The sequence below is a fragment of the Arachis hypogaea genome, chromosome 20, assembly GCF_003086295.3.
Source record: "Arachis hypogaea cultivar Tifrunner chromosome 20, arahy.Tifrunner.gnm2.J5K5, whole genome shotgun sequence".
Lineage (NCBI taxonomy): Eukaryota > Viridiplantae > Streptophyta > Magnoliopsida > Fabales > Fabaceae > Arachis > Arachis hypogaea.
The window spans coordinates 64,200,459-64,272,547 of NC_092055.1; the positions used below are offsets into that span (position 1 = coordinate 64,200,459).

Genomic DNA, 72,089 nt, shown 5'->3' on the forward strand with positions numbered 1-72,089 from the left:
GATTGAATTTGGCTAAACCTTCAATGTCATCACTTTCCAATCGATTGTATTTGGCAGATCCATGTTGTTTTCGTGAATTCAATCAATTGAGTAACAACAACAATCGATTATTTTGAGGCATTCATTCGATTGGAAAGTATAAACAATCGATTGGTTTAAACTTTTTACCATTCTACCTTACAACTTTCAATCGATTGTTTTGTGATATAGTGTAAACCAATCGATTGAATTTCAAGGAAACACGATTTGGAAGCCATGGACGAATGTAATGAGATCAAAGTTAATTTTTTAATCAATTGAAATTATTAGGATGAATGGAGGATATAATTGGTTATTATTTTTGTATTTGATTGTTAATAAATATAATAGATAATTGATAAAATAATAATTTATAAAATAAAAAACTATTTTTATAATTAAATAAAATATATGGGGTTGATTTGTAATTAAAATTAGTTCAAAGACTACGTAGCAATTGATAAAAAAACTCCAAAAATATGTTTTCTACTTGGACTACTAAGTGGTCCAAAGGTTCCTGGACCACCGAATCCTGAGCCAACAAAGAGTGGTAGTGAACTTAAAGTCAAACCAATAAGCCAATCATCAATGGCAGCAAGATCATCACAAGTAGAATAAACAAAGAACAAAATTATAATTCAACACTAATAATAACAAGCAATTCTCAACTGTGACACGAGAAAGCTTCTAACACATACATCACTATAGAAATTGAACCAGACACAGAAAAAACACTAATTAAATACAAAATTGTGATATAGAACCCTAATTAAATTTAACACAGGCCCTAATTGCCTAAATCAGGAAAAAAAATTAAAAGCCTACCTATTGTGACGAGGGAGAGCGAATCGAGCAGGGATAGACGAAGCAAAGGCAGCACGATTAGCAAAAAAATTGTAGAACCAGAAAATATTGTAGAACCCTAAAAACCAGAACAACGAATCCTCAAAAAAATTGTCAAACCAGAAAATTCATACACACCATTGATCTCTATTCAGTGCTAATGTCTCACTTCATCGTCACTACCATCTCAGTTCTCCATCTCGGTTCATCATCACCAAGGCTAACTTGTCGTTCTTCACTGTTCTTTGTCTCTAAGAACAGAGAATGAGCAGTTTTGACCAAGACCGACTGAGTGGTTACGAGAGGGATAGAGAGATTTTGAGACATTAGAATGTAGAGCCGGAGTGGTGAGTAGAGATGAATCAATTACAAATGAAGAGTGTGACGTAGCGTCACAGAGTTATCTTCTTCGCAGTGTCGCATCTTCGCATCTCAATCCCATATCAGTCACCGTCGCACCTCTTTCTCATGGCCACAGCTTAGTTCCTATCGCAGCTCGCCCCGCCTCCTCTGTTCTGTTGCTCTCTACCAGTCGTGGTTCCGTTACTCAATGCCTCCCTGCCATTAGCCATCGTCTGTCCAGTGCCGGCACCGTAAATGAGTGTTTGAGAGATGAGAGTGTGTGGTTTTGGAGATAAACAAGCAAGGGTTTCAAGAGAATTAAAAGGGGAAAAGGGATTTTACTTTTTTAGAGATATCAGAGTGTTCAAATCCAAAGCGATCCAAATTAAATTACTCATCCAATTTAATCCAAACCGAAAATCAATTTAAATTGCATTCATTCAGATTTGATTGGATTCTATTTTTTACAAACCACTGGATCGAATCAAATTTTAGATCTACTTTTTATAACCAATCCAATCCAATCCAAACTGCACAATATGCTATAATATTATTATTTTATTATTATATTTACAATTATACTTATAACATGTTATATTTTTTATACATTTTTATATTATTCATGTATTATTATTATTTAATAAATATTTCATGTTCAAAATTTTATTTATTTATTTATTTTAACTAACCTATAATTTTATTTCTATTGTTATATTATTGTTAGCTTTTTAAGATATTGTTAAGACTTGTTATGTCATTGTTGATTATTTAAAATTTGATGTTGAGACTTGTTATATGTATTTAATTTTTTTAATTTATAAAACCACAAATCCAATCCAATCCAAATCGCTTGAAATTGGATTGGATTGGATCATTTTTTTTAAAAAAAAAAGCATCCAATCCAAACCGCACCACAAACATCCCAATCAGAGAGGTTTCAGAGAATTAGAAGGGAGAAGGGAAAGGGAAAAGGAAAGGGTTTTTCAAGATTAAGGGTAAAGAAAGGGTTTCACGGGTTTATTAAGAAGGAGGGTGAAAACGGCAAAGAATTTGGTAAACTATGATTTCTTATAAGTAAGTATTCGGTATTTAAATTTCATCTCATGTATGCAATAATTCATTAACTAGTGACAAACTATTAAACAGAATTTTGATCTGTAACAGATTAATTATTGACTTGTCGAGTGAAGAAATACGAAAAAGGTAAAGGTATATATGATGGCGGATTTCAAGTTGGATTCACAAAAATAAATGTACTAGTTTATTTTAAAAAAAAAAAAAGGCATCTATTTGGCCTAGGAGTCAGCCAGCTTAATTTGCTACTTTTTCTGGTTAATTGAGCTAAGTCGTTTAGGCTTGCATTTTTACGAGTTTGATTTTAGAGTCAAATACACACGACTTTGGGACTTTAATTATTCTCTCGTTTAAAATAGCTTTAGATTACTAACAAAGTTGTGACAAATTATATTATCGTGCTTGGCAAATTTACTTCAAACTTTTCATGAATTTTCTATGGATTTATATAGAGGTTAGCGATTAGTAGCAACATAAAATAAGTGAGGAAAGTCTATCAGTTGTTAAACAGTCGCTAATTCCTCACTAAATAAACTTTTGATTAGTGACTCAATGGCGACCAGTTACTTCTAACATTTTCTCGATTAGCTTTGGATTTGTTATAACTCTATGACGGATTTCCAGCGAGATTAGCGAGTAATTTGCTACAAAATAGGTAGGATATAGCTTTTGCTTTGCGACAAGATTGCAGTTGCCAAATCGCTCGCTAAATTAACCTTGCGATAACTTAACGACAAATGTATTTCACTTGCTAATCAGTGACTTGAAATCAGCGAACGAAGTGTGTCAGTTGTTAAACGGTCGCAAATTTCTTACTACTTAGGTCGTAGGCGCTCAATATCCATATTTCCACTTTAGCGACTAATTAGCAAGGAACACTTTCCTAGCTGAATGATTTATCCGTTGAAATGAGTTAGCGACGACTGTTTTCTGTTGCTACCCTAATTTTGATTTTGCAATATTATGCGACAAATTAGCGAGAAACTAGTTGCTAGCTAAAAATAAAAACTTTTGTTACAAATTCGCTTGAAAATTGCTCATCGCAAAATGCATTTCAAGTCTTTGTGATGGATTAGGTAGTAACATTGTTCCTCACTAATTAGCCTTTTCGCATAAAGTTTATTTAGCAACGAACTAGTGTGCGAATTGTTTCTCACTAATTGTATATCAAACACTTGCGACGGAATAGTGACAATAATATCCCTCGTACTATAATTTTATTCGATTGAACCCTTAAGTGACTGATTTGTTAGAACATTGTCACTCGCTAATTAATTTGTGACAAATTAGCGAGAAAATTTTCCTCGCTCATTTTTTAGCTACAAAGTCAATTTGCGAGAAACAAACTTTCTCGTGAATCTCTCGCTACTCAGTCGCTTTTCTTATGTTCGAATATTTTGTGACTGCTCATTAATTTTGTCGTTAGTGCGTCACTAATTTCTTGAAAATTAGTGACTAATTAGTGACAAAAAATATTTCTCACAAAAATTCGTCGCTAATTTGTCAAATTCTTGTAGTGTGTGCGAACGCTCTCAACAGTAGGCATATCCCTGTGTGTGCGTGTGCCCCAGAATGTACGTACGCATGTTTTCAAATATTCATAGGGTGTGCGTACACACAAGTCAAACCATAGCCACTTCTCAAAGCACGCACACAGCAATGTGTGTGCGCATACAAATCAGAACTCACAATTTCTGCAACATCAAAAAAATCATATTTTTGACTCAAACTTCTAACGATCATATCTTTTTCTACAAAATTTCGATTTCCACGAAGTATATACCATTTTAAAGCTTTTTGAATTATCTTTAGTTTGATATAAAATTCATTCAATTTCAAAAACTATACCTCAAGATATGATCCGCCCAAGTTCGTCAAAAATCTATTTTTACCAAAAATGTTTAAAACTCAATTTTACGAAAAATCTCAATTCAAAACCAAACAATTCCCAACCCAACAATACCAAGACCACAATAAAAAGTCCTACCAATCCTCTCTCAACTCAACCATCAATAATATCCCAATTACACCATTCTACACCATCAAAATCCTTATTCATCAACATCCAAAATCATCATAAACACTCATAATTCTCCTCATTCATCAATAACATTCCCATTAATCGTCATTAATCATCAACAATACCAACAACTCTCAACAATCATAATAAATCTCAACATCAACAACCATTAACATATAATATCACTCCTCAACCATATCCACTCCATACAATATTATATCAATCACTAAATCACAATTCACATTCAATTAACATATATATTCAATTCAATCTTATCCAAAGGTCAACTAACCTAAGTGTCTAGAAACATTACATATTACATAAAGAAAACAAAAACCATACATTGGTCGATTTCCAAAATACATCAAACACCAAAACGAAGCCACCAAGCTCAATCCAAAGCCTCAAACCAACTTCAACAAACACCAAAACTCAATCTAACATCACGTAACATACAAACATCAAACCCAAGATTCACAAAAACAACTAAACACAAGGCTTTAGTGAAATCATACCTTATCCAACGAGATTAGGGATAAATTTCAATAATCACCCGCAACTAGAGATCACCTAAACAAATAAAATCACAAAACTTACTCAAAAACCAAACCCAAAAATGCAAAATTATTAGGGCTGGAAACTGGAGATTGAGTTTCGATTTCTTACCCACAAAACTTAGCTAGAAATGAAGAGCTTGATGAGAGCTTCGTGTGGCCACAAATGGCTCGTCAATCGGAGTTCCGTAACTCAAGTTATGGCTCACAGAAAGTGACAATGAATAGTGACACCCCTTTTCTTCTCCATTCTCTCTCAATCCGCGCCTCTCTCTCTCTCTCTCTCTCTCTCTTTGTGATGAAAATGAGCTGAAAGCTCATTTGTTAGGGTATTTATATGTTGGACTTGGGCCCAACTTGGGTCCTGTCCAACCCGCTATGTATTTTTGGTTCGTTTGGCCCACTTTGGGTCAAAACCTTTAAGATTAGTGTCCGATTGTTAATTCTAAATTATTTTTGTCCTTTCAAAATAATAAATTAAATTTTCAAAATCACATTTTCCAAAATACGTGGTATCAGACAGACTAGAGCCAATACTACCGGCTTAAGCTCCGATATGTATTTTTATAAAAATTTTCTGCAAAAAATACATTTTTCAACTCAAAAAAATTCATTGAATTCAAATTTCACTTTTATATTTTAAAAAAAATATTTTTATATTTTTGAACCGATTTTGGGGCAATTAAAATTATTATTTTATTAAAGCGTTCACTCCAGTTCTTACATTGAGGGTTGTTCTTTTGAAATTATTGTTGAATTGGTCTTAAATTTTTTGATAAATTAGCCACCCAAGGTATATTTATTACAAATCAAAAAATTTTAGAACAAAATTAAAACAAAATAAAATTTAAGGGTATTTTTTGAGTTTATTGAATATGTCACATTTATATAGACCATTAGATTTTATTAGATGAATATCAAAGGCTAACATAAAAGAAGAGTATTGATGGACTCTAATAAATACAAAATATCCTAGTACATAAATAAATGCTTTAAATGATAATACTTTAATACACAATACTTTAAACGGTAACAAAATCTTTTATTTTTAAATAATTAAATATAAAACATATAAATACAAAAAATATGAGTATTTTTATTCATTAAGAAAAATTATTTTGCAAAAAAGTTTTATAATATTAAAAAATTATATTAAAATAATATTTTAAACTGTAAAATAAAAATATAAAATAATTAAAATTTTATTTTATATTACTTGACAAATAATTAGATTATTATGTTCAAAATTTATTAACTAACTATTTTTGTTAAAGATATTATTATATAATATAATTTTTCTTCAAAATATTTTAAAAATATAATTTATTTAAAATATTATATATAATACATGAAAATATTAACTTTTTCATCTTTTTAATTTTTTTTAGAAAAACATAATAAATAAGTAAAAGTGATTTTATGTTTGGATACTTTAGTTAAAAGCACTTATTTAAAAGATGTTATTGTTTGGATACAAAAATACAAAAGTACTTTTATAATAATAAAATTACTTAAAGGAACATTTAATCATAAAAGAATTTATTAATAATAATAAAAAAATTATTTATACTAATTTATTTGATGTGATAATTGATCTCTTATATTGTCTCTTATTTCTTCCATTGCCCGAATATCTTCTTGTGTTGGTTCTTCCCATTTATTAATTTCATAATTTGTTGATCTATTTTTTACAATAGTACCGTCATCTTTATTGGCTTGTAACGAAACAATATCTTCAAACTTTTGTGAAATACTTATGTCATCAGAATCCATTATTCTTATAAAAGTATGAAGGGTGAAACATGCAACAATGATATCACGCTGGATTTTAAATTTGGCTCTTAATGGCATGTTTTGTAGTATCTTCCATCTTGCTCTGCATACCCCAAAAGTCCTTTCAATTACTGTCCTTAAACTTGAATGACAATAGTTGAACTTTTCATTGTTTGATCTAAAATTTGGTGCTAATCTAAATTGTGGAATATGATACCTTGTATGACGATAAGGTCCTAAGAATCCCTTAAAGTTGGATAACCAGCATCAACTAAGTAATATTTACCTGAAATACATCAAAAAATATACAAAAATCAAGCCACATATTATCATGGAAATGAATGTAACCTCAAAATAAACTTAAATGACATAACTAACCTTCTAGTGGATGTGAAAAATTTAGCTTTTTTGTTCGAAGTGCCTCCGTAAAAATTCTTGTATCATGTGTAGAATATTTTCAACCAGCCCATATAAATGTAAAATACATATTAAAATCACACACAAATTATAAAATAAGATAACAAAGCAAAAAATACTATTCACAATGTCATTATTAAATAAAGTTCCAAAATATAAAATCAAAACACAAATTATAACATTGTCACTAAATTAAAGTTCAACAATAACGATAATAAGAATTCATGCAGAAAAAAATAAAAATAAAGTTTAGAGACGGTTCATGTCATTCAATTTAAAAGATTCTAGCCATCCAAGTTGTTGATTGGGATCATCACTCAATGCAATGAAAGTTTCTCTATATTGTGGCTTAGCCATTAATCTAATTCCCAAATAGAAGTGTGGACTATATGGTTCTAGGCCAGGTAATTTGCGTAACAACGTGATGCAATTTTCTATGGAGTAAGGATCATCTCCCTTAGTTGTAGCTTTTGACTCCACACCAACCAAAATACGATCAAGTGAGTCCTGTAATCTAAATGCTATTCCAGCTCGTTTCTCAACTTTTTTGTTTGAAGTCTTCCTTCTTTTCTCTCTAGTAGGCCTTTGAACAACTGTATAATTAGTAATGTCTTCTTCAATAAATTCATTTGTATAATTCATGTCACCTCTACTCTCTAAATCTTCATTGTTCTGATTAAATTCTTCAGGATTTGGATCTTCCGATGGCACTTAAGCCCAATAACCAGTAGCTACGATGTCCTTGAAATATTGTTCAAACCTATCTAAAGATTTAGGACCTTCATTCTTAAACTTAGTGAATTCTGGATTAATCTGTTTAAAATATACAAAAGAATAAATATAAAAGATATCTAATAAATTTTAAAGATAAAATTAACTTATTATATTATTTTATAATGCAAAATTAATATACCTTAATTTTATCAGTCCACCAAGATTTAGAAGCTAAACTGTTTTTTTCTCATGATCCCAACCAAGACCAGTCTCTTGTCCAACTAATTTAGCCCATAATTGAAAATAAGATTTAAGAGCATCCCATCTATTAGTTGTCTACGCACATATGGAAGTCCTGTTCTCTCTCTAATTTTTTTTTATAGAATTTTCCAACCAATTTTGCTGAAATGTTTATTAGGTCTATTACCATCTCGTATCTCTTCCACACAAATAGTCAAAAATATTTCAGTATTTCAATCATTCCATTTTGCTTTTATAGTTTCTACTTCTCCTTCATTTGTTGCATCTTCGTTTTCAATATTCACTTTACTAGAACCCCTTCTTGGATTTAGTTTTGGAGCCATACTATATAAATTATAAATCATATCAAATTTTATAATGTATAATGTTAATAAAATAAATTGTAATATAAATAATAATCGTGAATATAATAACACACTAAATAAAAATAAAATACTATGATAAAAGTCAAATAAAAATCACAAATAAATTAATAATAATAATGACAAAATGATAAAAAAATAAAAAAACAAATAATAATAACGTAAAGTAATATGAAGACAGAGACAATATAAAAAGAAAGCAAATAATAATAACAATATGAAAAAAATAGTAAAAAAAATAAAAGAAAGCAAATAATAATAACTTACAGTAATATGAAGCCTATAATAATAACAATATAAAGAAGAAAAGGGTAAAAGAAAAGAACCTAATGATTTGTTGTTGAGTGTATAGAAAAACAATAATATTTTAACTTTCAACCTTTATATATATATATTTCACAAAAGCTGAACCAATATGTTATATTTTTATTTGTGAATCATTTCAGATTTTTTATTTTTTTATATTTTGATACTTGTATATTTTTTTATATTTATATATGATTATATTTTATATCAAATTATTAAAGATTTTATCTCAAAATATTACATGATTATGCAATAGTAAATTTGGTAAAATATTACATAATAATGTTTCCAAAATATCAGACACAGAATCCTAAAAATCTCAAACATCAAGCTAAGGTTAACACGGTATAAAATATAAATTCATCTATGAAAATAAAAATAAAAATAAAAGATATCACGTATAATTATAGCAAAAGAAAATAAAAATTGCGTTGGTTTTGTATGAATTAGTTAATTGACTTTTCATATATGTATTGAAAACACAAAATAGATAAAAAAAAAAATAGCATGAAGAGAACCAGAAATTACCAGAGGAGCTGTGGTTTGAGTTGGAACCTAGGCATGAAGGAGACATTGAATGTATAGTACATTCATCTATGAAAGAAAGGGGTTAAAAGATGTCTTTTTAAAATTTTAGTAAGGATATTTTTGTCTATTAATGATTACAAAACATCTTTTTTTTAAGAAAAAAAGATCTTTTAAAAAAAGATGTAAATTGTAGCTTCTCAAAAAAGATAATTTTTTTATTTTTCTAGTGCTTTTACTTTTACTACTAAAAATTTGTCAAACACACTACAAAATAAAAAAAAATCTTTTTTAATTAAAAAAGATCTTTTTTTTATCAAAAAAATGGTATCCAAACATGCACTAAGACCTAAACTAATTAAATTTACAAATTAAAATATTAAAATTGTATACAAAGTCAAACTATTCCAAAAATATAGTTATATAAATATACTTTTTTTATGCCTTTTCCAAAATAATATATACACTATATTATTTCTTTTACACCTATATATATGGATTTGTCTAAAAAAATTGAAAAAAATAAATTATTATTTATTTAGTTTTTTCAAAAATTTTGACAAAAAAAATTAATATTTTCATGTATTATATATAATTTCTTAAATAAATTTTACTTTTACTAATATTTTGATAAAAAATTATATTATATAATATACTTAACAAAGTATTTAGTTAATAAATATAAATATAATAATTTAATTATTTGTCAAGTAATATAAAATAAACTTTAATTATTTTATATTTTTATGTTGTAGTTTAAAATATTATTTTAATATAATTTTTTAATATTATAAATTTTTTTTACATAATAATTAATCCTAATGAATAAAAAATACTTATATTTTTTGTATTTATCTCTTTTATACTTTTTGGAACAAAAAACTTTCACCTTTTTATAATGAAATATGTGATAATCTTTTTAATATATATATATATATATATATATATATTCTTTTTATATATTAAATAATTATAATAATATAATAACATTAAAATCAAATAACATATTAAATTTGTTACATTTAAATTTAAAAAATTATATATTTTATTCTTGGCTTTAATAAAATATATTTTTAATAAATTATATATGATGAAAATTATTTTGTGAAAGATATTTGTATACCAATTTCTCATATATATATTAGAAATAATAAAAAAAATGATCTTATTATAAATATATAATTATAAATATTATATATATAAAACTATAAATGTTAAATTTAAAAAATAATTTTAAATTATTATCTACTTAATATTATCACAAAATAAATATGAATAAGAACGACTAGAAGAGAGAGTCATGAGGTGACATATATATTAGAGAATTTAAAGAATAAAAAAATATATACCAGACCTATATCAATCACTATTACATACACATATGATACATATACGTAGTTGATACATATTATTTATTCAGTTTTTCTAAAAAAATTTAAAAATATATTTTCATGTATTACATATATAAAATATTTTAAATAAATTATATTTTGACAAATATTTGATAAAAAATTATATTATATAATAATATTTTTAACAAAAGTAGTTAGTTAATAAGTATTGAATATAATAATCTAATTATTTATCAAGTAATATAAAATAAAATTTAATTATTTTATATTTTTATATTATATTTTAAAATATCATTTTAATATATTTTTTAATATTATAGAAAATTTTTCTATAATAATTAACTTTAATGAATAAAAAATATTTATATTTTTTGTATTTATATGTTTTATATTTTTAATTACATAAGTTTGATTAGTTTAGGTTAAACTAATATAAGTAAATATATAATGTGATAGGTATGTATTTAGAATTATATTATTTATTCTATTTTTCTAAAAAAATATTGAGAAAAATAAAAAAGTTAATATTTTTATGTATATATAATATTTTAAATAAATTATACTTTTAAAATATTTTGATGAAAAATTATATTATATAATAATATCTTTAACAAAAGTAGTTAGTTAATAAATTTTGAATATAATAATTTAATTATTTGTCAAGTAATATAAAATTAAATTTTAATTATTTTATATTTTTATGTTACAGTTTAAAACATCATTTTAATATAACTTTTTAATATTATAAAAATTTCTTACATAATAATTAATCTTAATGAATAAAAAATACTCATATATTTGATATTTATATATTTTATATTTAATTATTTAAAAATAAAAAATTTTATTGTCATTTAAAATATTATGTATTAAAATATTATCATTTAAAGTATTTATTTGTGTACTAAAATATTCTGTATTTATTAGAGTCTATTAATACTCTTCTTTTATATTAATCTTTAATTTTTATCTAATAAAATCTAATAGTCTATATAAATATGACACATCCAATAAACACATATTGTGCTGTTTTAGACATGCCTTTCTCTTTTAGTCTTTTTCATCCGCTATCGCCTTTTTTTTTTTTTTTTCAATAGCGTTATTAGTAGGAAATGTTAAGTGTTAATTAATATTCCTACATCTAACTTACAATGTTTTTATTCACACTTTTATGTAATTTAACTTTAGTCCTAAAAGTTATTTTGTTTGTTGTCAAATATGTTTATAGAGCCGCCCGTAACTGAAAGGTACTTTAATAGAAAGAAAAGAGAAAAAAGTGTGTTTTTACGTAGGCTTGAAAAATGAATAAAAGGGTGCATGTATTACGAGATCACTAACGTAACAATTCCCGTGTGTTCACGTTGATTTTTGTAACTTGATAAGCCAAATTTGAGAATGGATCCTCTCAATTTTTTTAATAATTGAGAAAATAAAGTGTAATTTTTTATTATTAATTTTATAAGTGAAATCAAAAATAAATATGAAAGAGAATAATATCATAATCGAATCGGTGATCGAACCGGTCAGGTCACTGGGTCACTGAGTCATTGGTTCAACTGGTAGATCACTGGTTGAACCGATTGACCCGGTCCTATGTAAATAAAAAATAAAATATAGTCAAAAATTTAAAATTAAAATTTAAAATACATATTTTCACTAACATTTTAAAAATATCTAGCTATTCTAAAACAATATGAAACAGGAACAATAAGTATTTTGTTAATTTTATTCTATTATAAATATTTTTATTTTTTATATTAAAATAACTATTATTTTCGAATTTTAATAATTTATTAATTAGTTTATATCTATTATACTATTATATACTACAAGTATTTATTGAAAAATAATATTAATAGATATTATATAATTATAAAAAAAATAAATGAGTTTTTAATTATTATTAAATAAAAATATAATTAATTTAAAAATAAATGAGTTTATAACTAAAATTAAAATAAATTAAATAGAAGTAAATTATTTGCTGAAAGATATATATATATATATATATATATATATATATATTAATTTGCATATATATTGATAATAAAGATATATATATATATATATATCATGTTTTTTCCTGAAGAGTGGGGTAAGAACCCATCTTCGACATTTTGAAAAAATCTTGAAATTCAAGTGGTTCGATCGAACTCGGTCGAACTAATCTTACCGAATTTGACCGATTTGCACCGGTTCATTACCTCATCCAGTCAGATTATCGGACTGGACCGATTTAGAGTTCGGTTCACCAATTTTTTGGTTCGATCCGATTTTGCTAACAGTGTTTTACCCTCTCAATTTTTTTTTAATAATTGAGAGAATTCATTTTTAGCCAAATTTAGACCCATAGTCTGTAGAAGAGGGAAATTATTTTTTTTATTTATTTTTGAAAAAACAGTTGAGAATCTTGATGGGCCAATAATGTTCCTTTGAGTAACGAGACACGTAATAGTCAATACTACCAAGCACCACATTATCATACGTTAATCTTTTATAATTAATTAGATTTTCTTTTAAGTCCTATACTTTGCCCCACATTCTTCTAACAAAATTATAGGAAAATTCCACCAAATATATACATAATGGTGTATTTTGAAATTGTTTGAATGAATTTCTAAAAGAAGTTTTTTTTGTTGAATTATTTTTTTTAAAAGATCTTATTAAAAAGTAAAAATAATTTTATGTTTAGATATCTTATATAAAAAATTTTTTTATTTATTAATTATATTTGAATATAATAATATAAAAATACTTATTTATTTATTATGTAAAAAATATATATTTTTTTAAATATTAAAATAATAACTTTTCAAAAAAAAACTATTTTTTTTAATTTTTCTAGTATTTTTAATTTTACTATTAAAAATTTACCAAACACGTTAAAAATTATAAAAAATATTCTTTTTTATTAAAAAATGATATTTTTTATCAACTTAACACCCAAACAAGCACTTTATTTAGGATTATTAAAGGAAAAATTTAACACAGGGAATGAGCATATCAGGCAGGTGATCGAATCGTACTTTCAGAATAACTACTGTTCAGGTCAGGTAACCACAGAACAATGAAATTCAACTCTCATATCTCATGTAGCAGAAGAATTTCCATCAAAGGAAATTCAAGAGATTGAGGTGTATCATTCTCTTAGTTGTCTAGCACCTGTTATGGAAGAACGCCCACAACATATGTACAAGAACTCAGTAATGTTGAATAGCCTAACATGCTAACTGGAAAATTGACCAAAAATCATCATGACATAGAAGAGCAAGTGTTTATCATTTCCTCTATCGCCCGGAAGTTTTCTGCAGCAGCAATCCATATTTAAGACTTGAGCACCCTCTCAATGGCAGCCACATAAAACTCCTTTGGCATAGTGCCAATTACAGAATCACATTTCTCGCCATTTTTAAACAGCAGAACCACTGGTACAGCCTTAATTTCGTAGTCATCAGCAATTTCCATATCAGTGTCTGTGTTCACCTTGAAGCACTTGAGTTTCCCAGCATACTCAATTTCGATCTCATCCATCACACGGTGTACCATCTTGCACGGGCCACACCAATTTGCATAGAATTCAACAAGGACTGGGGTTTCACTGTTCAGAATCAAATTTTCCCATAGGTCTTTTGTTACTGGTGTAGCTGCTAAACAATAACAAGCACAGAGAATTAAGAAACCATCTAATGATTCAAGCCATAATACATATTGACATACCAAATATGACAAATTGGAAAGACGAACAACTCAGTAGGAAACATCAATGAATAGAGGAATTAACCTTTAACCAACAAGTAGTGTCATCTTTCAACAAACACATACACACTATGTCTTAGTCTTTTCATTTTGTAGTGGAGGGAAGACAATGTATCTCATTTGTTAGATTATACTCCAAAACTGTGATTTAATTCAAGCAAACTAGAAGCTTGCAGGTTATTTGAGTATATAGTAAAGATCAGGTAGCAGATACATTCAAGCCTGTTAACAGAACCACGAGGAGAAAAGACATGACCCGAAAGCAGTCACAACACTGGGTGCTCAAAATAAGAGAGAAAGGAGAAGGGGGAGACTTGAGAAGGGCGACACAAATAAGTAAACAATGTGCACAAATTTTCAAGTTGGCTACATAGTTCTAAAAACTTGAAAGCATTAGAATTATTGGAATAAAGTTACAAACTCAAACAAGGAATCAACCCACTAATCAACTAGGAAAAAATGCAACTTCCTCGGAATTTAAACAAGCAAAGGAATCTTAGGTCTATAATTCTTGTGATTTGTTGTCATAAGAATAAATCTTCATGAAGATCCTGTATTCTGGTTTTTCTGGTCTTACCAACATAATTATAGGTAACAAACTTGCATTATATTCCTATCATAACTCAGCAAGTTATGCTGGGCACTAGTGATGGACAAGGAACCTTCATTAGATAAATTATATCTCAACCTCTATTCCTATGACTAAATCCATTTCCGATTTCCATGAAATTTCAAGTACAGTTCCCCCCTCAAAATTACAGAGAATAAAAAGAAATACATGATCTGAATGGTCGAATGCATTTCTCTAGGTTGACTACTCACATGATGTGAAGATAATAGTCAAGAATCATTAAATGATTTGACACCTTTGACTAAACTGTTTGACATAACACTATCTACATCTCAACTATGATATTCACATGAATGGAAGTATTCGCCCTTTCTCTAGATAGTATTTTACAAAAAGGGGTTAGAAAAGTGTAGCTGAATGCTGCCAGCTGATTTAAGTAGTTACAGTAGTGGAAGTTAGTTATTTAACTCAAGTGTAACAGCCAGAGTTGGAAGGTTAACTAGAGTTAGTTAGCTTGCTAATTGTGTACATAAGCTCTAACGTGTAGCTTAGCAAGGTGATGTTCATTACCATAAACCAGCTTTCATTTTCTGATCTTTTCACTCCGCTCTGCATTTTCTCTCTACTTCTCTCACTCACTACAACAACTCTGCACTATAGAACAGAGTTTCCACAAAAAGGAAAGCAAGTCTGCATTCTATTTTAAAACAGATGATTAACCACATGTCAACAGGCATTTTCGCTTAATTCTTTTATGAAATATTTTTGCGGCCACAGGCGCGCGATGGGATCTTTAAGTTTAAAAATCAAAGTCAGTTCTCTTTCAACACTCCAAAGGCCTTATATATGTCATTAACAATCCATGGAATTGCAGGGCGAGAAGTGGAAAAATAATACTAATAACAATTTCTTTTCTTTCTAGACTCTAGAACAAAAACAGCAAATACATATTGGTGATCAATAACCATCCAAGATCAAATACGAAGAAAATCTCCATGGAAATTCAAGGCATCTATTTCCAATTTATTACCACTCATTGAGTTACCATATCAACCTGCTTCTCCACATTAAATCATTTACCAGTAACTAGTATTATAAAGATTCAACAAGCAGCTTATTGAAATTTACACACCGCATCAGACCCTAGAAGCATCATTCAACCAATTACAAAATCAGGCCAGAACCTAATAACAGCAACATGAACAAGTTCAAGTCACTTAATATCGCATGATCCTTGAGAACTCATTATTGATATTTAGTTCAAGTCACCAATTATAGAAGGCGATTTGAGGTACCAAAACCCCAAATCTTGTGTCCGAAACAAGAAACCCAGAAACACGAAAATAATAATAATAAAATAATAACTATTAACATAAATAATGGGGAGGGAAAAAAAAAGGAAAACGAAAAACACAGACTTCAACTTTCAGAATCAGCATTGCGCAATTGAACCAAATCAATGACCGCACTATCTTAGCTACTACCTTAGGGCTACATAAATACACAGAGAGAAAGAGAAAAAAAAACAAAGTATTGTAGAGAATACATACCTCTGGTTTGTTGAAGGAAAGGGCGAATCGCGGGGAAAAGATGATGATGGTGATGATGATGATGATGATGATGATGATGCAGGGTTTGAAGGTTTAGGGAGTTGTGGTTGTTTGAGAAAGGGAATGAGGCGCGTTGTGGGTTAAGGTGGGAAGAAAAAGAAGCGAGTATAGGTTTGTTAATGGAAGAGGCAGAAGAAGGGGTGAGTCTGAGGGTGAAGGAAGCCATTGGAGAGAATGGAAGAAAGCTTGAAGAATGTTGAGAGCGAGTGAGAGAAAGAGCAAAGACAGAGAAAGGACAAAGAAATCCGATAAATGAAAACGAATCAATGAAATGAAAGAGAATGAAAAAGGAGAAAAGGGAAGCTGGGAACGCAAATCGAACTAGCTCGCTACTCAATATTCAATATTCAACATCCTCCGGTCAACAATTTTGTGTATATATATGGAGAATGCTACTCAACCCCTCTAAAATAATATGTAAGTTATCTTTCATTATGTGTCACATTGTAATTGGTCCTTATCTTAACCATAGTTGGGTTATTTTATAATTTATTATTCTTAAAATATTAAAGTTCTACTTCCGTTAATTGAAGCACATTCCACTCCTCCATTCTTTGTTTATCACTTTATCACCTAGATTTAGTCCTTCCAAGCACCGTTGCATTCGTGACAAGAAGTGCCAACGTCATCGTCATGCCCTCCCACACAACCTCTCTTCCCAGCATAGTCAGCGCCTCTTTTTGCCGTAGATCACTACTTACTCACATAATTAATGGTTAATTTGGTTATTAAATTTTTTTATTAAAAAAATATATCTTTATTTAATTACGTGATGAAAGATATATTTATATGTAAAATATAATATAATAAAATAAATCTATTCAAAGTATTTAAAAGTATAATTAAAATCATGAACATATAAATATAATAATAAAATTTGTACTCCAAACAAATAAACATATTTTTTTATCATACATATATTATTTAAAAATAAATATATTATTAAAATTAATAACAGAAATTTAAAATGATAAAATTTAACTTTTTTACCGTATTTTTTATAATATTTTTATTTTTTAAATTTTAATTTATTAGTACTTTATTATTTAATTAATAATTAAACAAATTATTTGTATGAAAAATTATTTTTTATATTATATTAGAGAAGAGACCAATATAATAGTTTAAAAAATAAATTGTATAAATATTTAAGAGATAAATATAAAATACATACCAAGATATTCCATTAGATATTTTCAAAATTTATCAGACTGGGGGAATTTTCTTTCGGTGCTGCTACTTCTATTCTGCGCATTAGATATTTTGGCATGTTAACAACTCGTTTAACATTTAAGAGAAACAGAATATTCCATCCTTTTTATGGAGGTTTCTTTTTTTGGTGACTTTTTATGGAGGTTGAATATCGGTCATTTTTCGTTTTCTTATTAGAGAATACCAGCCTCATTTTTTTTTCATATGAAAATATTATTGGTATTTTTAATGGAAATTGAGATATTTGATATATTTACAAATGAAGTTGGGCAGTTATAACACGTGGAAGGTATGCTGACTCAACACGGGGAGGGTATGGTGTCAACGTGTTGCACTCTGATTTGTTGGCGATGCAACATATAATCCGTGTATTGACTATTGAGTATTCTCCCTATATAAAGTAAAGTTTGGTACCATTTATGCCAAGAAAAAAATTGTCTGAATGTGTTTTTGGTGTAATGGAAGGTATTGCAAATTTAGTGATGTATCACAATGGTGAAATTATACGGAATACTCATAAGGGAATGAGCTTTACATGTGAGAATTTGTTTTCGTTTGTGGTTCCATGCACCATGACGTTTATGGAGCTTCAGAACGGTCTCTGTCAAAGCATGGAGAATGATATATTGAGTAGAGTGAGCAATATTCTTTGCTCATTGACAAAGCAAGTATGCAGAATATGTTCCACATTCACTGGCAGACTCAAGTGCGACAGTCAAAGATTAAGCTGTATGTTAAGTTTGAAAATGTAGAGGAAGATGGGATTCAAAATAATTTAGATATAGAGGATGATAGAGCTGAAGTGTACGAAGGAATGAACAGTGATAGCGAAGAGGACTTTGAAACTACTTATGAAGCCAGCGACGAAGACGAGGATGGTGATGTGGGAGGTGAGGGAGCAGTGGAGAATGTAGTGGTTCCTCCCGCAATTAGTCAACCGATAGACGTTCCACCTTTTATGCGTAACCTGGATCTTGACGCCATGCATGCATCAGAATTCCCCGAATATGCAATCATAGGTACATGATGAGTGAAGAATACGTTTTTCTTAATTTATATTTTGGATAGATCAATGAGTGTTGATTTCTGTTTTGTGTAGGTGTTGCTGATCCTGAAGACGGGAAGTTCATGATCGAAATAGAATATAGTTCTAGAAAGTCGGTCGTCGCGGCGATTAGAAGTTACACTATCTCTAGAGGAGTTGACTACAATGTTTATGAGTCCGAGCCACAGAAGTTCTATGCAAAATGCAAGACATATGGGCGTGGGTGCGACTGACTTATCCGAGCTAGCTTTATACGGAAAAAAGGTTGTTGGGAGATACGGAGATACAACGGTAGGCACACATGCACCATAGAAACGATTTCGCAAGATCATTTGAAGTTGAACTCAAACACAGTTGTTGAGGCTATAAGGCCATAGGTTGAGATCGACCCATCCATCAAGGTGAAATCTATAATTGCAGAAGTCCAGTCAAGGTTCAATTACACCATCAATTACTGAAAGGCTTGGTTGGCAAAGTAGAAGTCCATAGCCAAAGTTTTCGGTGGTTGGGAAGATTCTTACCAAACTTTGCCATGGTGATTCTCGGTCATGGTTTAAAAGATGCTTGGCTCAATTTCCCAAGTAGAAACACGACCCTTTTACAACAGAAGTGAGGAGGCACACGGTGTCAGGATACTTCACCGTGTATTTTAAAGTTTCAATCCATGCATTAGGGCGTTCAAGCATTGCAGGCCTCTGGTTCAAGTTGACGGCACACACCTTTACGAAAAATACAAAGGTACACTTTTGGTTGCTGTTGCACAAGATGGGAACCAGAATATTGTGCATATTGCTTTTGTCCTCGTAGAGGGAGAGACAGCTAATGCATGGCACTTTTTTCTTAGTAATTTACGAAGGCATGTTGTTAGAAGAGATGGTGTGGGTATAATCTCAGACTGGCATGAGTCAATCCGGACAGCAGTAAATATTCTGAAGGTGATTGACAACCTCCAAGAACATGATGGATGTTTTGGGTTAGGCACATCGTTAGTAACTTCTTATTTAGCCGTGGTGGCTGTGCTGACTGTGACAACTGTGACGGCTGTGCTAACTGTGCTGACTATGGTCTAGTTACTATAGGAGATAATAAGAAAATGGTCCAAACACTGCATATTGTGGTTCCTGTGGTGTTGGTGGCTATGGTGCTGGTAGCTAAAGTGGATGCTGAAGAACTTGTGTAACATTCCGTATTTTTTTAAACTTAAATATGAATAAATTATGGTTTATCTTATTAAGTTTTAAATTTTATATTTTAGAAACTATTTAAAAAATAACTATATTCATTTTATGATTATTGAAGTTTAAATTAATTATGATTTATTCTATTAATTTGAACTATTTGTTAGAAACTATTTTAATAGGCAAAAATTAAATTAATTTTTATAATTATTATTATCATTTGAGTTTGGATTAATTAAGATTATTATATACTTTTGCTATAATAAGGTATTATATGTAACACCCTACCACACAGAACTTTACACCTAGAATGTAAAATAGAGGTGGCGAGCCGCTACGACCTCTAAAAATTAAAAATATATATATAATAATATGGAAGAGGATATAGTATACGAGGAGTCTTGAAAAACACATAAAACAAAATCACAAAATAAAAAGCGCAATGCTCAGGAAACGTGATTACTTGCATGTGAAGAAACTAAGGTTCAAAGGCATAAATAAACAGAAAGTAGGAATAGATAGTCAAGAATACAAAATAACAAGTTCCTAACTCAGCCTGCGAAGTTAAGGCTGGCCGAAGAATACTTACATACAAATTATACAGCTATAGCCCAAAATACATGTTTAAAACCCTAGTTCTCCATTAACCTTTAGGAGGTACAAAATAAAACAAGTATATATATATATATATATAGAAGCTCGATGAAGGAATAAAGCTCAAAGTCACGTAAAGCGGAAATACAAAATGCGAAGCGTTCACACACGATAAGTAAATGCGTAAGCATGAACAAGACAAGGCATAATACATATAAAACCTTGTAGATAGCTCCAGGATACCCAAGGTAATAATTAAAGTAAACAATATATATATATATAAAAGTGTGAAATACTAAAAAGAGAACTAGTCACAGCCTGCGGAGTTTAGGCTGGCTAGTTAAATTGAAATACAAAAGAGTTTTTTTTTTTTTTTTTTTGAAGTTCAAAATAGCAACTTATCTCTCAAAGTTTTTAGAAAATAAAGCCTCTAAGGCAACAAAGTCAAATATACAAGAGGCGAGAGAATACTACAACAAAAGTAAAATAGAAATAAACAAGAAAAAAACCATACTCCGCTCTGTCACTGATGAGCAGATAATTTATACTCTTTTTGGCATTGTTTTTAGGTAGTTTTTAGTATATTTTTGTTAGTTTTTATTATATTTTTATTAATTTTTAAATAAAAATCATATTTCTGGACTTTACTACGAGTTTGTGTATTTCTCTGTGATTCCAGGTATTTTCTGGCTGAAATTGAGGGACCTGAGCAAAAATCTGATTCAGAGGCTGAAAAAGGCCTGCAGATGCTGTTGGATTCTGACCTCCCTGCACTTGAAGTGGATTTTCTAGAGCTACAGAAGCCCAATTAGCGCGCTCTCAATTGCGTTGGAAAGTAGACATTCTGGGCTTTTCAGAAATATATAATAGTCTATACTTTGCCCGAGCTTTGATGGCCCAAACCGGCGTTCAATGTCAGCCTAAAATTTCTGGCGTAAAACGCCCAAACTGGCACCAAAGCTGGCGTTTAACTCCAGGAATAGCCTATGCACGAAAAAGCTTCAATGCTCAGCCCAAGCACACATCAAGTGGGCCCCAGAAGTGGATTTTTACATCATTTACTTATTTCTGTAAACCCTAGGCTACTAGTTCATTATAAATAGGACCCTTTACTATTGTATTTTCATCTTCAGATCATTTTTGAGACTATCTTTGTATCACTTTTGATCTATTGATCATGTTTAGGGGGCTGGCCATTTGGCCATGCCTGGACCTTTATCACTTATGTATTTTCAACGGTGGAATTTCTACACCCCATAGATTAAGGTGTGGAGCTCTACTGTTCTTCATGAATTAATGCAATTACTACTGTTTTTCTATTCAATTCACGCCTACTTCTTGTTCTAAGATATTCACTCGCACTTCAACCTGATGAATATGATGATCCGTGACACTCATCATTATTCTCACTTATGAACGCGTGCCTGACAACCACCTCTGTTCTATCTGCAATAGCTTGAGTGTGTATCTCTTAGCCTCCTGGTTCACGATGCATGGTTGCCTCTCCTGACAACAGATCCTTCCATTCCGTGAGATCAGAGTCTTCATGGTATAGGATAGAATCAATTGGCAGCATTCATGAGATTCGGAAAGTCTAAACCTTGTCTGTGGTATTCCGAGTAGGATCTGGGATGGGATGACTATGACGAGCTTCAAACTCATGACTGTTGGGCGCAGTGACAGTGTGCAAAAGGATCAATGGATCTTATTCCAACACTAGTGAGAACTGACAGATGATTAGCCCTACGTAACCCGTAGCCGGACCATTTTCACTGAGAGGAAGGACGGTAGCCATTGACAACGGTGATCCCCAACATACAGCTTGCCATGGAAAGGAGTGAATGATTGGATGAAGGCAGTAGAAATACAGAGGTTCAGAAGCAACAAAGCATCTCCATACGCTTATCTGAAATCCCATCAATGAATTGCATAAGTATTTCTATCTTATTTTCTGTTTTAATTATATTTTAATTATCAAAACCTTAAACCATTTTAATTCGCCTGACTGAGATTTACAAGAATGACCATAGCTTGCTTCAAGCCGACAATCTCCGTGGGATCGACTGATGCGGGCGGAAATTGGCGAGTTAAGAATGATTATAAAATATGCATTGCAAGTATAGTTCTCAACCAACCAGAAATCCGCTTTATCAATTTAAAAAGGGTGTCACAGAAATTAAAATCAAAATACTAGGAGTATGAGTCCCAGGTCGTCTCCCAACGAGTTGCAGAAAAGTGTGCTATTTTATTAATCAGATGTTTTCAAAAAGGTTTGAGTTGAATGGCAGAAAATTAAATTAGAGAATTTATATAAATTTAAATAAAAGCCTTGATTGGGAGTTGATTAGTTGGAAGCCCTATTCTTGTTGCAGTACTCTCAAGATTAATTGATAATTGGGGATTATTCTGTTTAGTTGTCCCTCACTAAGTAAGGGAAAGTTAAACAAGTTGGAATGCTATTTCTATCCACAAGTTCCAATCCGCTCTGGGGAGGATTGGTGTTAGTGACTAGAGAGTAATCCAACAGTAAACCCAACTACAATCTCTCTCTTGGGCATCCCAACTTCAAGGGTTTCTTTCAATCAACTCCCCATCAAGTTAGGGGACTACTCGCTCATTGTAAATATAAAATTCATAACATAAGAAAGGGAATTAAAGAAAGACATCATAAATAATGATCAAAAGATTAATCAAAAATAAAAGTGATTCTTGTATTAATAAATGCTAAAATAATCCAACAGTAAAATTAAGTAAATTAAGGAACATGGAAGAGTAAGAGACAAGTAAAGAGAACGAACTAGAGTGTCGAAGTTTTGATGAGGCAATAACTCTTCTCAATATCCCAATGCAAAAACAATGAACATAACAAATCCTAAAAACTATGAATGTCTAGAGAGAAAACCTAGAGGAGAGGAAAACTAGATCTAAAAACTAAAACTATGCGGAATGAATGTTGTTGTTGGTTTCTGCATGTTCTCTGGCTCTAGTCTGCTTTTCTGGGCCGAAAACTGGGTCAAAATAGGGCCCGAAATCGCCCCCAGCGATTCTGCAGATTATGCAGATCGCGCATGTCATGCGGTCGCGTCATCCATGCGGCCGCGTCATTCGGCTTTTTGCTTTGCCACGCGGTCGCGTCATCCATGCGGCCGCGTCACTGCAATTTCCTCTTCTTCGCGCGGTCGCGTCATCCATGCGACCGCGTCACTTCTCGCTGGTCATCTCCTCAATTTCTTGTGTTCCTTCCGTTTTTGCAAGCTTCCTCTCCAATCTCCAACTCATTCATGCCCTGTAAAGCCTGAAACACTTAACACACAGATCACGGCATCGAATGGAATAAAGGAGAAATAAAATACATAATTAAAGTCCCTAGGAAGCAAGTTTTCAATCATACAATAACTTTAGGAAGGAATTATAAATGCATGCTTATTTAATGAATAAGTGGATAAAGATCATGATAAAACCACACAATTAAACACAATATAAACTATAAAATAGTAGTTTATCAACCTCCCCACACTTAAACATTAGCATGTCCTCATGCTTAGTTGAAGGAGATAAAATGAATGAGTAAGAACATGTAAAACCTATGAAATGCAATGCAACCTATATATATGAATGCAACTATATGATTTTTGTCCACTTGATCTAAAGTAAATAAGCTCTTCAAAACAATTACAAATCAAATTCCACTAACTTAATTCTTATACAGTAAGAACAGATAAAAATGCAAGAAGATAGCTCATGAAAGCAGGGAACATAGAAATTCAAGCATGGAACCCTCACTGATGGTGTATGTACACTCTAGTCTCTCTAGTGTATAGGGTCATCATTCTATCCTTCTCTAATCATGCTCTCTAATTTTTTTTTGTTCTTCTCCTAACCAATCAACAACATTTAATATACCAATACAAACATCATGAGGTCTTTTTTAAGGTTGTAATGGGGCCAAGGTAAGGGTAAGGATATACATATGGCTAAGTAAGCTTATAAATTGAATCTTTAATTAACCCAAGCTTTAACATAACCTATATATATTCTATATAACTTTAGAATTCATACCTAGCTACCCAGAATTTTCCTTTCACATCCATACTCATGTATCAACCTTTTATTTTGATTTTATCATACATGCATTGATCCTTGAATTCTTAATTCAACATTGGGGTAATTTTGTCCCCTTATTTATTTTATTTTATTTTATTTTATTTTATTTTTCAACATAAACATAAACATAGCTTATCAATGCACATAGATTTTTTTAATTCTTATAGTTTCACATGAGTAGGTATCCAAATTCCCATTATATTATCATGACTCATTCCCTTTTTATCCTTTGTTCCCACAATTTTCCATACTTAAATAACACACACAATTTTATCTTAAGCTAACCAAAGATTCAATTTGGGATATATAATTATTTTTCCGCTTAAGGCTAGTAATGTGGTAAAATATAGAACAAATGGGATTTAAAGACTCAAAGTGGCTAACAAAGGTAATTGAAAGGATAGGCTTTATTTGGATAAGTGAGCTAAACAAATAATGGCCTCAATCATGTGCAATCATATAGATATAATAAACATTGGACATATAGGATGAAACAAAATGTAGATTACAATCATAGAGAAGTACACACACAAGAATAAAATAATTATGGTTAAATAATGTAACCATTCATAAAGGCTCAAATCTCACAGGTTGTGTGTTCTTTAGCTCAAAAATCATGTTCCAAATACAACTTCAAGCAAATTTAACATAAAATAATTAATTAAAATTAGTGAAATTTTGTTCCAAAGATAGAGTCTAAGAAGGAACTCATTGTCTTTTCAATCAAGCAGAACATGCATGCAACTAATCTATTACTATGCAATTTATCTTATTCTATAAAAGAAAAAATCTAACTAAATATCCTAATTTATTGGTGCTAGGGAAGAGAAATTACCTCCGGAAGTCAGGTACTGACCGACCTCCCCACACTTGAGGCTTTGCACCGTCCTCGGTGCCATCTGTCAAGAACAAAGGTGGGCTAGTAACAGTATCTCCACAGTCGGGACCATCATGGCTCCCTGTGCTGGTAAAGGAAGTGGAGTCCGGGGTGTCTGAGTCCTTAAATTTTCCCATGATCAGCTCCTTGAGGTATGTGAATCGGCGCTTGTTACGATGCTCTCTCATCTTAGCTTTGTGTTCTTGCCGATCCAACTTTTCAAGTATCTGCAGGAGCAGCTGATCAGTAGTAGGTGCTTGTGGTGTTGAAGAAGGAATATCTTCAACTGGTTCAGTAGGCTGGCTGGTAGTGGCTGCTGGAAGTCTAAGGTACTTCCCGTTAGGGACATACTGATCATCCCGGAGAAGCATGGCTTTGGTGTCCCCAGCTCTGTAGGAGACTCCGGCGGCTGAGATAAGATCTGAGACCAAGGCGGGAAAAGGTAAGTTGCCCGCAATTTGGACGTGTCCCATGGCATTCCGGATGTGTCTTGGTAGGTTTAGAGGCTGGTCTGTAAGGATGCACCATAGTAGAACGGCCATGTCTGTAGTGAAGGAGGATTCGTGAGTGCTCAGAAAGATGTAATGGGACATGATCTGTGCCCATACGCGAGCCTCCAAGGTAAGTGTTGAAGCCGAAATTTCCTTAGGGCGGGTACGATGGAATCCATAGATCCAACGGCTGCCAGGTAGTGCGATAACTCTGAGAACAGCGTCCCAGTCAAATTGGTACATCTGGCGCTTGAGTGCAGCTTCTTGAAAGGCATCCAGTCCTTCTGGAACAGGGAGAAGACTTAGAACTTTTTGAATGGCCTCTTCTGTAATGGGAACTTGCTTCTGACGGACATAGACAGATTGCAGGGTTGGTAAGTGGTAGTTGGAGTAGAACTCGACTACCCAAGAAAGATTGACCTGCCTTGGCTGTCTTTGTAGGAAACCCCATTGTCTTCGGGCAATCTGCGGCTCAACAAATGTAGCAATGTGGTTTGGGAGGAGAAGAAGGTATTCGTTGTTGTAACTCCTTTCAGCCAGGATGGGGAACATCTGCTCACAGTAGCGATTGGAAAACCGCGCAGTGTCCTTTGCTGGGAATGCTCTTTCTTTATCATCAACCTTTATAATCCTCTTAATTTTCTTTGTTGAGGGCTTGACTGCGGTGGAAGAAGGCTCTGCCACTAATGCTCTCTTTGTTCCTCTCCTTGCTGTTGATTGGGAATGGCTTTCTCTTTTCCTTTCTTGGTGGCCATCCTGAAAAAAGGAAGAGAAAGTAAATTAAGTTTACAGAGATAGAGCAAGGAAGAGAACGGAAAAGGATGGTTATAAATGCACATTAAAAGGTAAATGAAGTTAACACACACTCATGAGTACATGTGAAAACTCATTAATGAAAAATAGCTAGTGCATATGATGACAAGTGAATGCAAGGTGTTTATTGGCATGCCGGCAAAGGGCATGAGTAGCATAGATCAAACATCACTCGTAACAAACCATCACATTTGTATTGACAATTAATTTCAATTAATAAAATAGTAAAGGGAAATTGTGAAAAGCAAGCATTGAATATTAGAGTAGAAAAATGTAGAGAAGTTCATAATGCCATATAGGCTTTTTCACAAACACATAGCATGCATGTAGAAGAGGCTCTTGAAAATAAGAATTGGAACATACAAGTAATCCCCTTAAAAAGCAATGTATAATTGTCAAATAAATTTACAACAATCCACAAGCATAGAATAATAAATAATGACTCACATAAATTGAGAACACCAAGTAAAAAGGAAAAAGAAAGAAAAAGAGAACAGGAATAATGAAGGTAAAAAGAAAAAAAAGAAGATAACATATAAAAATAAGAAGAAAAATAGAAAAGTGAGGAGAGAAGAAAAAGAAAAACCTTGTTAATGGAGGTGAGAGAGAGAGAAAGTGTAAAAGGTGAGAAAGAAGGAAGAAGGGAGGAAGGGAGGGAGAAGAAATAAGGAGGGAAAAGAGAAAATAAGATTTGGGGAGAAAAAGATATGATAATTAGCAAATTAGGAAAACTGTGTGGCACAATCGACGCGGTCGCGTGGGGCACGCGGTCGTGCGACTTGCGCTTAAACTCAATGATGCGGTCGCGTGACCCGTTTTAGGCTAATGGCGCGAGGGTAGCCTCGCACTCGCACAACTCTCTGTTCAAAATTATATTAGTGCCAAATTTTGGGTGATGCGATCGCATGGGGCATGCGATCGCGTGAATGGTCAATTAGTGGGATACGACGCGGTCATGTGGGGCACGCGATCGCGTGAGAGGGGCTGCGCATCCAGCGCCAGTCCAGTACCACTCTAGCATAACTTTCGGCTGTGCACCCTTGTTACGTCGAAATTCAGGTCACGCGGCCGCGTGGGGCACGCGGTCGCGTGGGAGGCCATTATTCCTATATGACGCGGTCGCATGGGACGGTTTGTGCCATTGGCACGCCTCCAGCCCTGCTCCTGCGTAACTCTCTGTTCATATTATTATTGTCTCCCAGCTCCCTGCGACGCGGACGCGTCAACGAGGCGGTCGCGTCGCGTGGTGATTTTTTTTATTAAAAATATGTGAATGTAGATGCACGAAAATGTACTAATGAAGAGAAGAGTTATTGAATAAGAAAATTAAAAATAAGGAAAAGAACGATCATACCATGGTGGGTTGTCTCCCACCTAGCACTTTGCTTTAACGTCCGTAAGTTGGATGCTCCATTAGCTCAATCTTCGGCTATGTGGGAATCTTCCAAGAGGAAGATCTCGAGCTCCTTGTTCTTCTTCAGCTTCTCGCCATGGTACAGCTTTAGACGATGTCCATTAACTTTGATAAGTTCAGAGCTTGAAGGATGGCTTAGGTGATAAATGATGACAAGTCATCTTAGCCTAGTTTCACTAGCCTTTTTCTTTTGTTTTCATTTAGTTTTATGCACTTTCTTGCATTATAAATTAACCATTTGAATTGGAATTGCATGGTTTCCTTAAATCAATCAACCACCTTTTAATTGATACAAAATCATGAGGTTCAAGCTAACTTTAGTTGATAATTAATTGATTTATAAACCTTGTGAATTTTGTGATACTTTGATTGGTTGTTTTGATTACTTGTAGGTGAAGAAAGGAAACAAAAGGTGTGCCAACATTATGGAAGAAGGTTGCAAGAATGGGTTTGAGAAAATGGAATTCACGTTTGAGCTAACGTTTGCCTCAAACGTCAACTCAAACGTGAGTTGTAGTTGAAGAATGAAGCTATTGGAAAGCAAAGTTTGAGCCAACGTTTGCCTCAAATGTGAGGTCAAACGTTGGCTCCAAAAGAGAAGAGAATTGAAGCTCCTGGGAAGGCAACGTTTGCGCCAACGTTTGCCTCAAACGTGAGGTCAAACGTTGGCGCCAAAGAGAAGAGAAATGGCATCCCTGGAGGCAGCAACGTTTGAGCCAACGTTTGCCTCAAACGTGAGGTCAAACGTTGGCTCCAAAAAGAAGAGAGTTGGAGCTCCTGGGCATAGCAACGTTTGAGCCAACGTTTGACTCAAACGTGAGGTCAAACGTTGGCACCAAACAGCATGAAGGGGCATACTTCAAACAAGAATAACTTGAGTTGTAGATGTCCAATTGAGGTGATTCCAAGTGGGTTAGAAAGCTGACATTCAGAGCTTTCCAACCATATATAATAGTCTCTATTGGGCACAAAAATTGGCAACGAAACAAGAGGACAAAGTAGCCCCCAAGAAGCATACAAGAAGGGAGGTCCACGTTTGAGCTCACGTTTGACCTCAAACGTTGAGCCAAACGTGGAAGACAGCACATGGCCTAGCTGCATAATGCCTCACTCAAGTAACGTTTGAGTCAACGTTTGCCTCAAACGTTGGCTCAAACGTGAATGGTTCATGGCCTGGTTCACTAATGGATTTCCTCCCAACACCAAGAGCAATCAACAGAGACCACTATCAACCCAATTCCATCAAGGCTAAAGGCCCAATTCAAGGCTTAATGATCATTTGAAGAAAGTGTATAAATAGCTTAGGATTTAAAGTTTTTGAGGAGCTTCCCTTTTCATTTTTCAGAATAGCTTTCTTTTCAGTTTTGCTCAGAGTTCACTTTATTTTTCTTAGCATTGTTGTTTAATTCAAGAGAATTTGGGAGGAGAATTGATCTCTCTTCTTCCTTGTTCTTGCCCAGCACTCTTTACTTTTCTTGTCTTGGATTTTGGGTGGAGAATTGAAGAAATTCTGTTTCAATCTCACCTTGGGATCTTGTTTAATTTTCTGCTTAATTGAATTTCAGTTTCGGTTCATTGCTTTTCATCTACTTTCTTTGCAATTTACAATTTCCTTTGCAATTGTTCTTGTTGGATCTAGGAAGGCATTGAGATCTAGACTTGGTTTTCTAGTCTCTTGGGTCCTGAGGTCCGAATTCCCCATTTCCCATTCCCTGTTTTGCTCATTTACAATTCTGTTTCTAGATCTGATTAAATCCAAGTGTTCTTCTATTCCTCTGCTTGTTGCAATTTTACATTTCCTTGTTTAATTTCTGCAAATCCAACTCCCCATTCCCTTTACAATTCAAGTCATTTACATTTCTTGCACTTTAAGATTTTGCAATTTACATTTCTTGCATTCTAAGTTTCTGCCATTTAATTTCTTGTTCTTTAAGATTCAGCACTTTTATTTTCCGTTCTCTTTAATTTTCTACAATTTACCCCTCTCCCTTTACTTTTCATGCAATTTAATTTCTGTTAATCACAAATCACTCAACCAATACTTGATTCGCTTGACTAAATCAACCACTAAACTAAAATTGCTCAATCCTTCAATCCATGTGGGATCGACCTCACTCACGTGAGTTATTATTACTTGATGCGACCCGGTGCACTTGCCGGTGAGTTTTGTGTCGGATCGTTTTCCGCACATCAATAAACTCCGTACGGTTCGGCCTTCTCTACTCTGTATGGATCTTCCCATCTCGATCTCAACTTGCCTGGCATGAGCCTCAGTCGAGACTTGTAAAGGAGGACTAAGTCCCCAGGTTGGAACTTTTTCCTCTTGATGTGCTGATCATGTACAGCCTTCATCTTCTCCTTGTATAGTCTTGAGTTCTCATAAGCTTCTAGGCGAAGGCTTTCCAGTTCCTGCAGTTGCAACTTCCTTTCAGCTCCGGCTCTCTCAATTCCCATGTTGCATTCTTTCACTGCCCAAAAGGCTTTATGCTCTATTTCAACAGGGAGATGACAAGCTTTTCCATAAACTAAGCGGAAAGGACTCATCCTAATGGGTGTTTTGTATGCTATTCTATATGCCCAGAGTGCATCTTGTAGCCTGGTACTCCAGTCTCTTCTATGAGGTTTGACTATCTTTTGCAAGATACGCTTTATCTCTCTATTTAACACCTCGGCTTGCCCATTAGTCTGAGGATGGTAGGCTGTTGCAACTTTATGAATTATCCCATGCTTCTTCATTAGTCCTGTTAGTCTCCTGTTACAAAAATGGGTGCCTTGATCGCTCACAATTGCTTGTGGTGATCCAAAGCGACAAATAATATGGTTTCTCACAAAGGAAACAACAGTGTTAGCATCATCAGTGCGGGTAGGAATTGCTTCCACCCATTTGGAAACGTAATCCACAGCTAACAATATATAGAAATAACCATTAGAATTTGGAAATGGACCTATGAAGTCAATGCCCTAAACATCAAAAATTTCACAGAAAAGCATAATCTGTTGAGGCATCTCATCCCTCCTGGATATATTACCAAATTTCTGGCATGGAAAACAAGATCTACAAAATTCAGCAGCGTCCTTAAAAAGAGTAGGCCACCAGAATCCATAGTCTAAGATTTTTCTAGCAGTTCTTTGAGGGCCAAAATGTCCTCCACTCTCAGATGAGTGGCAGGCCTCTAAGATGGACTGAAATTCTGATTGAGGCACACACCGTCTAATTACCTGGTCAGCTCCACATCTCCATAAATATGGGTCATCCCATATATAATATTTAGACTCGCTTTTCAGCTTGTCCCTTTGATGCTTAGAAAAATTTGGAGGAAAGGTGCAGCTAACTAGATAATTAGCTACAGGTGCATACCAAGAGACTATCGCAGATACTGCTTGCAGGTTATCAAATGAAAAATTATCAGCTATAGGAGTGGAGTCATCTGTAATGTGCTCAAGACGACTCAAGTGGTTTGCCACTAGATTCTGGTTACCACTCCTATTCTTAATTTCTAAATCAAATTCTTGTAATAGTAGTATCCAACGTATAAGCCTTGGTTTGGACTCCTTTTTAGATAATAAATACTTTAGAGCTGCGTGGTCTGAATACACTACTACTTTAGTACGAAGTAAATAGGCTCAGAATTTATCCAGAGCAAAAACAATAGCAAGAAGCTCTTTCTCAGTAGTAGTGTAATTTGACTGAGCGGCATCCAAAGTTTTAGACGCGTAAGCAATAACAAAAGGATCCTTACCTTCATGTTGAGCCAGTGCTGCTCCTACTGCATGGTTGGAAGCATCACCCATTATTTCAAATGGTTGGCTCTAGTCTGGTCCTCTCACAATTGGAGCTTGAGTCAGTGTAGCCTTCAGCTTATCAAACGCCTGTTTGCAATTTTCACTGAACTCGAACTCAATATCTTTCTGCAGTAACCTGGATAAGGGAAGTGCTACCTTACTGAAGTCCTTAATGAACCTCCTGTAAAAACCTGCATGGCCAAGGAAAGAACGGACCTCCCTCACAGAAGAGGGGTAAGGTAAACTAGAAATAACATCCACCTTTGCTGGATCTACAGAAATGCCAGTATTAGACACAACATGTCCTAGTACAATCCCTTGTTTAACCATAAAGTGGCATTTTTCAAAATTTAATACCAGGTTTGTACTGACACATCTATCTAATACTCTAGATAATCTATCTAAGCAAAGGCTAAAGGAATCGCCATAAACACTAAAATCATCCATAAAAACTTCCACACAGTCCTCAATAAGATCAGAGAAAAGACTCATCATGCACCTTTGGAAAGTAGCGGGTGCATTGCACAAGCCAAAGGGCATTCTCTTGTAAGCATAAGTCCCAAAAGGACATGTAAAAGTGGTCTTTTCCTGATTCTCAGGAGCTATATGAATCTGGAAATAACCTGTGTAACCATCTAAAAAACAATAATGCGATTTACCTGACAGGCGATCCAGCATTTGATCAATGAATGGGAGAGGATAGTGATCCTTACGGGTTGCTTGGTTGAGGCGTCTGTAGTCAATGCAGACCCTCCAGGCGTTCTGAACTCTGGTTGTCAGGAGCTTGCCATGCTCATTCTTCACTGCAGTGACTCCAGACTTCTTTGGTACCACTTGTACCGGGCTTACCCATTCACTGTTTGAGATGGGATAGATGATATCTGCCTCTAGTAGTCTGGTCACTTCCTTTTTGACAACCTCTAGGAGAGTGGGGTTCAGTCTTCTCTAGGGTTGATGGACAGGTCTTGCTCCCTCTTCTAAAAATATTTTATGCTCACAGACTTGAGGATTTATGCCTACTATATTTGCCAAACTCCAACCAATTGCCTTCTTGTGCCTCCTCAGCACACCAAGTAGCTGCTCTTCCTGTTGAGAAGTGAGTTCCCTTGCAATGATAACCGAAAACTTCTGCCCGTCTTCAAGGTAAGCATATTTGAGGTGTGGGGGAAGGGGTTTTAATTCTAACTTCTGATCATGTTCAGGCTCTGGGTTGTCTGGAGCTGGTAACAGTGGTAAGGCACTGTCATTGTCCTCTGAGAGTGTCCCCACACTTGGACCTTGTCCTGTGTGCTTCTCTTCAAATTCCTCCTGATGGACTTCAGCCACGGTTTCATCTATGATGTCACACTTGAGGATAGAATGATCCTCTGGAGGATGCTTCATAACTCCATTCAGATTGAAGATTACTACTCTGCCATCTATTTCAAAAGAGTATGTTCCTGAAAAAGAATCTAATTTAAACTTTGAGGTCTTCAGGAATGGTCTTCTGAGTAGGATTGATGATGGCTTGTCTGAGTCATTTTGGGGCATTTCCAGGATATAAAAATCAGTGGAAAATGTGAGTCCCTTAATGCCTACTAGTACATCTTCAGCAACTCCAACCACTGTAATAATGCTTTTATCTGCTAACACAAAATGAGCTGCCGACCTTTTTAAGGGAGGAAGCCTCAAAACATCATATATAGACAAAGGCATTATACTTACACATGCTCCTAAATCACACATGCATTCAGAAATTATCACACCACTAATAGTACAATTAACTATACAAGGACCTGGGTCACTACACTTTTTAGGTAAACTTCCCATTAAAGCAGATATGGAACTTCCTAAAGGAATAGTTTCTAATTCATTAATTTTATCCTTATGTATACATAAATCTTTTAGAAACTTTGCATATTTAGGTACCTGTTGAATAACATCAAAAAGGGGAATAATTACCTCAACCTTTTTGAATATCTCTACCATTTTTGGATCAGGTTCCAGCTGCTTCCTGGGCTTCCTTGCAAGTTGTGGAAATGGAATAGGAGTGGTGTCTTATGCAGTGTCTGTGCCTTTTAATGCTTCCTCCTGTGGTTGCACTTCTTCTTCAGCTGTGTCCTGTATGTCCTCTTCCTCTTCAACATCTTCTATTTCCACTACCTCTTCAGCTGAGGCGTGTTCTGGTGGGCTTGGCTCCTCCTGGTTCCTCTCCTACAGTGTGGTTCCGGACCTTAGGGTGATGGCATTAATACCACCCTTGGGATTGGGTAATGGTTGAGAGGGAATTCCACTGGAGCTCGAAGCTTGGTTATTGGAGTTGGTCATTGATCCAATCTGGGAGACAAGAGCTTATAAAGTAGCGTTCAGACCATTTAGAGTGGCATTAATATTATTTTCCATGGTCTGCTGTCTCCGATCCATAGATTGTAGTAAGTCATCATTAGCAGATGAAAAAGGATAGGTAAGTTGAGAGGTCTGCTGTAGGGTATTCTGTGGTCCTTGGGATTGCCTTAGGTGAGGTGCTCTATAAGGCTGATTCTGATTCTGCTGCCTGTTGTTGTTGTTATTCCACCTCTAATTTTCCTGATTATCTCTGCCTCCTCTGTTGTTGTTGTCCCTCCAATTCTGGTTAGAATTGTCTTGCCATCTGTGGTTGTAATTGCCACCTTGATTGTACCCTTGGTTGGGGCGGTCATAGAAGTTATGTGTGGCTGCCACGGTGTTGTCTTCATGCTGGAGCTGCGGACATTCATCAGTATAATGGCTATAATCAGCGCAGATTACGCAAACTCTCTGTGGGACTAACTGTTGGTTTTGCTATGGTGGAGAAGGTTGAGCTTGCTGAACTTGTTGTTGATTTAATTGCATCTGCTTCAGCAAGTTGGTCATTTCACAGATACTCTGAGTTAAAGCAGCAGTCTCTCTGCTAGAAGATACTTTTGCAACGGCTTTTGAATGGCCTTGTTTCTGTCTGTGATTCCTAGTAGATTCAGCTAAGTCACTAATTAATTGCCATGCCTCATCAGTGGTCTTGTACTTTTTCATAGACCCATTGCTAGCACTTTCCAATGTAGTCCTATCTTGGGGCCTCATTCCCTGTGTGACATAACCGAGTAACACCAGCTTGTCAATCATATGGTGGGGGCAAGCTTCCAGAAGATTGTTGAAGCGCTCCCAGTACTCATAAAGAGTTTCAGATTCATCCTGAACAATCATGGAAATATCTTTCCTCAGTTTATCAGTAACTTCAGCTGGAAAGAACTTTTCCAAGAATTCTCTTCTCAGTGTATCCCAGTTGGATACAATTGTTGCTGGTTGAGTGTAGTACCAGTCTCTTGCCTTCCCCTCAAGAGAAAACGGGAAAGCTTTCAGCAGAATTGAAGTTTCATCTGCACCATAACACTTGACAGTAGAACAGGCTGCCTGAAAATCTCTCAGGTGCTTGATAGGCTCTTGAGCAGGTAAGCCATGAAACTTGGGCATCAAATTGAGCAGTGCGGTCCTTATTTCAAAGTCTGTAGCCACCACTGGGTGATGCGCTTGAAATGATTGTATTGTAAAATCAGGGGCTCCAGCCTCCTGGATAGTAACTCTCCTGGCTGCTGCCAAGTTACCTGCACGTAAAACAACCAAATCAGTAGAACGGGGGCTGGTTTCTTTTTTAAGTGACGTTTCAGATCCGCCCTCAGAGATGACTAATCAACGCCGAACTTGCCTTATTTGTGAAATAGTTCTTTCAATCTCGGGATCGAATATTAGCAAGCTTGGATTAGGAAGCGAACGTGTCATCTAACAAAAGAAACAAGCAGCTCATAGTAGCAAGATTAAATAAAATGCAAATAAATAAATTCCAATTAATAAATTTAGCACTCTATTGCAACTCCCCGGCAACGGCGCCAAAAATTGATGCGGGCGGAAATTGGCAAGTTAAGAATGATTATAAAATATGCGTTGCAAGTATAGTTCTCAACCAACTAGAAATCTGCTTTATCAATTTAAAAAGGGTGTCACAGAAATTAAAATCAAAATACTGGGAGTATGAGTCCCAGGTCCTCTCCCAACGAGTTGCAGAAAAGTGTGCTATTTTATTAATCAGATGTTTTCAAAAAGGTTTGAGTTGAATGGCAGAAAATTAAATTAGAGAATTTATATAAATTTAAATAAAAGCCTTGATTGGGAGTTGATTAGTTGGAAGCCCTATTCTTGTTGCAGTACTCTCAAGATTAATTGATAATTGGGGATTATTCTGTTTAGTTGTCCCTCACTAAGTAAGGGAAAGTTAAACAAGTTGGAATGTTATTTCTATCCACAAGTTCCAATCCGCCCTGGGGAGGATTGGTGTTAGTGACTAGAGAGCAATCCAACAGTAAACCCAACTACAATCTCTCTCTTGGGCATCCCAACTTCAAGGGTTTCTTTCAATCAACTCCCCATCAAGTTAGGGGACTACTCGCTCATTGCAAATGTAAAATTCATAACATAAGAAAGGGAATTAAAGAAAGACATCATAAATAATGATCAAAAGATTAATCAAAAATAAAAGTGATTCTTGTATTAATAAATGCTAAAATAATCCAATAGTAAAATTAAGTAAATTAAGGAACATGGAAGAGTAAGAGACAAGTAAAGAGAACGAACTAGAGTGTCGAAGTCTTGTTGAGGCAATAACTCTTCTCAATATCCCAATGCAAAAATAATGAACATAACAAATCCTAAAAACTATGAATGTCTAGAGAGAAAACCTAGAGGAGAGGAAAACTAGATCTAAAAACTAAAACTATGCGGAATGAATGTTGTTGTTGGTTTCTGCATGTTCTCTGGCTCTAGTTTGCTTTTCTGGGCCAAAAACTGGGTCAAAATAGGGCCCGAAATCGCCCCCCAGCGATTCTGCAGATTATGCAGATCGCGCATGTCACGCGGTCGTGTCATCCATGCGGCCGCGTCATTCGGCTTTCTGCTTTGCCATGCGGTCGCGTCATCTATGCGGCCGCGTCACTCGTGCTATTCCATGCCGCGTGGTCGCGTCATCCATGCGGCCGCGTCACTGCGATTTCCTCTTCTTCGCGCGGTCGCGTCATCCATGCGACCGCGTCACTTCTCGCTGGTCATCTCCTCAATTTCTTGTGTTCCTTCCATTTTTGCAAGCTTCCTCTCAAATCTCCAACTCACTCATGCCTTGTAAAGCCTGAAACACTTAACACACAGATCACGACATCGAATGGAATAAAGGAGAAATAAAATACATAATTAAAGTCCCTAGGAAGCAAGTTTTCAATCATACAATAACTTTAGGAAGGAATTATAAATGCATGCTTATTTAATGAATAAGTAGATAAAGATCATGATAAAACCACACAATTAAACACAATATAAACCATAAAATAGTGGTTTATCATCGACCCTTACTCACGTAAGGTATTACTTGGACGATCCAGTGCACTTGCTGGTTAGTTGTGCGGAGATGTGAAAAGTGGGAATCACGATTTCCCACACCAAGTTTTTGGCGCCGTTGCCGGAGATTGTTCGAGTTTGGACAACTGACGGTTCATCTTGTTGCTCAGATTAGGTAATTTTATTTTTTTTAAAGCTTTTTATTTTCGAAAAATTTTTGAAAAATAAATTATTCTATGTTCTTCAGAATTTTTAAGAATGAATTCTAGAGTTTCATGAGATATGTTCAATCCTGGCTGGATGTTAAGCCATGTCTAATTCTTTTGGACTGAGGTTTCCACTTATCTTTAGAAGAGCTTCTTTGACTTTCTCATCAATTTAGCTGTTCTATGTAATGTCCTGCTGAAGCTTAGCTAGCCAAGTCTAATCTTTTTAGACTGAAGCTTTAGACTAATATTGCATGATTCCTGGAATTCGTATTAAAAATTTTGAATTTCTTATTTTTCTTTTCCCAAATAATTTTCAAAAAATTACAAAAAAATTATAAAACCATAAAAACCAAAAATAATTTATGTTTCTTGTTTGAGTTTAGTGTAACATTTTAAGTTTGGTGTTTTGCATATTTTTAATTTTCTTGCATTCTTCTAAAACATATGCATCATGTTCTTCATTGATCTTCAAGTTGTTCTTGATGATTTTATTGGGTCTGATCTTTAAATTCTATTGTTTTGTGTCTTTTTTTGTTTTTCATGTGCATTCTCAATTTGTTAGCGTCTCTAATATGAAAATTTCTAAGTTTGGTGTCTTGCATGTCTTTCTTTTCTTAAAAAAATAATTTGATTGTTCATCTTGACATTCAACGTGTTCTTGCATGCATTATTTATTTGATCTTAGTTTTTCATGATTAGTTTTATTTTGTTGTTCTCTCTCATCATTAAAAATTCAAAAAAAATTTTCAAAATTATGTCTTTTCAAGTCAATAATACAGAGAATTGAAGATTCAGAATATTCAGCAGAGGAATTACAGAGAAAAAGCTGGGCATTCAAAATGCCCAGTGAGGAAGGAAATCTGGCGTTTAAACGCCAGCTAGGGTACCTGACTGGGCGTTAAACGCCCAAAAGGGTAGTATTTTGAGCGTTAAACGCCAGAATAGATACCATTCTGGGCATTTAACGCCAGGACAACACAAGGGAGGTAAGTTAGTTTTTAATTCAAATCTTTTTCAAATCTTCATAATTTTTCAAAATCAAATCTTTTTCATAAATCAAACCTTTTTCATTCTTCTTTCCTGTTTTTTGAAAATTTTAAAATTTGATTTTCAAAATCTTTTTCTTAATTTTATTTCATAATTTTCGAAATTAATGTTAGCATTTAATATTTTGATTCAAAAAATTTTCAAGTTGTTACTTGCCTATTAAGAAAGGATCAAACTTTAAATTCTAAAATCATATCTTTTAGTTTCTTGTTAGTCAAGTAATCAACTTTAATTTCAAAATCAAATCTTTTTAATTTCCTTTTCAAATCTTTTTCAAAATAAATTTCAATCATATCTTTTTCAAATTTTAATTTCAAAATCTTTTTCTAACTTCTTATCTTTTTAAAATTTTATTTTCAAATCTTTTTCAATTAACTACTTAACTTTTTGTTTTATTTTAAAAGTTTTCTATTTCAATCATATCTTTTTCAAAACCACCTAACTACTTTTTTCTATCCAATATTCGAAAATTTTCCCCCTCCTCACCTTCTTCTATTTAAGGACTAACACTCCTCTTCAATTAGTAATTCGGACTCTTCCTCCTTCTTCATATGTTCGAATTCTTATCTACCTACCTCATCCCTCTATTCTTGTTTTCCTCTGACACCTCAAGGAATCTCTATACTGTGACATAGAGGATTCCATACTTTCTTGTTCCCTTCTCTTTCTTATGAGCAGGAACAAGGACAAAGAAATTCTTGTTGAAGCTGATCTTGAACCTGAAAGGACCTTGAAGAGGAAGCTAAGAGAAGCTAAATCACAACTCTCTGGAGAGGACCTGACAGAAATTTTCAAAAAGGAAGAAGATATGGCAGCCGAAAATAACAACAATGACAACAATGAAGGAAGATGCTTGGTGACTTCATTGCACCCTCTTCTGACTTTTGTGGAAGGAGCATCTCAATTCCTGCAATTGGAACAAACAACTTTGAGCTTAAGCCTCAATTAGTTTCTCTAATGGAGCAGAATTGCAAGTATCATGGACTTCCATTGGAAGATCCTCATCAGTTTTTAGCTGAATTCTTGTAAATCTGTGACACTGTTAAGACCCATGGGGTTGACCCTGAGGTCTACAAACTTATGCTTTTTCCTTTTGCTGTAAGAGACAGAGCTAGGACATGGTTGGACTCACAACCTAAAGAAAGCCTGAACTCTTGGGAAAAGCTAGTCAATACCTTCTTGGCAAAGTTCTTTCTACCTCAAAAATTGAGTAAGCTTAGAGTGGAAGTCCAGACCTTCAGACAGAAGGAAGGCGAATCCCTCTATGAAGCTTGGGAAAGATACAAGCAGTTGATCAGAAGGTGTCCTTCTGGCATGCTTTCAGAATGGAGCATCTTATGCATATTCTATGATGGTCTGTCTGAACTGTCTAAAATGTCATTGGACAACTCTGCTAGTGGATCTCTTCATCTGAAGAAGATGCCTGAAGAAGTCCAGGAACTCATTGAAATGGTTGCAAATAACCAGTTCATGTACACTTCTGAAAGAAATCCTGTGAACAATGGGACAACTCAAAAGAAAGGAGTTCTTGAGATTGATACTTTGAATGCCATATTGGTTCAGAATAAAATATTGACTCAGCAAGCCAATATGATTTTTCAGAGTCTGTCTGATGTAAACCCCGATTAAATTAGTAGATAATTGGTCAATAAATTAGTTTTTAATAAGGAGGATTAGAAATGTGAATATTATATTAAATTAGGGTAGAGCTCATCAAAACAAGAATTTTGACACTAATTTCAAAGAAAATGGTCAAAGATTGGACCGAATGGGTCGAACCGATTGAACCGGGCCCAAACCGGGCCGTGGGCCCAACCGGACCAGCCCTTTAAGTAAACCCACGTTCTTCTTCTCCCCATTTTCGGTAGTGTCGAAGAGCATCAGGGAGAGGAAAGAAAGAACGTCAAATTGTTACGCTAACTTCCAACTCCCGTAACTTCTCCGTCCGAGCTCCAATCGTTGCACCGTTTGTGGCCACGCGTTCACCGCGTTGAGCTCTACATTTCTACCGGAACAATTTCATAGGTAACTTGCTATTTCACTTCAGCCTCTCATTTCCCCTAATTTTTGAGTTTTGAGAAGGGGTGTTGAATTTCTTTGATTTTTGATATTTTAGGATCTAATTAGCTTGAGAAAAATGTTCACTCTTGCTTATGTGAAGCTTAGGTAAGGTGAGGATACGATAATTCTATTTTATTTTCATTGAATTTGAGCTTTGAGTATTAAATTGGATATATATGTGTTATGAATGTGTATTAGGTTGCGAATAAATAATTGGAGCTTGAAATTGTGAATACTGGAACTTGGAGGAAGCGGATTAGTTGAGTTTTGAGGGGCTGTCTTGGTTTTGAATAAATAGCTTTGGTCGTTACGTGGAAATCAGCCAAGATATGATTTAGGTTTCTTGCATTTAATATATAATGTTTTGTGAAAACTTAGGCTAGACGACCATAGGATAAGTTGGAATGTAGGTGTATGTTTAGTGTTTAGTAATTTGTCGATGAATATATTTGGTTGAAGTTTATTGAATAATTAGTTATCAATTTTGGATGGTGAATGTTGTTATGTTAATTTGGAAAGGATTATGGTTGAATGTTATTATTGATGAACATGGTTGGTTTGGTGCTTGTTGATTAACTAATGATTTGGTGAATTATTGATTTGAGGTATAACTATTGTGGAGGTTGTTGTGATAATGAGGTATTTTGTGTTAAAAACCTAGGATTTGTGAACTATGATTCTTAGTTGAATTTTGGGTTGTTGGATTTGAATATTGTATGAGTATAATTGTTTATCTGAGGTAGATTTATTGTGGTGATTGTTATGATGACGAGGAAGGGTATGTTGAATTGAAAAGAAAGTAGGTATGGACCCGAAAAGGGTGGCAAAATCTGAGTTTTAGAGGAGATGCTGCCGAAATTTTATAAAAATTAGAGATTTTGTTTATATGATTATTTAAAAAGATTTAGATTCAAAGGTTATATGGTTTGATTTTGAATTATTAAGAAAATGAGCATGTTTTAAGTTTGATTCATTTAGAAAAGAATGAATTATATTTTGAATTGGAACTATTGATGGACGGAATGGGAGGTGTGATAATGAAGGATAAGGATTGAATATAATTGACGTATAATGATGAATGAGATGCGATTGAGAATGATGTGGATGTTGATGAATTATAATTGAATTATTTATATGGCTTATGAATTTGAATAATCTAAGATACGAGATTCTCTGGATTAAGTGCCGTGGCTTGCCACCACGTGTACCAGGTTGAAAACTCGATACTCTGTTGACCCTACGACGTAAGTGTGACCGGACACTATATAAATTCCCGGGAATGTTACCTGATGTGTGGAAAACGATCCAACACAAAACTCACCGGCAAGTGGACCGGGTCGCATCAAGTAATAATAACTCACATGAGTGAGGTCGATCCCACAGGGATTGAAGGATTGAGCAATTTTAGTTTAGTGGTTGATTTAGTCAAGCGAATCAAGTATTGGTTGAGTGGTTTGTAATTGACAGAAACTAAATTGCTTGAAATGTAAAGGGAGAGGGGGTAAATTGTAATAAATGAAAGAGCAGGAAAGTAAATGTGCTGAATCTTAAAGAACAAGTAAAGTAAATTGCAGAAACTTAGATTGCAAGAAATGTAAATGACTGAATCTTAAAGTGCAAGGAATGTAAATTGCTTGAATTGTAAAAGGAGTTGGGAATTGGGATTGCAGAATTTAAACAAGATAGAAGTAAATTGCAATTAAACAGAAGAGTAGAGAATTGATTGAATCAAACTAAATCTCAACAGAAAAGTAAAAATGCTTTGAGAATTTAAAAACAGAGAAAGCAATGCTTAATTTGCAGCAAAGTAAAAGAGGTTGAAGATCTCAGGGTGGAAGAGACTAGAAAACAAGTCTAGATCTCAAATCCTTCCTTGATCCAACAAGAACAATTGCAAAGGAAATAAAGAAAAGTAAATTGCAGAAGTAAAGAGAAGATGAAGCAGTAAAGTAAACAGAAAGTGGAATTCAATTGTGCAGAAAAATTAAACAAGATCTCAAGGTGAGATTGAAACAGAAGTTCTTCAATTCTCCACCCAAGATCCAAAGCAAGAAAATAAAAGAGTGCTCAAGCAAGAACCAAGAAGAAGAGAGATCAATTCTCCTTCCAAGTTCTCAGAAATTACAAAGTAAAAGCTCCCAAGGAAAATTCAAAATAAGAGTCTAGAAGTAAAAATAAAAATCCCAAAAGTTCAAAAGTCCTCATTACATCAAACTAACTCCTATTTATACACTTTCTATTCTTGGATTTTGGAATTTGGGTGGGCTTTTGATTTGGTGAAGAAATGAATTAAATTGGATTTTTAATCCAATTTTTAGCCCAAATGCACCTCCCAGGGGTAAGCTCAGTTGGAAAAACCAACTGAGCACTCAAGTGTGCTGCCCGTGTCAAGTGATGTGTGCGTCCCAGCCTTGGTGTGTTGCTTGACACTAGAGCTCAGTTGGAATTTTGAACTGAGCTCTATGTGTGTCAAAGTTGTGCGCTCCATGGCATCCTGGCCGTGTCAAGTGTGCGCTCAAAGCCCCCCTTGGTGTCTTGGTCCGTGTCATGGTGTGGGGAGGATGGGATGTAGTGATGCTCAGTTGGAAAAACCAACTGAGCTTCCTTGGTGCAGCGCCTTGCCTTCAACCTCAAGGTCCCAGGTTCAAATCCTGGTGGGAGCAAGTGGAGGAAATCTTGAAGCTAATTTCCTTGGATGAGTGGGTGCTCCTCCTTATGTTTCAAGGAATTCCCAAGTTCGAATCCTGGAGGAAGCATTTTAGTTCATTTCTTTGCAAGCTGAATGGCGCTCATCCCTTGTGTTTCAAAGAATTCCCAAGTTCGAATCCTAGAGGAAGCGTTTTGGCTTTTTTTCATGATTTTCCTTATGCCTAGCAATATAATGTAGCGCTCAGTTAAGTAAAGCAACTGAGCGCCCTTGCCTCCTTGGAGTAGCGCCTTCCTTTCATCCTTTAGGTGCAAGGTTTAAGCCTTGGTGAATGCTTTTTGGCCAATTTTTCTTGTTTTCCTTGCAAGGAGCGTTCCTTGCTTCCCTTGGGTCATGAGTTCGAAACTTGGTGGCTTCATTCCTTGGAATTTTGCTTTGAATTAATTTGGAGAGGTCCCCGATAAAGTTAACTTAGTTAACTGAGCTTTGTACCATTTCCTTGCTTTCTTTAGTGCTCAGTTAACTATTTGAACTTAGCTTTGCACCTTGCCTTCTCCTTTCATTCCTTGTGAAACTCAGTTTACTTTTCCAACTTAGCTTTCCTTCTTCCTCAATGTGGCTATGCTTTTTCTTCCCTTTGCCACGCTTCTTGCTTCCTTTGGAAACGTTTCTTATTTTCTTTGGGCACATTCCTTAGGCCACGCTTTTCTTATTTTCTTCTTTCTTCACCTACAAGCAATCAAAACAACCAATCAAAGTATCACTAAATTCACAAGGTTTATAAATTATTAAAATTCAATTAAATTTAGCTTAACACCTCATGATTTAACATCAATTACATGGTGGTTGATTGATTCAAAGAAGTCATGCATTTTTAATCTAAATTACTTTCTTAGAATGCAAGAAAGTGCATAAAACCTAATAAAAACAAAGAAAAAGGCTAGTGAAACTAGGCTAAGATGACTTGTCATCATTACCCCCATTGAGCAATATTGATTATTTGAGAAAAATCTATGCATAGACTCTTGGGGATGCACGTCGGGGGACAGTCTAAGGACAATTCAGACTTGTCGAGTTGGCTGAATAACCGACAGATGAGCCTCATCAGCCACAGGATAGGCATGCATCATATGCATATTACTTGAATTACTTGCTTGTGTATTAACTGGATGTGCCTAAATGTACTTGCCATGTTAAATGTATATTTGTTATCTGCAGTACTTGGAACCTTCTTGTGCTTGCCTTTGTCTGTTTAGTTGTCTGTGAAAATGCACGATGGAGTCGGAGGTATGGAGGAATGACAAAATGGGATTTAGATTTAAGGTTAAGTTAAGTTAGGTTTAAATATCCTTAGTAAACCACCTTTTATGGCTTCTGTTTAATACTTTAAGCTCTACAATCTGAGTGTCGGCGTTCTAGAATTGCCTCTGGCATTCCCAGGACCTTATATATTATGTGTGTGGCACCTTTACCATATTGAGAACCTCCGGTTCTCATTCCATACTATGTTGTTGTTTTTCAGATGCAGGTCGAGAGGCATCTCGTTAGGCGTCTGGACTCTTGAAGCGGAGTGGTTACAGGGTTATTTTGTTATGCTATGATGTATATATATATATATACTTAGTTTTCTCTCCATATAACTTGTTCTTTTGATCCTCCTAGAGGTTTATGGAGAGGTAGGATTGTGTATATGTACTTTTGGGTTTTGGACATGTATGTATATATATATGTAAATATTCTCCGGCTAGTCTTGACTTCGCAGGCTGAGTCAAGAGCTTGTTATTTTGTATCTTTGGCACTCTATTCCTACTTCTGTCATCTTATGTTTAATAGTTATGGTTTCCTTAGCACTCAGGTTAACCCGTTCCTAGAGCGTTGCGCTTTTATTTTGTGATTTTTGTTTCCCCTTTTCTTCAAGGCTCCTAGCATATTATAATTCTTCTGCTATTATATGTACTCATTTTATTTTAGAGGTCGTAATACCACATCACCTCTATTTTACCACTTAAGCGTAAAGCTTTGTGTGGTAGGGTGTTACATCTGAAATGCAAGCTGCATCAGGCAGTACTAAGGAGGCTTCTTCTGAAGAAGAAGCCTATGACCCTGAGAATCCTGTAATGGCAGAGGTGAATTACATGGGAGAATTCTATAGAAACACCTATAATCCTTCATGGAGAAATCATCCTAACCTCTCATGGAAGGATCAACAGAAGCCTAATCAAGGATTCAATAATAATAATAATGGTGGAAGAAACAGGTTTAGCAATAGCAAACCTTTTCCATCATCTCCTCAGCAACAGATAGAGAACTCTGAGTAGAGTCGTTCTGGCCTAGCTACCATAGTCTCTGATCTATCTAAGACCACACTAAGTTTCATGAATGAAACAAGATCCTCCATTAAAAATTTGGAGACACAAGTGGGTCAGCTGAGTAAGAGAATTACTAAAACTCCTCCTAGCACTCTCCCAAGCAATACAGAAGAAAATCTCAAGAGAGAGTGCAAGGCCATAACCATGACCAACATGGCCGAACCTGGAGAGAGTAAGGAGGACGTGATTCCCAGTGAGAAAAACCTCATAGGATGTCCGCTGAACGAAAAGAAGTTCCCCTTTGAGGAACCAAAGGAATCTGAGGCTCATACAGAGACCATAGAGATTCCATTGAACCTACTTCTGCCATTTATGAGCTCTGATGAGTATTCTTCCTCTGAAGAGGATGAAGATATTACTGAAGAGCAAGTTGATAAGTACCTGGGAGCAATCATGAAGCTGAATGCCAAGCTATTTGGTAATGAAACTTGGGAGGATGAACCTCCATTGCTCATCAATGAACTAAGTGATCTGGTTCAATTGAAATTACCTCAGAAGAAACAGGATCCTGGAAAATTCTTAATACCCTGTACCATAGGCACCATGACCTTTGAGAAGGCTCTGTGTGACCTAGGGTCAAGTATAAACCTCATGCCCCTCTCTGTAATGGAGAAACTAGGGATCCTTGAGGTGCAAGCTGCAAGAATCTCACTAGAGATGGCAGACAATGAAACAGGCTTATGGACTTGTAGAGGATATCTTGGTAAAGGTTGAAGGCCTTTACATCCCTGCTGACTTCATAATCCTGGATACTGGGAAGAATATGGATGAATCCATCATCCTTGGTAGACCCTTCCTAGCCACAGCAAAAGCTGTGATTGATGTTGACAGGGGAGAGTTGGTCCTTCAAGTGAATGAGGACTACCTTGTGTTTAAAGCTAAAGAATCTCTTTCTGTACACATGGAGAAGAAGCATGACAAGCTTCTCTCAATGCAGAGTCAAACAGAGTCCCCATATTCAAACTCTAAGTTTGGTGTTGGGAGGCCATCATCATGCTCTGAGTATCTGTGAGGCTCCATGAGAGCCCACTGTCAAGCTATTGACATTAAAGAAGCGTTTGTTGGGAGGCAACCCAATCTTTACTTATCTATGATAAATTTCTATTTTCTACTATTATTTTATGTTTTCTTTAGGTTGATGATCATGTGAAGTCACAAAAAACAACTGAAAAATCAAAAAAGAATGAAAAACAGCAAAAAAAAATAGCACACCCTAGAGGATGATCTTACTGACGTTTAAATGCCAGTAAGGGTAGCAGAATGGGCGTTAAACGCCCAATCTGGCACTATTCTGGGCGTTTAACGCCAGAAAAGGGCACCAGACTGGCGTTTAATGCCAGAAAAGGGCACAAAGCTGGCGTTTAAACCCCAGAAAGGGAAGAAAAGCTGGCATTAAACGCCAGAAATGGGCAGCAACCTGGCGTGTAACGCCAGGATTGGCACTCAAAGGGGCGTTTACATGCCAAAATGGTGCAGGAATGAGAACTCCTTGACACCTCAGGATCTCTGGACCCCACAGGATCTCCACCTACCTCAACTCTCTCTCTTTCCATCACCTCTTCACCAATCACCTCCTCACAATTCAAAATTCAAATCCTTTCCCTCCCAAACCCAACCCCTAATACACGAACCCTTCCCCTCTCTCCACTCCTATATAAACCCTTCATCCCTCATTCATTTTCACACATCTTAAACACTTCTTTTCCCCCCTGGCCGAACCACTCACACCTCTCCATCTCCTCCATTTTCTTCTTCTTCTCCTCTCTTCTTTCTTCTTTTGCTCGAGGACGAGCAGATCTTCTAAGTTTGGTGTGGTAAAAGCGTTGCTTTTTGTTTTTTCATAACCATTTATGGCACCTAAGGCCGGAGAAACCTCTAGAAAGAGGAAAGGAAAGGCAAAAGCTTCCACCTCCGAGTCATGGGAGATGGAGAGATTCATCTCAAAAGTCCATCAAGATCACTTCTATGAAGTTGTGGCCAAGAAGAAGGTAATCCCTGAGGTCCCTTTCATGCTCAAAAGGAATGAGTATCCGAAGATCCGACATGAGATTCCAAAAAGAGGTTGGGAAGTTCTCACTAACCCCATTCAACAAGTCGGAATCTTAATGGTTCAAGAGTTCTATGCTAATGCATGGGTCACTAAAAACCATGATCAAAGTGTGAACCCGAACCCAAAGAATTGGCTTACAATGGTTCGGGGGAAATACTTAGATTTCAGTTCGGAAAATGTAAGGTTGGCATTCAACTTGCCAATGATGCAAGGAGATGCACGCCCCTACACTAGAAGGGTCAACTTTGATCAAAGGTTGGACCAAGTCCTCATGGACATATGTGTGGAAGGAGCTCGGTGGAAAAGAGACTCCAAAGGCAAGCCGGTTCAATTGAGAAGGCCTGACCTCAAACCTGTGGCTAGGGGATGGTTGGAGTTCATCTAACGCTCTATTATTCCTACTAGCAATCGGTCTGAAGTTACAATAGACCGAGCTATCATGATCCATAGTATCATGAATGGAGAGGAAGTAGAAGTTCATGAGGTCATATCTCTAGAACTCTACAAAGTGGCTGACAAACCTCCACTTTGGCAAGGTTAGCCTTCCCTCATCTCATTTGTCACCTATACAATTTAGCTGGAATTGTCATAGAGGAAGACACCCTCATTAAAGAGGACAAGCCCATCACTAAGAAAAGGATGGAGCAAATAAGAGAGCCCACTTATGGACCTCAACAAGAACATGAGGAAGTCACTCATCATGAAATCCTTGAGATGCCTCAAGGGATGCATTTTCCTCTACAAAACTATTGGGAGCAAATCAACACCTCCTTAGGAGATTTGAGTTCTAATATGGAGCAACTAAAAATGGAGTACCAAGAGCACTCCATTATTCTCCATGAAATTAGAGAGGATCAAATAGCCATGAGGGAAGAGCAACAAAGGCAAAGAAGAGACATTGAGGAGCTCAAGCACTCCATAAGATCTTCAAGAGGAAGAACTAGTCGCCATCACTAAGGTGGACCCGTTCTTTAATTTCCTTGCTCTTTATTTTCTATTTTTCGTTTACTATGCTTTATGTGCTATCTATGTTTGCATTACATGATCATTAGTGCCTAGTGCCTATGCTTTAAAGTTATGAATGTCCTATGAATCCATCACCTTTCTTAAATGAAAAATGCTTTTAATTACAAAAGAACAAGAAGTACATGGTTTCGAATTATATCTTGAAATTAGTTTAATTATTTTGATGTGGTGGCAATACCTTTTGTTTTCTGAATGAATGCTTGAACAGTGCATATTTTTTATAGTGAAGTTTATGAATGTTAAAATTGTTGGCTCTTGAAAGAATGATGAAAAAGGAAAAATGTTATTGATAATCTGAAAAATTATAAAATTGATTCTTGAAGCAAGAAAAAGCAGTGAAAAGCTTGCAGAAAAAAAAAGAAAAAAATGGCGAAAAAAAATAAAGAAAAAGAAAAAGCAAGCAGAAAAAGCCAATAGCCCTTTAAACCAAAAGGCAAGGGTAAAAAAAGGATCCAAGGCTTTGAGCATTAATGGATAGGAGGGCCCACAGAAATAAAATCCTGGCCTAAGCGGCTAAACCAAGCTGTCCCTAACCATGTGCTTGTGGCGTGAAGGTGTCAAGTGAAAAGCTTGAGACTGAGCGGTTAAAGTTGTGGTCCAAAGCAAAAAGAGTGTGCTTAAGAGCTCTGGACACCTCTAACTGGGGACTCTAGCAAAGCTGAGTCACAATCTGAAAAGGTTCACCCAGTTATGTGTCTGTGGCATTTATGTATCCGGTGGTAATACTGGAAAACAAAATGCTTAGGGTCACGGCCAAGACTCATAAAGTAACTGTGCTCAAGAATCAACATACTGAACTAGGAGAATCAATAACACTATCTGAATTCTGAGTTTCTATAGATGCCAATCATTCTGAACTTCAAAGGATAAAGTGAGATGCCAAAACTATTCAGAAGCAAAAAAGCTACTAGCCCCACTCATCTAATTAAAACTGATCTTCATAGATGTCAGAATTTATTGTATATTCTCTTCTTTTTATCCTATTTTGTTTTTAGTTGCTTGGGGACAAGCAATAATTTAAGTTTGGTGTTGTGATGAGCGGATAATTTATACACTTTTTGGCATTGTTTTTAGGTAGATTTTAGTATGTTTTAGTTACTTTTTATTATATTTTTATTAGTTTTTAAGTAAAAATCACATTTCTGGACTTTACTATGAGTTTGTGTGTTTTTCTATGATTTCAGGTATTTTCTGGCTGAAATTGAGGGACCTGAGCAAAAATCTGATTCAAAGGCTGAAAAAGGACTGCAGATGCTGTTGGATTCTGACCTCCCTACACTAGAAGTGAATTTTTTGGAGCTACAGAAGCCCAATTGGCGCTCTCTTAATTGCGTTCGAAAGTAGACATATTGGGCTTTCCAGCAATATATAATAGTTCATACTTTGCCTGAGATTTCATGGCCCAAATCGGCGTTCAAAGTCAGCCTAAAATTTCTGGCGTAAAACGCCCAAACTGGCGCCAGAATTGGAGTTAAACGCCCAAACTGGCACCAAAGCTGGCGTTTAACTCCAGGAACAGCCTATGCACGAAAAAGCTTCAATGCTCAGCCCAAGAACACACCAAGTGGGCCCCGAAAGTGAATTTCTGCATCATTTACTTATTTCCGTAAACCCTAGGCTACTAGTTCATTATAAATAGGACCCTTTACTATTGTATTTTCATCTTCAGATCATTTTTGAGACTATCTTTGTATCACTTTTGATCTCTTGATCACGTTTAGGGGGCTGGCCATTCGGCCATGCCTGGACCTTCATCACTTATGTATTTTCAATGGTGGAGTTTCTACACCCCATAGATTAAGGTGTGGAGCTCTGCTGTTCTTCATGAATTAATGCAATTACTATTGTTTTTCTATTCAATTCACGCCTACTTCTTGTTCTAAGATATTCACTCACATTTCAACCTGATGAATATGATGATCCGTGACACTCATCATTATTCTCACTTATGAACGCGTGCCTGACAACCACCTCCGTTCTATCTGCAATAGCTTGAGTGTGTATCTCTTAGCCTCCAGGTTCACGACGCATGGTTGCCTCTCCTGACAACAGAGCCTTCCATTCCGTGAGATCCGAGTCTTCGTGGTATAGGCTAGAATCAATTGGCAGCATTCTTGAGATTTGGAAAGTCTAAACCTTGTCTGTGGTATTCTGAGTAGGATCTGGGATGGGATGACTATGACGAGCTTCAAACTCATGACTGTTGGGCGTAGTGACAGTGCACAAAAGGATCAATGGATCTTATTCCAACACTAGTGAGAACCGACAAATGATTAGCCCTACGTAATCCGTAGCCGGACCATTTTCACTGAGAGGAAGGACGGTAGCTGATGACAAGTCATCTTAGCCTAGTTTCACTAGTCTTTTTCTTTATTTTTATTTGGTTTTATGCACTTTCTTGGGCCACAAGTAAGCCAATTGGGTGGAATTTCATGTTTCCTTAGATTCAATCAACCATGGATGAATTGATGCATTTTCATGAGTTTTATGCCATAATTGCTTACATGACAAGAAGAAGAATAACTCTCATGATTAGAGCATAGCTTTGATGCAATTGTTGGTTGATGATAGATGGAATAAAGCTTGGAAGAAGGTTGAAGAAAAGGGGACAGCAAGGGGCAAGGAAAAAGGACTCACATTTGAGCTAAAGTTTGTCTCAAACTTGAACTCAAACGTGAGGAAGATTGCATTTTCATCCTGGAGGCACACCAAGTTTGCGCCAACGTTTGCCTCAAACTTGAGGTCAAACGTTGGTGCCACAAGAACAAGGATGAACACCCCTGGAGCTTGGCAACGTTTACGCCAACGTTTGCCTCAAACTTAAGGTCAAATGTTGGCGCCATTTTAGCATGGAAGAGCACTCTGTTTAATGCCTTGGAGAAGCCAACGTTTGCCTTAAACGTTGGGCTAAACGTTGGCCAAAAGAAAAGCATGGGAGGAGCCACGTTTGAGCTCACATTTGACCTCAAACGTTGAGCCAAACGTGGATGGCAGCAACTTGGCCGAGCTGCATAATGTCACATACGAAGACGTTTGAGTCAACGTTTGCCTCAAACGTTGACTCAAACGTGAATGGTTCATGGCTCGGTTCACAGGTGGACTTCTTCCCAACACCAAGAGCAATCAACAGAGGCTATTATCAACCCAATTCCATCAAGACCAAGGGCCCAATTCAAGGCTCCAAGACCATTAGAAGAAAGTGTATAAATAGAAGTTAGTTTGATTTAGGAGGGACGTCGACTTTTACTTTTGAATTTACACCTCTTGGAGGATTTTACTTACTGTAACTTGGATCTGGGAGGAGAATTCCATTCTCTTCCTCTTTGGTTTTCTCATTTTCTTTATTGCAATTCTTGCTTGAGTCTTGGGTGTGGAGAATTGAGGAAATTCTGTCTCAATCTCACCTTGAGATCTCTGCTTTTGTTTCACTGCACAATTTGAGGAATTGAGATTTGAATTTACTTTCTCTACTGTTTGATTCTAAATTCTCTTGCAATTGATTTCTGATTTGGATCAAGGAAGGTAGTGAGATCTAGACTTAGTTTTCTAGTCTCTTGACCCCTGAGATCTGAAATTTCCTTTTAATTCTTCTGTTGAATGCTTCTTCAAGCGAATTTACATTTCCTGTTTGAGATCTACTGCAATTAACTTCATCTTTTACTTCCCTGCTTGTTGCAATTTACTTTTCCTTGTTTAATTTCTGAAATCCCTATTCCCAATTCCTTTTATAATTCAAGCAATTTACATTTCTTGCACTTTAAGCTTCAGTCATTTATATTTCTTGCAATCTAAATTTCTGCAATTTATATTACTTGCACTTTAAGATTCAGCTTCTTTAATTTCTCTGCACTTTAAATTACTGCAATTATCCCTCTCCCTTTAAATTTCATGCAATTTAGCTTCTGTTGGATACAAATCACTCAACTCAACTCTTGTTCGCTTGACTAAATCAACCACTAAACTAAAATTGCTCAATCCTTCAATCCCTGTGGAATTGACCTCACTCACGTGAGTTATTATTACTTGATGCGACCCGGTACACTTGCCGGTGAGTTTTGTGTTGGATTGTTTTCCACACATCAAGTTTTTGGCGCCGTTGCCGGGGATTGATTAGATTGACAATGATTAAGTGAAGTGGAGATCTAGATCAAGCATTTTTTTTATTTTCTGTTTCTTTAATTTTTGATTAACTCACTAACTATTTGAATTTTTGCTTAAACTAACTAAAACTTCATTCTAGCAATAGATTGAATTTTCCTGGTTTCTCTTGCTTTGTGTGATTCTTATGCTTTTGCTTGTTGAATATGCGAGAGAAGCAATTTTCTTTTATTAATCTTTCAAGCCTATCAACTGTTTGATACATTGTGTCAGCTAATTTTCTGATCACATCTTGGGCATGAATATATTCAATCTTCATTTGGACAGTTTGTGATTGTGCAGATCATGGAGGGGAACTCAACGAATCCCAGTCAGCATGGGAGTAGTTTCCTAACCCCAGATGACAATGCAACCTATGAATTGGAGCACCCATTCATCACCATGAATGATGTTGCTCAATGGCTTGAAGATTTCCCACAAGGAAGCATTATCAGATGGGAAGATCTAGTGAGTGAACTCCTGACCAAGCTGAAACCACCCCAGGAAGTTGGTGAGCTAGAGGCAGAAGTGCAACCATCCACAGCAAGAGGAGAAAATCAAAGGCAACAGGATTTTCAACCTCCATGATCACAGAATGAAGGATGTCAAGCTAATGACAATAAAGAAGCGCTTGTTGGGAGGCAACCCAACCTGAGGTAGTTTCCTTTTCATAGCTATTTTAATAAAAATGTTAATTAGCTTTATCTATATTGCAAAAAGCTAAGTTTGGTGTTACACACCAAAATAATATAAGGGAGAATGAAGGATTCTAAGTTTGGTGTTCCACCAAAATCTCATCATAAAACACATTCTCACCTTCTGCATAATGCTAGCTTCAAGCATTTAGATAAACTAGTTAACTAATTTGCTATTTCCTAGTTTTCAGTTCTATTAATTTTGGCAAAGAAAAAGAATTTCACATATGGTTAACTTGATGCATGAGAACCACTGGCAAGGTACTAAGTTTGGTGTTCCCACACCAAAGTAAGTTCAAAAGCACACAAATAATTAATGCATGCTAACCATTTTTTAAGTGCTTGGGGAACAAACAACTTTCAATATCACTGCAGAGCACCATACAAATTTTTGGAAAGATTAAGTATCATCAATCAAAGAGATGAAAGAGGAATGTGAAGACCAGCAATGATGATGATGAGGAGGAGGACAGCAAGTAAATTCCAAAAGGTTGTATTGTTCAGTGATTATTTTATATCAGATACTGCTATGATTGAAAGTGATATAATACCCCTACCTGTCTGCATAGTATAGTTTTTCTGTAATTCAATAATTAAGATGCTTGATTATTCACAACACTACACTTTTCAAACTTGCATGAACTCAGGATTTCAAAAAAAAGGGGGCACCACATGATAGTTCTTTGAAAAGAAGGATTGAGGAATTAAACAATTTTGAGGCAAGCAAAAGATTAGGAGAAGTGGTGGTTCTGGTTGTGTGATTATGCATTGAGGTTGCATGCTTATGAAAACTTGCATGGGAGCTCGTAGGCAGAACATAGAGTTCAAAGAAGTATTGTGAAGATTTTCAAACATTTATTGATCCAAGAAGCAGCAACCAAAAAAAAATAAAGAAGATATAAAAACAAAGAGAACATGGCCCAAGGCTCTGAGTATCAATTACTAGGCAGAAAAGAAGAAAGAAACAATAACTCAAAGAGTTATTATCCTAGTAAATGCTTGTGGTCGAACTGTGTCAAAGAGAGAGGCTTGAGCAAGTAAATCCTAAGGGGTGCTTCAACACCTAATACCTTAAAACCAACTGGTTTAGGAGTATTGATTGAAAGCTTATCTAAAGAGCCGCTTTGAGACATGACACTTAGAGTCAAGGCCAAAGCACAGAAACTATAAGCTGCTTCAAGGTGATTACCTATAGAGAGATCTCCATGATATTATTTGGATGAAAGTTCTAAGACCTAAGACTCCCAAGATGTAGGGACTAGTAAGCACTGAAGCCCTTGCATGAGCATATAATTTAGAGTTCACCCCACTGTCACTTAATCACTTCACTCACAGGATAGTACATGTAATTCTTCAAATCCATTCTGATTGAAAGAACCTTTGAGCATAATTCTTTTCTTGCTTGGGGACAAGCAAGTTTTAAGTTTGGTGTTGTGATGACAAGTCATCTTAGCCTAGTTTCACTAGTCTTTTTCTTTATTTTTATTTGGTTTTATGCAATTTCTTGGGCCACAAGTAAGCCAATTGGGTGGAATTTCATGTTTCCTTAGATTCAATCAACCATGGATGAATTGATGCATTTTCATGAGTTTTATGCCATAATTGCTTATATGACAAGAAGAAGAATAACTCTCATGATTATAGCATAGCTTTGATGCAATTGTTGGTTGATGATAGGTGGAATAAAGCTTGGAAGAAGGTTGAAGAAAAGGGGACAGCAAGGGGCAAGGAAAAAGGACTCACGTTTGAGCTAATGTTTGCCTCAAACTTGAACTCAAACGTGAGGAAGATTGCATTTTCATCCTGGAGGCACACCAAGTTTGCGCCAACGTTTGCCTCAAGTTTGAGGCAAACGTTGGTGCCACAAGAACAAGGATGAACACCCCTGGAGCTTGGCAACATTTGCGCCAACGTTTGCCTCAAACTTGAGGTCAAACGTTGGTGCCATTTTAGCATGGAAGAGCACTCTATTTAATGCCTTGGAGAAGCCAACGTTTGCGCCAACGTTTGCCTTAAACGTTGGGCCAAACGTTGGCCAAAAGAAAAGCATGGGAGGAGCCACGTTTGAGCTCACGTTTGACCTCAAACGTTGAGCCAAACGTGGATGACAGCAACTTGGCCGAGCTGTATAATGTCACATACGAAGATGTTTGAGTCAACGTTTGCTTCAAACGTTGACTCAAATGTGAATGGTTCATGGCCCGGTTCACAAGTGGACTTCTTTCCAACACCAAGAGCAATCAACAGAGGCTATTATCAACCCAATTCCATCAAGACCAATGGCCCAATTCAAGTCTCCAAGACCATTAGAAGAAAGTGTATAAATAGAAGTTAGTTTGATTTAGGAGGGACGTCGACTTTTACTTTTGAATTTACACCTCTTGGAGGATTTTACTTACTGTAACTTGGATCTGGGAGGAGAATTCCATTCTCTTTCTCTTTGGTTTTCTCATTTTCTTTATTGCAATTCTTGCTTGAGTCTTAGGTGTGGAGAATTGAGAAAATTCTGTCTCAATCTCACCTTGAGATCTCTGCTTTTGTTTCACTGCACAATTTGAGGAATTGAGATTTGAATTTACTTTCTCTACTGTTTGATTCTAAATTCTCTTGCAATTGATTTCTGATTTGGATCAAGGAAGGTAGTGAGATCTAGACTTAGTTTTCTAGTCTCTTGACCCCTGAGATCTGAAATTTCCTTTTAATTCTTCTGTTGAATGCTTCTTCAAGCGAATTTACATTTCCTGTTTGAGATCTACTGCAATTAACTTCATCTTTTACTTCCCTGCTTGTTGCAATTTACTTTTCCTTGTTTAATTTCTGAAATCCCTATTCCCAATTCCTTTTATAATTCAAGCAATTTACATTTCTTGCACTTTAAGCTTCAGTCCTTTATATTTCTTGCAATCTAAGTTTCTGCAATTTATATTACTTGCACTTTAAGATTCAGCTTCTTTAATTTCTCTGCACTTTAAATTACTGCAATTATCCCTCTCCCTTTAAATTTCATGCAATTTAGCTTCTGTTGGATACAAATCACTCAACTCAACTCTTGTTCGCTTGACTAAATCAACCACTAAACTAAAATTGCTCAATCCTTCAATCCCTGTGGGATCGACCTCACTCACGTGAGTTATTATTACTTGATGTGACCCGGTACACTTGCCGGTGAGTTTTGTGTTGGATCGTTTTCCACACATCAGTAGCCATTGACAACAGTGATCCCTAACATACAGCTTGCCATGGAAAGGAGTATGAATGATTGGATGAAGGCAGTAGAAAAACAGAGGTTCAGAAGCAACAAAGCATCTCCATACGCTTATCTGAAATCCCATCAATGAATTACATAAGTATTTCTATCTTATTTTCTGTTTTAATTATATTTTAATTATCAAAACCTTAAACCATTTTAATTCGCCTGACTGAGATTTACAAGGATGACCATAGCTTGCTTCGAGCCGACAATCTCCGTGGGATCGACCCTTACTCACGTAAGGTATTACTTGGACGACCCAGTGCACTTGCTGTTTAGTTGTGCGGAGATGTGAAAAGTGTGAATCACAATTTCCCACACCAGTCACCATGTCCACAATTTCACCGAGGTGAATTACGACCTGCATCTGAAAAACAACAACAACATATGGTATAAGAGCTGGAGGTTCTCAGTATGGTAACAGTGCCGAATATATAAGATGTAAGGTTCCGGGACGCCAAAGGCAATCCTAGAACTTCACATCAAAAACAGATATTCAAGCCTACCAAATAAATAAATTAAACTAGAGGCCATAAATAGGATTATCTAAACTTAGGGGATTTTTAACTAAAACTAGTCACCGCTATCCCACAGTCTTCACTAACCTACCCTCCGTGCGATTTCATCGCCACCGTCTACTGAGCCTCCTCAATCCCAGCAAAAAACACAATTAATGCATACAAGTAAAGCACAAGTAATACACATATATAGCAAGTAAACAAATAGCAAATAGACATATGATTCATTTAGGCATAACTGAAGATAAGCAAAGCAAACAAGCATATAGAAGATGCATATGATGAATGCCTATCCTATTTGGCTCATGATATCACTAGTCGGTCCATAAATGCCAACCCGACACATCCTTTCGGATGTAACTTTTCTGCCACTCCCACGAATATAGTGCCGGGCACACTCTATTGACCCACAGATATAGTGCTGAACACACTTTATTAACCCACGAATATAGTGTCGGACACACTCGCATGCGTAACCCAAGGATATAGTGCCTGGCACACACTTGCAGCAGAAAAAGTTATTAATCATAATTCATTCCATTAACTATAAACATTCATGTTTCTCAAGTTCATCATAAGCATTTCTATTTCTCATAAATCTCTTCAACTATAAACTTCCCAACCCAACATTCACCAATTCAAGCTAGAAATTACACCAACATTCCAAACCTATGTCACCAGCTCTAAACTTATAACTAAAAATATCCTTTTTATTACTTTATTGTTTTCTCCCTTGATTCACACTCCTAAACTGGAAAAAAGGTTTTAAACAAGTATTACGGAAGTTTGCAAGCTTGCCGGGAAGGTAAAACGGTTAAAAACAAAGTTTTTTTTTTTGAAAAACAGGGCAGTGTGCGTACACATAGGGTTGTGCATACGCATGCCTAGAAGAGTTTTCCCAACTTGTGTGTGCGCACGATGTTGTGCGTACGCACAACTTGCAAATTTTGCAGGTGATGAGCGGATATTTTATACGCTTTTTGGCATTATTTTCATATAATTTTTGTTATGTTTTGATTAAGTTTTATTATATTTTCATAGGTTTTAGTGAAAAATTCACATTTTTAGATTCTACTTTGAGTTGTTGTGTTTTATTATGATTTTAGGTATTTTCTAGCTGAAATTGAAAAATTTTGGCAAAGTCCGGTTTAGAGGTAAGGAAAGCGTAGCAAAAGCTGTCAAGATATGACCTCCGTGTATTCAAGAGAGTGTTTCTGGAGCTACAGATGTCCAAATGATGCGTTCTCAATGGTGTTAAAAATCTAACTTCTAGATCTTTTCAGCAATATATAATAGTTTATAGGTTTCTCCAAAGGAGCCTGCTCATTCTGGGCGTTGAACACCAAGCAGCTACCCGCTAGCTGGCGTCCAACACCCCAAAAGAGATCCAATGCTGGCATTGAATGCCAAGCACCCCCTAGTGGGCGTTCAATGCCCATCAAGAGCACAAGGCATCATAGTTCACCTCCCATTCCTCCAATTGGACACCAAGCTCGGCCCAAGAACTCAACTCAAGTGGGTCCACAAGTGGATTTGCGCACCTCTAGTCTATTCTATCATACTTTTTGTACTCCTTAGCTATTAGATTAGTATATATAGGAGAAGATCACCCATGTTTAGGATCTTCTTCCCCCACTTTTATTTTCAAACATTATTGTACAGTAGGAGCCACTAACCTCCTAGGTTAAGGTTAAGAGCTCTGCTGATTCTTATGGATTAATAATATCACTATTCTATTTCAATCTATGCTTGATTCCATTCTAAGATGTATCTTCGTTCTTTACCCTAATGAATTGGGAGTGTAACTTGACCATCATCCTTTTTTCTATATGGGTTCTTTCGAGTCCTTGACGGGATAGTACTAAACCACAAGCTTGATTATACATCTCTTAGACGGCTAATCCACGACTTCGTTGGGGACTTGGAGACATCAGTTCAGCCGAGGTACGGGGCGATTAGGGCCTTTATGGTATAGGCTAGAATCAATGGAGCAACATTCTCTGATCCATAAGATCCGACCTTATCTGTGGTGCTTTGAGTAGGATCACCAAGGGAATGGACTGCAGGAGCTTAACCCCCGTTCAGATTGGATGACCACTGACCTGCCTTTGATCTGAAGCAGAGGAGATTAATGACCACTGACCTAGCATTAATCACTTATAGCCTGCCATGGAATGAATCATCAGAAGTTGAAGTGGACAGTGAGAAAAGTTTATTCAGAAGGAAGAAGTATCTTTGAATCCTCAACCGTTCCTTTATTATTGATTTCACACCAACTAAGTAACTCTATCCTTATTTTGTTTTTATGCGTTTTTCCACAATAACTATCTATTCTATCCGCCTGACTAAGATATACAAGATAGCCATTGTTTCTTCAAACCAACAACCTTCGTAGGATCGACCCTCACTCACCTGAGGTATTACTTGGACGACCCGGTGCACTTGCCGGTCTCTCTGTGCAAAATTTACGGAGTCAATTTCGTGCACCAAGTTTTTTGCACCGTTTCCAGGGATTGTTCAAGTTTGACAAACTACCGTACTATCTTGTTGCTTAGATTAGGTATTAAGCCGTAATTTTACTCTTTTAGTTGTCTTTTGTTTTCTTTTTCAAAATTTTTTTCAAAAATCCATCTTTCTTTGTCTTTTGTTTGAGTCTAGTGTCAGTTCTTAAGTTTGATGTCCCATCTGTTTTCATCTTTTTCTTTAAAATTTTCGAAAATTGTTCTAGAGTGTTCTTCTTGGTATTCAAGTTGTTCTTGTTTCTTTTCTTTATTTGATCTTAAAATTTTTAAGTTTGGTGTCTCTTAATTATTTTTCTCTTTCTTCATTAATTCGAAAGAATAAAAAAAATATTTCTTTATCTTTCTTTAAATTTTCAAAAATCTTGTTTCTTTTCTTATGTTGATTTAAAAATTTTTAAGTTTGGTGTTTTCTTGTTAGTAAAGTTAAATTTTAAATTTCAAATCTTATCTTTTACAAATCTTTTTCAAATCTTTTCATATCTTTTCAATTTGAAACTTTTCTATCTTATCTTCTTTTAAATTTTAATTTCAAATCTTTTTAAATCTTTACTATCTTTTCAAATATTTTCATATCTTACTTTTCTATCTTATCTTTCTTTTAATTTTTAAAATCTCAAATATTTTTAAATCTTTTCAAATTTGATTTTCAAATCTTTTTAATTTAAATCCTATCTTTTGAAAAGAAGTTAAGAGAGATCACCTTCTTTTTAAATCTTCATCTTATGTTTCTCTTTTAATTTTAAAACTTACCTAACTTACTTTTTTAATTCAAAACTTTTTCAATTTCAAATCTTTCTTTCTTCTTTTTTCGAAAATCACCTTTCAATTTTCAATTCCTTTTTAGTTAATTAGCTTTTAATTTCCTTCTTGTTTTTCAAATTCAATAATAAAATAAAATAAAAACAAAAATATTTTACTTCTAATTTCCCTTTTTATTCTTAAATTTTGAATTCTTCTACCCCCTCTGTTTTGAATTCTTCTTCTCATTCCTCTATCTTCATTCTTCTGTCTTCTTCATATCTCACTAGGAGTTCTCTATACTCTGACATAGAAACTCCCATTCTCTTTCTTTCTTATTTTTCTTTTTCTTGTTTATGAGCAAGAACATAGATAAGGAACCTCTCTTCGATCCTGACCTGAACCTGAGAGGACCCTAAGGAGGTGTTTACAACAAGTTAAAGCACAACACTTCAGAGAAAACCTCACAGAACTTTTTGAACAAGAAGCTGAAAGTACAAATATGGCAGGCAATCCGAATGATGGAGGAGATGCAAGGAAGGTTCTTGGTGACTTTACTGTACCCACTTCTGACTTCTATGGAAGAAGCATCTCCATACCTGCCATTAGAGCAAACAACTTTGAGCTTAAGCCTCAGTTAGTCTCTCTAATGCAACAGAATTACAAATTTTATGGACTTCCACAGGAAGATCCACATCAATTCCTATCTGAATTCTTGCAAATCTGTGATACTATTAAGACCAATGGAGTGGATCCTGAGGTCTATAGGCTAACGCTTTTCCCTTTTGCTGTTAGAGACAAAGCTAGGATATGGTTTGATTCTTAACCTAAGACTCTTAGCAAATGTTGGTCAACGCATTCTTGGTCAAGTTCTTTCCACCTCAGAAGATGAGCAAGCTCAGGGTGGAAGTTTAAACCTTCAGACAAAAAGAGGGTGAATCCCTCTACGAAGCTTGGGAAAGATACAAGCAACCGATCAGGAGATGTACTCTTGATATGCTCTCAGAATAGACTATCCTAGGTATTTTCTATGATGGTCTATCTGAGATGTCTAAGATGTCATTAGACCATTCTGCTGGTGGATCACTCCACTTGAAGAAAATGCCTGAAAAGGCACAGGAACTCATTGAAATGGTTGTAAACAACTAATTCATGTACACTTTTGAGAGAAACCCGGTGAACAATGGAGTAGCTCAGAAGAAAGAAGTCTTAGAGGTTGACACTCTGAATGCCATATTAGTTTAGAACAAGATCTTGACCCAACAGGTCAATATGATCTCTCAGCATTTGACAGGAATGCAAGTTGCAGCTGGCAGCACTCAAGACACCTCCTATGAAGGAAATGCTTATGATCCAGATCAACCAGTGATGGAGGAGGTGAATTACATGGGAGAACCCTATGAAAACATCTACAACTCGTCATGGAGGAATCATCTTAACTTCTCATGGAAGGATCAACAAAAGCCTCAGCAAGGCTTCAACAATAATCAAGGTGGAAGAAACCAGAATAAGTTTAATAGTAATAAACCATTCCCATCTTCTCAGGAACACATGGAGACTCCTAGGCAGAGCCTCTCTGACTTGGCAACCATAGTCTTTGAACTCTCTAAGACCACTTATAGTTTCATTACAGAAACTAGGTCCTCCATCAGAAATCTGGAGGTACAAGTTGGTCAACTGAGTAAGAGAATCCCTGAGACCCCTCCTAACACTCTCCCAAGTAACACTGAATAAACCCAAGGAAAGAGTGTAAGGCCATCACTGTAGATGTTGAGGCTCAATCTGAAGGGGATGCTCTGGCGTTGAACACCAGTAAGGGAGTCCCTAATGGGAGTTCAACGCCCAAAGAGGATTCATCCCTGGAGTTGAACACTAGTAAGGGAGCCTTTACTGGGCATTCAATGCCCAAAGTGGCACAAAAGCTGGCGTTGAACGCCAGTAATGGGGCAGCTGGGTGTTCAACGCCTGATGGAGTTGAGATTCGTGCCGATTTATATTTTCACACTTAAGATAACTTCTGTTGTAAGTATAGACCAAACCGGCAATTTAAATCCCAAACATCAAAGTTTAAAATTTCTAATTAACCGAGAGTAATCAAACCTCGGGTCGTTTTTCCTAGGAACTAATGCTGATGAGCGCATACAATTTTGGTTGTGAAGATCAAACGGATTTTCTCGATAAAGAAACAAACAATCAAGAAATAAAAGAACAAGACAAAGTTGCAATTAATAAAGCAATAAAGGAACAAAAGAACTATGTATGTAATATGGACAAGTAAAACTATAAAGTGATGGAAAAGTGGTTTAAAACATAAATGAAACCTTAACTTGGGATGAATCATGGAAACCCTTCCTTGCCATAACCACAACTATGATAATTATGATGGATTAATCTCACTAAGTCAACCCTCACATCGGAGAGTAAGTTAAATGAGCATAAGTGTTCTTAACCTACAAATCCTAGCTTGCTTGCTAATTACCTTAGCAACAAATTAGCGTTAGTGGGAACAAGAACAATTAACAACCCATGAATCATCACTAAATGTTGGACTTTATGGCTCCATAGACTCATTTTCCCCAAGTCAAGGGGTGAAAATTTACCCCATAGCTAGGGTTGACATTTCATCAAACACCTAGTATGCATATTCACAAAACATGGCAAAATTGGTAAATTAATGAAAGCTATGAACCATAAATAATCAAAATCAATAAAGACAGCTCAAGCAAACATATAAAAGCTATCAAACATCAAATTAAACAACTAGGAATCCAAAATTGCAAGACTATGTAAATATTGACAAGAGAAATGAAAATAGATGAAAGTGTAGAACAAGCAATGTAATTAAAAGAGAAATTAAAGAAATACTTACAGTGCAATTGCTATAATCTAAAATCAAAACTTGAAGTATAAAATTCTACGAACCCTAATTAAAACCCTAAGAGAGAATTACCTAATCTACACTACTCCTACTCCTACTATATGTTTTCCTATTCTAAGATGGCTCCCTTTGTTATGTGTTGATATACCCTTAATATAGCCTCTCAAACCAGTCTTCAGCACTTCAGAAATGGGCCTAAAGACCCCCCAAAACCGTGCAGCACGTGACTTTTTAATGGATGCATGCGCTGGTAACTGTGTGCGTCCGCACACTTCGCCAAATTCACACTTGTGTGTACGCACAGATGGTTGTGCGCACACATACTTTGCGATGCTCTGGATTCGCTCCGCTTGGGTTCTTGTGTGTACGCACAGGTTGTTGTGCGCACACACGCATGCTGATTTCCTTATTGTGCGTACGCACACGTGGCTAAGCTCTCCTCCTTTGTTTTCTTCATGCTTTCTCCCAATTGCATGCTCCTCTTCCATTCCCACCAAGCCATTCCTACCTTATTCATCTGAAATCACTCACAAATAACATCAAGGTATCGAATGAAAAGTAAATGGAATAAAATTAGTCAAAATAAGCACAAAAGAGCATGTTTTCACATTTAAGTTTAATTTAGGGATCAACCACGAATGTATGCTATTTTGGTGAATAAGTGTTTGTTTATGTGATGAAATCTATCCAATTATAGCCAAAATATGTCATCAAATATGGATTCATCAATTCTCCCAGACTCAAACAATAGCATGTCCTCATGCTAAGCACATACAAAGGAGAAGGATAAAAGGGAAACAACTTATTGAATGCAACTATCTATATGCATGCAAGTATGTATATACTGTATATACGTATATATACTATAGTATCCTATTGAATTGGTGAAAATAAACAATCAAATTGCCAAGCAAGTATATAGACATATAGGGCTAAGCAAAGAAGTAGCTCAATGCAATCAAAATCTAAATAATTGATTCTATTCATAAAAAAGAATTAACTTGCAAGAATGCATGATAAGAAGGTATGGAATCATAGAATTGAGTGATCGAACCCTCATTAGGTGTGTATATACTCTCAACGCTTGGTGTTTAGGGTTTAATCACTCAAGTTTCCTCTAATCATGCTTTCAAGGATTTGCTTTTCATCTAACAATCAACAAGTATCTGATGTATGTATGCAAGTATCATGAGGTCTTTAGACGGTTGTAATGGGGTTGGGGTAAGGGTAAGATGAATATATGGCTAAGTTGACTAAAAGATTGAATCTTTGATTAGCTTAAGTATCCAACTCAACCTATATCAATCAAATCACAACAATGCATCCTTGCCACCCATTACTTTTTTTCACACACACATTCATGCCTTAGTTCTATTCAAAACACATATGCATTTCTTATTCATTTTTATATGACAAATACATATGGTTGAAGCAAATTGATACATGAATGTGCACCCATTTTCCAAATTTTTCAATAATTTCCCAAAAAAAAAATTGTTCTCTACTAATGTTTCCAAAAATTTCCCCCACACTTAAATGACACCCACACCTTAACATAAGCTAATCAAGGAAGCAATTCAAGGTTATTCATGGTTTTTCGCTTAAGGTTGTGATGTGCTAACAATTAGAACAAAGGGGATTAAAAAGCTCAAAAGGGGTTAATAAAGGTAGGTGCAAGGGTAGGCCCATATGGGTGAGTGAGTTTAATTCAAAGATGGCCTCAATCATACTAAATACAATCACAACATTAAATATTAGAAATAAAGAATCAAGCAAAACCAATATCACAATCATAGAAGGAGAAAAATCACACTATGAATAAAATTAGTGGTTAGAATGTGTAACCACTCATTATAGCTCAAAAACTCACAAGGTATTTTGTTCTATCTCTCTTCTATGTTCCATAAAAATCATTCAAGCAAATTTAAAAGCAATTTTCCAAATCAATTTAATAGGACGCCCTAAAACAAAATTCTCAGAAAATCCTTGTTGTTTTTCACCAAAATTATTTCCTATATGTATGTATGATGTGATAGATGCAATTTCAAAAACTTTTCTTCTATTCCTAATTTTCGACATTGCAAAAATTAACATGAACAATTAAGATCAAAATTGAACTAGGTGTTATACTATTCACATCATCCAATCACAACTTCTATCTATAAAATATATACCATGCGAAAGATGCAAAAATGCAACATGCAATAGCTAGAAATAAACTATGCATAAGCTAAGATATATACGCTAGAAGAAAATGCAATGCAACAGTCAAAAACACTCCAAATATCTACAAGAAACATAATAAAAAGAAACAAAACTAAAGTGCAAAGTATTTGGAAAAGAAAGTTTACACCCCAAAATGACGAATCCTCCCCCACACTTAATCTTTGCACGGTCCTCTGTGCACGAACATAATTCGGGGGGTATCTCGAAGTTCCTCCACCTTAGGTTGGCAGATGCGGGGGTTTGGGTTGTGAAGAAATTGCCAAGTCCAATGCATGCTCGGCGTCTCCCTCTTCGATGTCCACCTCCTCTCCCAGCTCATTGCCTTTATGTCTCATCCTCAAAAGAATGAATAAAGTATAATTAGAATCATAGGGCAAGTAACACAAAAGGGTAAAGGAGGGAGCAAATAAGCATCTAATTAAGGAAGTTTGCATAGTAGTGTGGAGTACACACAACGGCTGGTTAAAGTGGCATCCACACAATCAAAAAATAAGAATGAGTTCCTCAATTAAATGGCCTAAGATGCAAGTAAGAGATAAGTGTCATTTAAGCACATGCAAACTTAGGCAACTACAACAAGGGTGAATTGAATGTAGGAATTATTGGATATTGATGGTGTGCAAGTGAAAGAGCAGGATTAATAAAATAGCACAACAAACAATAACCAATGCAATGATGAAAAGAGAATTACTTATTCATCCTTAGAAAAAGTCAAATAATCACACGGTTAAGGTGTTTGTTACAAAAATGTGACAAACTTGATAGAATCAAGTGAAGTCAACTCAAACAAATGCAAAGCATTAACAAGGAGCAAATACCTTGTGATGTGGTTATATTGACTTAAAATCCATGGTGAACAAGTAATTCAATTCAATTCACTAAGTTCCATGTGCACTCATAAAAGTTTCACCTAATATGCAACAAAATGTAATGTGCAAATCCAAGTAGGTGCTAGTAATTGAAGGTAAAATACAAGTGCATTGATAAAATTCAATCAACAAGCAACCCAATCAAACAACAAGAAAACACTTGTAATTTATTTACCTAACAAACAACTTAAAGCAAAACAAATATAATTACTAAAACAAAAATGAGATGCAATGAAGACTAACAAGAATAAGTAGAAAATAGGGAAAAAGAGAGAAAAGAGAAGGTGGAGGGGAAAAGAAGAGAAGAAGTAGAGAGAAGAGAAGACAAGAAGTAAAGTGAGAGAAACAGAGGTGTGCGTACGCACAGGTACGTGTGTGTATGCACACTAGGTGAAAAAGGGGAGGTGTGCGCTCGCACAAGGTGTGCGAGTGCTCTAAACAGAAGAAGAATATAGATGTGTGCACGCGCACAAGCCTGTGCATGCGCACAGAAGTTCTTTTTTTAAAGCAGAATCATGTGTGCATGCGCACACAGATCCGTGCGCACGCACAAGAGCGAAAAGGAAAGGGGTTCATGCGCACAGGCTGTGCCAACGCTCCCACCAGAGTGGTTGCAAGTTGGCGTGAGGATGCACAAGCCTGTGCGGCCGTACAGAGAGCGCGATCAGGAACATGCGTGTGTACCCACAAGATGGTGCGCACGCATAGACCAAGGAAAACAGGGGAGCGCCCACGCACAGATCGTGCTGGCACTACGAACAGAGGGTAATACAAAGAGTGTGCGGGCGCACAAGCCTGTGCGCTTGCATAGGTCGCGAAACTCACAATTGTGTGCGCACGCACAGCAGCATGCGTACGCACAGATGCCCTGTTTTGCAAAAATTTTTCTTTCATTTCTAAGGTGTTATGCTTAGCCCAATCAACATTTCAACCCTAAAACATTCAAAACATCACAAAATCATGGTCCATACTAAAAATCAACCTACTAAACTCATAACTAAACCAATCCTAAGCTAACTAAGACAAGTAGACATGCAAGAAAGTAAGACTATAAACAAAGATAAAGGGTAAGAAAGATGTTACCATGGTGGGGTGTCTCCCACCTAGCACTTTAGTTTATAGTCCTTAAGTTGGACTTATTGAGGAGACTCTAGCTAGGGCGGCTTGTGTTTCTACTCCTCCATGAACCTCCATCCAAGCTTGCACTTTGAGGCTCCTACGGGATCCCATGTCCTAATTTCCCACTCTCCTTCTTGTTGATCTCTATGCTCAAGGCCGGATGGACAAGTTCTCGATTTACCCTTATAGCAACTCAACATCCTCCAAAAATCACCCAATTGTGCTTGATACCATACTTGAACTCCAATTCTTGAATTAGCCTTCTTGATGATCCTTGGAGTCCCTTGGCTACCAACATTCCTTTCTCCACCATGTACCAACCCAAGAAGGACCTCGAGTTGGTAATCCGTCTCCAAGATACCATATTGATGGGGGCCAATGAAGCTCATAGGTGAAATTGCCACCCACTCAATATGCTCTTGGTTGTCAATTCCTTCCTTACCAACCTCTTCCTTCTCTTCTCCATCACTCACATCATAATAAGGAGGTTGTGAAAAGTCTACCTCCTTGTCTTTCTCAACCTCAACGGGAAGAGGTTTATTAGGTTCCTTAAGGGGATTGATCAAGGAGGACAAAAAATCATCAATGATAGAATCCTCATCTTGACCAATCTCCCTCAATTCTCCCTTTCTCTCCTCCGGTTCACATACTTTCCTTTCTCCCTCTTGTTGCATGTCATGCTCTAACTCCTTTTCTTTCCCTTGGGGCTTCACATTCTCCTCTTCACTCCTTTCTTGGGTTGATCCTCCACATTCTTCAAGAGAGGTGTCTTGATCGGATGAGCGAAGTAGGACCAAGTGGTTCACCGCCTCGGCTATAGTAGCCATAAGTTGCCCTTGAGTTCTACAGAATCATTCTTTCTCTTGGAGAAAGGCTTGAAGGTCTTGATGGTCTTGGGCCAAGGGTGGGAAAGTTTTATATTGTGATGACAAAGAAGGTTCATAGTTTGGGAGAAGGGTGGGATATGAGGGAGGTAACTCATGTTGGTAGGTGTTTTGAGGTGGTATGTAAGAATGTGGTTGTTGGTATTGGTGTGGTATTTGAAAATATGGTGACTGAGGGTTGTGTTGGGGTATGGGTTATAGGCATATGGTGGAGGTATATAGTCATAGTAGGATCCACCATATCCTTGGGTTGGGTATGTGCATTGGAGAGGGTATGGCTCATTGTAGTATAGAGGAGGTTGCTCCTTCCAAAATTGATGCTCTAATCTCATGATGCACTCCAAAATTGAGGTTATCAAGCCCTACAAAATGATAACAACCAAACTCCAAACCAAGAGGGTGATAACTCATAGAGAAAATTGAAAATAACAACTAAAGACATCAATTAACAAAATAAACAACATCCTAATTACCAAGAAAAGCAAACAAGCAACCAAAAAGTATCTATTCACACTATGGACATATTTACAACAACCAAAATATAGCACTCATGACGCTAGCTCCCCGGCAACGGTGTCAAAAACTTGATGGAGTTGAGATTTGTGCCGATTTGGATTTCACACTTAAGATAACTTCCATTGTAAGTATAGACCAAACCGGCAATTTAAATCCCAAACATCAAAGTTTAAAATTTCTAATTAACCGAGAGTAATCAAACCTCGGGTTGTCTTCCCTAGGAACTAATGCCGATGAGCACATACAATTTTGGTTGTGAAGATCAAAGGGGTTTTCTCAACAAAGAAACAAACAATCAAGAAATAAAAGAACAAGACAAAATTGCAATTAATAAAGCAATAAAGGAACAAAAGAACTATGTATGTAATATGGACAAGTAAAACTATAAAGTGATGGAAAAGTGGTTTAAAACATAAATGAAACCTTAACTTGGGATGAATCATGGAAACCCTTCCTTGCCATAACCACAACTATGATAATTATGATGGATTAATCTCACTAAGTCAACCCTCACATCGGAGAGTAAGTTAAATGAGCATAAGTGTTCTTAACCCACAAATCCTAGCTTGCTTGCTAATTACCTTAGCAACAAATTAGCGTTAGTGGGAATAAGAACAATTAACAACCCATGAATTATCACTAAATGTTGGACATTATGGCTCTAGTAATCCATAGACTCATTTTCCCCAAGCCAAGGGGTGGAAATTTACCCCATAGCTAGGGTTGACATTTCATCAAACACCTAGTATGCATATTCACAAAACATGGAAAAATTAGTAAATTAATGAAATCTATGAACCATAAATGATCAAAATCAATAAAGACAACTCAGACAAACTTATAAAAGCCATCAAACATCAAATTAAAGAACTAGGAATCCAAAATTGCAAGACTATGTAAATATTTACAAGAGAAATGAAAATAGATGAAAGTGTAGAACAAGCAATGTAATTAAAAGAGAAATTAAAGAAATACTTACAGTGCAATTGCTATAATCCAAAATCAAAACTTGAAGTATAAAATTCTACAAACCCTAATTAAAACCCTAAGGAGAGAATTACCTAATCTACACTACTCCTACTCCTACTATGTGTTTTCCTATTCTAAGATGGCTCCCTTTGTTATGTGTTGATATGCCCTTAATATAGCCTCTCAAACCATCCTTCAGCACTTCAGAAATGGGCCTAGAGACCCCCAAAACTGCGCAGCACGTGACTTTTTAATGGATGCATGTGCTGGTACCTGTGCGGATGCACAGATGTGTGCGTCCGCATACTTTGCCGAATTTGCACTTGTGCGTACGCACAGAGGGTTGTGCGCACGCACACTTCGCGATGCTCTGGATTCACTCTGCTTGGGTTATTATGCCTACGCACAGGTTGTTGTGCGCACACACGCATGCTGATTTCCTTCTTGTGCATACGCACACTTGCTTGTGCGTACGCACACGTGGCTAAGCTCTCCTCCTTTGTTTTCTTCATGCTTTCTCCCAATTGCATGCTCCTCTTCCATTCCCACCAAGCCATTCATATCTTATTCATCTGAAATCACTCACAAATAACATCAAGGTATCGAATGGAAGGTAAATGGAATAAAATTAGTCAAAATAAGCACAAAAGAGCATGTTTTCACATTTAAGTTCAATTTAGGGATCAAACACAAACGTATGCTATTTTGGTGAATAAGTGTGTGTTTATGTGATGAAATTCATCCAATTATAGCCAAAATATATCATCAAATATGGATTCATCAATGCCCACTAAAGACTTCCCTATTAAAGAACTGAAGGAAACTAAGGTTTATGAGGAGACCATAGAAGTTCCATTGAATGCCTTGTTGCAAATTTTGGATTATGAAGATCACTCCTCCTCTAATGAGGAAGAGAAAACTAGGGAAGAGCAAGTTGCTCGGTACCTAGGAATTCTGTTGAAGCTAAATGCCAAATTATTTGGAACAGATACATTGGAAGAAGAACCTCCAGTGCTCACCAAGGAACTCAATGCCTTGGTTCAAAAGAAACTACCTCAGAAGCTGCCGGATCCCGGACGCTTCCTAATTCCTTGCACCATAGGCACCATTACCTTTGAGAAGGCTTTGTGTGACCTAAGATCAAGCATAAACCTCATGCCACTCTCTGTAATAGAGAAGCTGGGAATCTTTGAGGTACAAGCTGTAAGAATATCACTAGAGATGGTAGACAAGTCAATGAAAAAGGCATATGGTCTAGTAGAGGATGTCTTAGTAAAGGTTGAGAAACTTTACATTCCTATAGATTTTATAATCTTGGATACTGGAGAGGATGAGGATGAATCCATCATCCTTGGAAGACCTTTTCTAGCCATTGCCAATGCCATCATTGATGTAGCAAAAGGAGAGCTAGTCGTACAATTGCATGAGGACTGTATCTTATTCAAGATACCTAACCCTAACTCTCCCTCTAACAAAAGAGAGACAATTGTACAACACTTAGTGTTCCAACCCTCTCTTTCAGTGCAAAGCTATACAGAGCCCCCAGACACCAATTCTAAGTTTGGTGTTGGGCAGCCACCATCAAGCACTGAGAATAAAGGTACTAAGAATAAAGTACCTAAAGGATGGAGGGACAAGAAAATTCCCACTGAACGCCTCTCACCTGGCATGAGAGTTGTCTTCACTGATAGCCCAGTCATTCCACATACAGTGAACAAGATCCTGTCTCTGGAACATGTGGAACTCATCCATGAGAGCACAAGCAAGAAGTTCACTGTAAGAGGCAAATTCTGAGCCCCTATCTAACTCTGTGAAGGAGCTGACCGTCAAGCTAGTGACGTTAAAAAAGCGCTTGTTGATAGGAAACCCAACCTTAATTCGTTATTTCTATTTTTCCTTAAGTTTATTTTACATAATTATTTCTTTAAGTTTGTGATCATGTGCAATAGTTAGAACAGAAACAGAGACAATTAGAAA

The 72,089-nt window shown here is 35.8% G+C and overlaps 1 protein-coding gene and 1 non-coding gene across 3 annotated transcripts; both read right to left on the reverse strand.

Moving 5' to 3' along the window:
- Positions 1 to 13,556: 13,556 nt before the first annotated feature.
- On the reverse strand, positions 13,557 to 16,854 carry LOC112784131 (thioredoxin M3, chloroplastic). 2 transcript variants are annotated; one of them, XM_025827251.3, is made up of 2 exons: positions 16,439 to 16,854; positions 13,557 to 14,205 (listed from the first exon to the last, which is right to left on the reverse strand). In XM_025827251.3, exons 1-2 carry the CDS (start codon positions 16,662 to 16,664, stop codon positions 13,886 to 13,888), a joined length of 546 nt encoding a protein of 181 aa, XP_025683036.1. In that variant the 5' UTR covers positions 16,665 to 16,854; the 3' UTR covers positions 13,557 to 13,885. The 2 variants fall into 2 exon arrangements, with proteins under 2 accessions (XP_025683036.1, XP_025683035.1); XM_025827250.3 differs by having other exon boundaries at positions 13,557 to 14,208.
- Positions 16,855 to 39,850: 22,996 nt separating this feature from the next.
- LOC112788210 (small nucleolar RNA R71) lies at positions 39,851 to 39,954 on the reverse strand. The gene has a single exon (XR_003195584.1). It is a non-coding gene; the product is annotated as a small nucleolar RNA R71 (small nucleolar RNA).
- Between the last annotated feature and the right edge of the window lie 32,135 nt (positions 39,955 to 72,089).

What these genes read in the sequence shown, in the direction of transcription:
- LOC112784131 (XM_025827250.3), bottom strand. Translation starts at nt 16,664, where the DNA reads ATGGCTTCCTTCACCCTCAGACTCACCCCTTCTTCTGCCTCTTCCATT. An exon ending in TTTCCTTCAACAAACCAGAG is followed by an intron (nt 14,209 to 16,438) that starts GTATGTATTCTC and finishes GTTATTGTTTAG; the next exon opens with CAGCTACACCAGTAACAAAA.